This window comes from Myotis daubentonii, chromosome 18 (genome assembly GCF_963259705.1).
Source record: "Myotis daubentonii chromosome 18, mMyoDau2.1, whole genome shotgun sequence".
Lineage (NCBI taxonomy): Eukaryota > Metazoa > Chordata > Mammalia > Chiroptera > Vespertilionidae > Myotis > Myotis daubentonii.
Genome location: NC_081857.1, coordinates 22,969,449 through 23,041,537, shown reverse-complemented (window position 1 = coordinate 23,041,537; position 72,089 = coordinate 22,969,449).

The following is a 72,089-nucleotide window of genomic DNA, read 5'->3' as shown; positions in this document are numbered from 1 at the left end:
CCCACCCCTGGTCTAGCTCCTATGTGGAATGTATACTGTAGGGAGGCAAACATGGAGGCAAGTAGACCAGATCAAAGGAAGGTCAGCAAGCATGACCTGGAGTGGCAGAGGTGGTGTGGTGGGAAGTGGTCCAATTTTGGATACAGTATTTTGAAAGTAGTGCTGATAGAATTTCCTGACAGCTTAATTATTACAATCATTGTATAAACTATTACAGAACATGGTAAGAGTCATAATTAAAGGATGGAAAAGGCCACATAGGATCAAAGATTAAACCAGTTCCTCCAGGAAGGAAGGGTTCCCAGTCTGAGGAGCACATACATTCAAGTGGGATGACCTCTGAAAAACAAGCCCCACGTACAAGGCGGGGGGAAAGGACATCCAAGGCTGACAGAGAGACACACACAGAAGTAAGAACACACATGGAGCATCCAGGGAAGGCCCAAGATGACCAGTGAGGCCTGAGCAGAGGACATGAGGGAGAAATACCAGTAAAGGAGTTGAAGAGAAGATTGGAAAGGTAGACAGGAGTGTCACCAGGTGCTTTCTCCTGTTCTAACCAGATGAGAGTAAATGAGATGAGGCAATTAAGGGGCTAGTAATGCACTTCTGGGGCCTCCCAGGCTAATAAGAGAACCTAAACAGGTACCCCCAACTCCAGCTGAAAGTAGCCAGTGACCTGAACAGCTCATGCTCTCTAAGTCCTGGAAGCATGACAAGCACTTTCAGAATCAAATCCCATGAATACATCTAATGCCAAAGAAAAAGTTATTTTATTCTAAGCTGAGAAAAGCAGTTGGGCTATTTATTCCAGCAGCTTAAATTTGCCCTCACCGCCTGTTAAACACATTTTTTTACAATCTGGCAGTGATCTCTGCCTATTAAGCATCTCTGGCCACAGAGAGGTGATACTGATTTATTTCACTGTTATAGCTATACGTATTTATTCCTATTTGTACCTTTGCTTCTTTATCCCATTTTTTAAAAAATCTACAATGGTAGTTGATCCTGGAGCTGATGACTCATAGTTTAGAGACATCTGGAGGAAAGGGACCCTGCACTGTGGGGGGATATTTATCAAGGCTTCTTCTTAAAGAAGGACCAAGCAGGCAGTCTTTCCTGGTTTGGGTAGGCAAAGTTGAAAAGGTCTCAAAACCAGTGCAAAAAGAAGGGTCCAGGATTTCCAGCCAGTGAGCTCATTCCTTTAGACCCTACTATGTGCCAACTGTTGTGCTCTGAGCTAAAGATACAGGGATGGAGGCTGGGGGAGCCTTTGTCCACAAAGAGTTTACTGTGGGAGTCAGATGTGCCAATTAAACAAACCATCATGACAAAAGATGGGCATTGCTTTCATGGATGTGTGAACACTGTGCAAGTCAGTAGGAGCACCAAAAAAAAGAGCACTCAGATCTTCCCAGGGAGGTCAGATGGGTTCACTGGGAGGTGACTCGCAGCTGCGATGTGAGGGATGCAGCCACGAGGCAGCAAGGAGAAGGGTGCTCTGCGCAGAGCAAGAGCGATGGAGCAAAGGAAGCTATTAATACAGTCTAACAAGAAACCTCCAGCAGTCTCTTGGCTCAGTAAAACTTTACCAAGGACGCAAGTTCAGCCGCTCATTTCACACCAGGTACTCTAAAAAGATATTAGGACACTGGTTTTGTAAAGAAATACATGGCGAACACTTTGTATTTCCAGCTTTAATCAAAGTGTCTCCATACCTGTCTTTAATTCTGTAAGTGCTAGCTTTGTAGCCATCCCTCCCTACATGATGCTTTCACTGGGGTCAGAAATTACTTGAGTGGCACAAGCAGAGAGAGGCAGGTCTAGGGGAGCCATGGACAAAGCTCTAGTCAAGAGAGAAGGAAAGGAAGAGAGAATTTTTTAAAAAACAGAACAGGGAAAAGGCAAAGAGGAAGCAAGATGTGCCAAGAGAAGAGAGAATCCAGCTTCCTTTGAGAGCTGGGGAAAGGCCCCACCAAGTGCCTCACAGGTTACTACCCAGCCATGGGACCTAAAATCTACTCTAATGTGGCTCACTAAAAGCGGCCCCAGGGGGTTTCACCTCATCAGATCTCCCTCAGGGGTCCTCAAGGATGAGGCACAGGTTGGGGCTGGGCTGAGGAGACCCTGCTCCTGCCCCATGGCTCCTCCACCCAGAGGTGCCAGGCTGCCAGCCTAAGAGCTTCTCAGAGGCTCATAGAAGCATCTTAGGTCTGAAAACCAAAACAAAAAGAAGTGGCTCCAAATATGAAAAGAAAGTATAAAACTAAAATTATGTAGTGTTTAATTGAATGTCTACAAGATGTAATATGATGTCAACTTCATTAATTGTCTAATTTAGTATTCATCAAAAAAAGTCATTATATTGGAAAAGCATTTAAGTTTTCTCATCCCAGGAGAATTCTTGAATAATCATGTACTTTCCAAAAATCACTCATCACAAATAATTTTAAAACCCAAATTAGGAAATCATTTTATAGCAACAAAGAAAAATAGCTGAATCTACTGTGGAGCATGGAGGCATTTCACATGGTATAGTATGCTGGAGATGTTTGGTAAGATCTAGGGTAAGGCCTCAAAGGTGTCCAGGGCCTATGAATTCTTAGAAGTACCCTGGCTACCTTCCAGAGTCTTTTCTGGGGATTCTTGACCAGCATCTTTCACCAAGACAACAAAAGCCATCTTGAAACACTTTTGAGTGATTCAGAACATTCTCTGGTAACAAACAGAATCCCTTGGAGCTATGTTTGATGACAATGTGAGGGCAAGCTCAGTCTTGCAGATGTTTTCTGGGATTCCCAATAAGTAGCAAAGCTTTTCCAAGATGTCACTTTTCCTGAAGGTGGGAATTACTTGACAAGTAATTGGATGAATGTCTCTCACAGTGCTTAACACATACTGTAGCTAGAGCCTAATAGATATTTAATAGACAAAGGCTCCTCCTATGATCCCACAATACATTATAGATCTCCACCTCTGATGCATCATGCATCACATAACTGCAGGGAGCTTTTTGTTTTGCTTTTTGGATGACTGTTTCTCTACTTAATTGTGAACTCCAACAGGATAGGACTATATATCATGTACCTCTCTATATCTAGTATCTAACACAGTGCATACTAGGTGCTCAAAAAGTATTTACAGAGTAAATGAGAAGGTAAAAGGATAGATGGATAGAAGGATGTATGGGTGGATGAATGGAGGGATAATAAATCTAAAAGATTAAAGCAAGGTTTTCTCCTATCAGGTCAGCTCATGCTAATTCTAGAACTAATCATTATTTCAGCTACCAGTTTTTAAATGGTGACTGTATGCTATTGTATGCTAAATGCATTTCAGTATTGATTCATTTAACCCTCACGTGTATATGAAGAAGGTAATAGTAAAATAAAGAAACTGAGATTCAGAGACAAAAAGTAAGGTGCCCAAGGTCATACACCTAGGAAGTGAAGACAGCATCTGAAATGGTAATACTAACCTCCTCCTAAAAAACACACTTTCCTTTACTTTAGTCTACACTAGTGCCTTATTCTTTGCTGAAGACTTGAGATCACAGGGATATAAAGTGGGTCAGAATTCCTGCCCAGAACTAACAGACACTGAACAGGCCCCAGACCACCTTGTCCTGATGATTCCGATTATACCCTTCAGTTGGAGCAACTGCCTACTGACGGTGCAGTGAGCACAGTGGGGTGAAGAGCAAGGCAGAGGCAAGAGTCAGTGCTTGAGGCTCTGGCTCCTGGGCCCAGGTGCTGTAATAGAGAGGGTATGTCTGAGGAGCCAGGAAGCTGGAGCTCTGTGACCCGTCAAGTCTCCTAGCTTCCCTGGATGGTTTCCACAGCCACCGGCAGTGCCTATATCCTTCCTCTCCATCGAGATGCCGATCTCACCTCCCAGCTCTTGCATCCCAGGAGATGCTCCATTTTCCAACCCGGTGATTATTTCACGCCTGGCAGGAGAGGATGAATGACCTCAGGAATTGCAGCCTTAACCAGTTTAACTGCCAAAAGGGCTGTTATTCTTCCCACCATGCGAGAGCCCAGCTAACCGCTTGCCGCAGTTAATAGCGAGGCGGTTAGGTTCCCTCACAGGTTAATTATACATTGTGTGGAGAGCATTTGCTTTCACGGGCTCTAAATTTGTTCCTTTTTTATTTTGTCAAGTGCGGCTTCTTTCTTCAGTTAGAGGAAAGGGTGAGAGGGAGCCTGCAATCGGCTTGCTACTCCCCATTCATAACACGCACCATCTCCAAAGAGTGCTCACCCTTTTCCTCTGCTTCTTTCAGAGCGAAACATTTCATCTTTCTTGGTGTGGAAGTCACCCCTTCCCTTATATCCATCTGTTCGGCCCTCCCAGGGACCTTTTCTATTTCTGCTGTGTCCTATCTGAGATTAGGTGAGCCACAAAGTGAATGAGGTAGCCAAGGTGAGACGGGAGCAAAGATTTACCAGATGGAATAATAATTCACCCCCAATTGTGCTCAGGTCTTCCTTGATACTGACTAGTGTCTGGCTCACCTTTTGAGTCGCCCCTTCCCTTTAGAAAAGAAATCCAACAGCATAGCCCAGATAACTAGCAGATCCTTCTTAGCCAAAAAGGTGCTAGTAATTTAAGACTCAAACGCAACAGTTGAAAACTTTCTCTCCAGTGACACCTGGGACCTTGGCTACTTTGTTCTTTGTCAATGCATAATGTCACCTTTCAAAAAAAGAGGAAAAGAAGTTTCTCCCTTCAGGTGAAAACAACTTCTACTCTCAGGCCCAGGAGGCATCTGTGAATCTGGCACAGAATCCCTATGCTTTGATCTGAAAGTGGCACTCAAGGCCATCTCACAGAACCTCCTCCATTAGGGCTAGCAGGCTCAGAAAGGTTGCTGAGTTGTTCTAAGTTTCCCATTCTCCATTTGATCATTTAACAAATATTTCTATAAGCAGACACTGATAGGCATTGAGAATACAGGAATACATAAAACCAATCTAATCATAGCAGCTAGCTAGCCGTTTCTGAGAACTTGCCAGGCATTCTATTAATCACTTTGTATGTTAGTTCATGTCATTTTTCTCAATAGCTCTAGGAGTACACTGTTATTCTCATGGTCCTTTTTCATGTCAGGAACCAGAGGCTTAAAAAGTTTATGAGCTTGGTACTAGGTCCCATAGGCACTAGATTATGGAGCCAGGAGCCAAATCCAGAAGGTGTGACATCAGATTGTCACTCCAATCACTCCTGCTCCTGCCCTTGCCTCCATAGGGCTGGGCCTGGCCATCTGAGAGCCCACTGAAGCCTTCCTTTAACCCCTAGAGTGCCGGGGAGCGCGATCGCGCTCCTCCTGTCTTTTGCCAAAAGTGCCGGGAGCGCTTTGACGTCCAGTTCTAAGTCTGCTTTTATTAGTGATGATGATATTGCTAAATATGTCAAAGATGAAAACAAATGTAGTAAAGGTTTCCTTAAGTTTTTGAATATGTAACTTCATTTACTTGCGATTCGTAATTTTTTCCCTAGACTGCTGTAAAATCAGCAAAAATGCCTTGGCAATTTTAGCATAGTTCCTGGGATATTGGTTGGCACTCAAAGGGTTAAATCTGGGCAGGGAAGCTTTCCCGTGCTATGGGGTATCAATTACTTCTTCCAGTTCTTATCACTCTACCACGTCTCAATCCCTCAGTGGCTTTTTGGCTTAAAAGATTACACTCATGCAGAGGTTTTCAGGCTTCAGAAGTGATGCCAAGATTCAAGACTATGCGTTCAAAAACCTCACCTGAACCCGACTCATAATGCCATCCCCAAACCAGGTGCCAGAACCCAGAGCTTCCACCAGACTGCTTGAGGCACGGGGGTGGGGGGGGGGGGGGCAATGTTGGTATGTGCACTTGTGATCAGATGAGGAGGAGGATAGCTAACATCCAGTGAGCAATCAATGAGAACTAAGCACCTGCCAAGTGCTTCGCACCCACTATGATTTAAGACCCACAGCTACCCTCTGAAGTAGGTACTATTACCTTTTTTAACAGAGAAGAATGAGACACAGAAACGTTCATTAAGTTGCCCAAGATTGCACAGCCAGATAGGATTCAAATTGTATGGCCCATTTCCAACAGAACAAAAGAGAAAAAGAAGGAGAACCTCACAGACACCGCAGAGGTCCACAGACACGGGCTCCTGGCTCCCCTACACTGAACCAGCATATGGACTTCTCTCCTGAGCCCAGGCCAGCCACGTGCCTGGAATCCAGGAACAGAGCGAGGAGCCTCTGCCCTTCCCTAGCAGGACTGCCTGCCTATGCTCCGGCTGTTTATTACTGACTCCTCCAGATCTAATGGGAGTTGAAATTTCCATTAATTAAGAATATAAATAAATAAATGGGTAGGAAAGAAAGCGAGATGGTGGCGAGGTGCCCAGAAGGCTAGGCTGAAAGCAGCCAGTTGGCACTTCATTAGCATCTTTGCTCCCTCTGCAAACCTGCTAGCACAGCCTTTCTTTTGAGAAACACTCAGGAAACTCCAGTTTGGGGGGAAAGCTTTGGTTTCAGCCTTCAGTACCTCTGCACATTTTTGTTTGGCCTTTCAGAGTCTTTGAAGGGCCAGCTTGCCCAAGCACAGAGTACCTGCTGAGCTCACGCATCCTCCTGCCCACACACGGTGCCTTCAAAAGGAAAGAGATAATGTCTGCAAGTCCCCCAAAAGCAGTCCTCATCCCTCATGCCATCACAATGCAATGCTGTGTGAGTGACTCAGCTGGGCATCAACATTTTCTCCATCATGTTTCCCCCTCAGCCAGGTCTTTATGATCCTCAGGTCAAATCTCTCCAACTCAGGTCAAAACAGCACTGCAAAGCATTTTACCAGCAGGCTGTGACAGACCAGCAGGAAGTGGTGGAAGGGAGAAAAGAGGCACCCGTGGGAAGTCTGTTCCACCAGCAAGCACAGGTGGCTTACCTACCGCATTGAACCTTTGGTCGAAAACAAAAGTGGTGACAGCGCGTCCTCTGACCTCCATGTGAAGCCATTTTGGGGAGAAGACATAATACAACTGCAGGCAGCATTTAATAAGGACAAAACCACATACTGCAGACTTTGTACAAGAGTTCAAAGTGAGAGACAAAGGGGTGGGAGAGGAACACAGAAGTTCCAGAATGTCTATATAGAAGGGTTGTGGAGGGAGGAACCAAGCTTCTTGTTTCAAAGCTGTACTGCCAACTTTACTTCGCTGCACTTCAGACGAGTTTCACAGAGATGAGGGTGCTGCCAATGCCTCCCAATAAGCTGGCCTTTGGTTCTGCTGCTCTCATTGAGGGTAATACAATCCTGGAAGTTCAGGCTTGTGCTGGGCCAATAAAAACTGGTGGACATTTTTTCTGCTTCCTCATAAAAATAGGATTAGCAGCTAAGATAGGTGAGTAGAGAACTGTTTTAGAGCAGAGGCAAAGAACTCAGCCACAAATAAAAGAATGTAACTCAAAATAATGGGCAACCTACTGAATGGGAGAAGACATTTGCATATCATACCTGATAAGGAGCTAATATCCAAAATATATAAAGAACTTATATAACTCAATAGTAAGTAAATAAATACCAAAAACCAAAAAATAATCTAATTTAAAAAGGAGAGGAGGACCTGAATAGACATTTCTCCAAAGAAGACATACAGATGGCCATCAGGTACACACACAAAAAAAAGGTGTTCAACATCGCTAATAATTAGGGAAATGGAAATCAAAACCACAGTGAGATATCACCTCACACCTGTTAGAATGGCTATTCTCAAAAAGATAAGAAACAATCAAGTGTTGGTGAGGATGTAAAGAAAAGGAAACCCTTGTGTACTGCTGGTGGGAATGTAAATTGGTACAGCCACTATGGAAAACAGTACTGAGGTTCCTCAAAAACTTAAAATAGACATACTATATGATCCAGCAATTCCATTTTGGACTATTTATCCAAAGAAAAGGAAAACATTAACTCAAAAAGACATATGCACCCCTATTTTTATTGCAGCATTAGTTTTAATAGCCAAGACATGGAAATAGCTTAAGTATCCACTGACAAATGAATGGATAGAGAAAATGTGATATATATATTATTCAGACATAAAAAAATAAAATCTTGCCATCTGTAACAATATGGATGGACCTCAAGGGCATTTGCTAAGTGAAATAAAGTCAGAGAAAGGTAAGTACCCTATGATCTCACTTATATGTGGAATCTAAAAACAAACAAACCAACCAAGCTCATACATACAGAGAGCAGAGCAGTTATGAAATAAATAAGTCATGTATAGCATGGCAACTGTAGCTAATAATAATGCATTCATAATTTAAAGTTGCTAAGAGAGTGAATCTTAAAAGTTTCCATCACAAGAAAAAAATGTATAAGTATTGTATGGTGACAAATGTTAACAAGACTAACTATGGTGATCAGTTCATAATACATATAAATATTGAATCATGCTGTATACCTGAAACTAAAAAATGTTATATGTCAACTATACCTCAATTTTAAAAAAGAATTTGATTTGGGGAAGCTGTCAAAATGTCAAAAGGTTTGAACATCTGACCAAATAGGATCAAAGATCATTATGAAACAATAATCATCTACTTAACCAAAGTGGCAATAAAAGATTGTAAAGGAAAATACAGGTTGCACACTTGTGAACAAAACTTAGCTCTTTTAATACAAAGAAGACTAGGTTTTCCTACGTAAGCAAAGACCTGATAAAGACAATGTGAAAGCACAGTAAATATTTTAGTAATACACAAAACCTTTGCTTTTCAGGTGGATAACCCAAAATGTTAAAAAAAAAAAAAAATCTTTCACAATCTCTTATCAAGAGCAGACCAATAGTCCAAGAAAACTTTGTCCTTTTAACAGAGAGAAAACCAAATTCCAATTTTGCACTGTGTACTTTTTATATTAAAGTTTTAAAAAACTTAACTATATCTATTACAATCTTAGCCAACTTTAGCACATAAAATTCCTAACCAAGATTCCTTCTCTTTTAGTTTAGGACAAAATCACTCTCTTTTTCTCTTAATAAAAACACATCTGCATATCTCATAGCTCTTCTTACCAAAAACACATCCTACTTTCCTTACATAAAGATGCTACCCTTAATATTTCTAGTAGTTTAGTTAAATATATTAATTAGAATTTTTAACCCTGAGAATTCTTAATACTTAGAGAAAACTAAGAAACAAGCAATTGTGAAATGTCAATTCTATGCACTGGCAAATTTATAAATACATTTCATAATTTCTAGAGGCATATTTTTCCTCATAGTTAATTTTTCAATGTGACATAAAACATGTTTATCAATAGAATCAAAAAACCGAATAGCCAAAAATGTTAAAACTGTGTTCAATAATTACTATTTCAGTATTTTATCTTATTTTGAAATGATCTAGATATTAAATGAATATCCAGTATAAGTTATCTCAGTATAACTTTAAGATTTCAAGTTCCTAAAAGATTTTAGAAACTATTTTTTAAACAGACATACCATAAAGCATAATTATTTTTTTAAAGTTCATTTAAAAATATTTATCTTACATCAATTTAATTGTTTTTAACAATTATGTTCAGATTACTCTTGAAAATTCATGAGACATTAAACAATCATCATCTTGCCCTGGCCAGTGTGGCTCAGTTGGTTGGAGCATCATCCCATGCACCGAAAGGTCTCAGGTTTGATTCATAAATAGGGCACATACCTAGGTTTTGGGTTTAGGTCCCAGGTTGGGGTGTGTACAATATTTATCTCTCCCTTCCTCTCTCTCAAAAAAATAAAAAAGCACCAAAAAATCATTTTAGGTTCTCTTTCTTGCTGAAAAATACTGTAACAGAGATAAAATGAGCTTATTTGGCTTTTAATAAACTTAGGTAGAATAAAAGTATTATATTTAATTTTGATAACTATAATGGCATGCCTGTTTTCATTAAACCAACAAACTTAAACTTTTTTTACGTGCTAAAGATTATCCTATATCATGTGAACTTGAAAACCCTTTGGGTTACTTTCTATATTTCTGAGTGTATACTTAATTTATATAAATACTTGATATTATTTAAGCCAATTAAATAGAGTGTTTTACAAATTAATTTTGGAAGGATGAGACAAAACCTTCAAGGACACTCTTTTTCTCAATGTCCCGCTTGCGTGCAAATGTGAGACCGATTTCTGGGCCAGTGTTTTATCATGGAGCCCTAGAATCTATTACTCCTTTCACTAAAATATTTTTTATACTGGAGGATACCCTGATGATTTTTAATAGTCCGTTCCCACTCAGATTGACGGTCAACACAGTCTGAATTTCTTGTCTTAATTTATTCTCCCAAGTACCCCCACAGTTTATTTTGTGGACTTACCTTGTGAGTTCCATAACTGCCTGCCACCCATTGTGGACTCCCAATGTAACTAGCCTGGAACCTCTCTGGAAATTTTAATAAGCCCCCAAACCCTTCCACCACCCCACAGCCTTTCCTGGAAGAATATGTATCTCCCCCCCCGCCCCCCCCAATAAAGTGTGTTTGGATTGGAGAGCTGCATGCAAGGGAGCAGAGCTCAAACGCGAGTGTGACTTACCCAGGGCCCTCGGTTAGGACGAGAGGACAAGTGAATTCCAAGTTCAGGGGCGCCTCACCTGTCTGTCTTGTCGTCTCACAAGCCATGAGCAGTCAGCTACAGATCGGGTTCTTCGTTGACAAAAAACTGTTAAAAAATGATCACAGAAAAAGAAAATGTTTTTGGTGATAGAAACAAATTTTAACACTTCAGAGAGTGAACAGCCTCCTTTCAAAGAACTGCAAAATGGAGCAGGAGGCAAGACGCTTCTAGAGCAGCGGTTCTCAACCTGTGGGTCGCGACCCCTTTGGGGGTCAAATGACCTTTTCACAGGGGTCGCCTAAGACCATCGGAAAACACATATATAATTACATATTGTTTTGTGATTAATCACTACGCTTTAATTATGTTCAATTTTTAACAATGAAATGGGGGTCACCACAACATGAGGAACTGTATTAAAGGGTCGCGGCATTAGGAAGGTTGAGAACCACTGTTCTGGAGGCTAAAGAATAAAGAACAAGGAAAAGACAAACAGAAACTATCTCCCTGGCGGGGGCCACGTCCTCAGCCTGGTTTGGAGGAGGCCCGGCCCGGCTTGGCTGTGCAGCAGTGGCCGGCGGGCTGTGCCGCGGTTCTGGTCAGGGCACTTACAGCGACGAGGAAGGTCAGTAAGTTCCGGTTTGCTGCGCCCGCACCCCAGTCTTGGGCCTAGAAACGTATCCCAACAGCCCCCAATCCCTATTCTTAGACCTGCCTTCCATGTTTTGCTTAACTTCCCTATTTCTTTACTGAAAAAAGTGAAGGATAAGGCGGAGGCTGACACTCCACAGCGTTTGGGTGGAATAGATCCGGGGTTGCCCCTTCTTCCAGCCTCCCGCCACCCTCGAACCTCCTTTCCAGGCAGGACCTTCAAACCATCTTCTCAGCCACCCTCGGCCTCCTCCGGGCCTGTTGCGCCTAGCTGACTGCGCTCCGGGCTCACCGGCAGGATCCCGCGGGGCGGACCGCGGACAGCCTGCACCTGGGGGCCTCCTGCGCTTCCCTCTCCGGGCTTCTCCTTCGCTGTGACGATGTGGCCCGGGGCGTGGGCAACTTCAGCGAGTTTGTCTTGAAGATGCGAAACCAGCGCAGGCGACCTGAGCCGGGAAAGCCTTGGACGCTGGACGCCTCCCGGCCCTGGACGCGACCAACAGGAAGCAGGCCCTCCTGCCGCTGCGCCGGTGGGTTGCCGGGCAGACGCCCTGACTGCCCCGCAGCACAGGTGAAACTCATCAGCTGACCTCCGCAGGCCTTCTGCACCCTCCCCCCACCAGCCTCTCCCTGCGGCCACTGGGAAGCTTTTTAAGGGCAACTTTTTTATTTGTGTGTGTATGTCTGTATGAATTTATTTATTTATTTATTTAGGTGAATCCTCACCCGGGGATATTTGTCCATTGGTTTTAGAAAGAGAGGAAGGGAGAGGGAGAGACAGGGAGAAACACGGATGTGAGAGAGACACATGAATTGGTTGCCTCCTGCACACACCTCCACCAGGGCCGGAGAACCTGCAACCAAGGCCCGTGCCTTGACCAGAATCAAACCATCAAACCGGGGACCCTTCAGTCCGAGGGCCAACACTATCCACTGAGCAAAACTGGCTAGGGTGCCACTGGGCAGCTTTTAACACCCTGGAGCCCTCTACCTGCTGCGAACCCAATGAAAACAACAGAGCTCTGGGGGGAGGGGGAGAGGGTAAAGAAGATTTCCTGCAGCCATTGAAAGAGTGCCACAGAAAGCCCTGGCTGGGCAGCTCACTTGATTAGAGTGTCATCCCCATATGCCAAGGTTGTGGGCTCCAGGGTAGGTCAGGGCACATACAAGAAGCAACCAATAAATGCGTAACTAAGTGAAACAACAGTTGATTTTTCTCTCTCTCAAATCAACAAATCGTTTTTTTAGAAAAAGAGTGACCCAGTATGGTTATTATAAACTAGGGGCCCGGTGCACGAAATTCGTGCACTGGGTGTGTGTCGGGGGGAGTGTCCCTCAGCCCAGCCTGCCCCCTCTCACATACTGGGAGCCCTCAGGCATTGACCCCCATCACCCTCCAATCGCAGGATCGGCCCCTTGCCCAGGCCTGACGCCTCTGGCTGAGGCGTCCGGCCCGGGCAGCGGGGACCCGCAGCTGCAGCGGCCCCACGATCGTGGGCTTCGCTTTAGGCCCTGGCAAGGGACCCATAGCTCCTGGGACTGCCAGCTTCGACCATGCCCAGCTCCCATCCCTGGCTCCACCCCTACTTCCTGCTATCACTGGCCAGGGCGGAAAAGGCACCTGATTCTCTGATCATGGCTGGGGGGCAGGGCAAAGGCGGCCCTGGGGCCGCCTTTGCCCTGCCCCCAGCTCTTAGCTCCCCCCTGGGTTTCCGATCACTGTCAGTGGCAGGGAGCTTCTTCCTGCTTTCCCTTTCGCCTCCCTGCATTGTGCCTACATATGCAAATTAACCGCCATCTTGTTGGCAGTTAACTGCCAATCTTAGTTGTCAGTTAACTGCCAATCTTAGTTGTCAGTTAACTGCCAATCTTAGTTGTCAGTTAATTTGCATATAGCCCTGATTAGCCAATGAAAAAGGTAGCTCGTACGCCAATTACCATTTTTCTCTTTTATTAGTGTTGATATTGTTGCCCTATTTTGGATCCTTTGAGGTTAGGATTAAACTTCAGAGTCATTAATTTAATAGTCTGGGGGCTGTTGGGTGAGAATAAGGACAGGGACACATTTCAGACATTAGAAAGGGCATTTCTAGCTTTCTTTGAAATCAAAGAGCAAATCATGTCCTGTTCCATTCCTTCTCCTTCTCAGGCCCTGCCTAGCCTCCTCAGAGGAGAAGAAGCCCACCAGCTTGACTGTTTAAATGAGAAAGGAGTTGCTATTCTTAGCCAGGGAGAGTCACTTGTGTTGCTCTAACTACCTGCCCGTCTGTCCTTTCCCCTGACTTAGCTGCTCTGGAGAGTGGTCCTAGTATTCAGCCAGGTTGAGGACAAGTGCTCTAATGTGTGAAATAAATTCACCGTCCACTTCCCTAGCCTCCATAAACAATGAGCTTCAACACAAAGAGAACGGAAAAGGAGACTTGAAAAAGAAAACTGGGGAAGGCTAAGGTCGAGGACAGTATAGGAAGGGATGGAAAAGCCTCCTGTAAGGGGCAGTGTTGAGAAGTCCCCCGAGTAGAGTTTAACATTGGGAGAGAGAAAAAAATCATAGAGTGAGAAAGTAGAATGAGCTGCCTGCCCCAACCCCTCACGCTCTGACTACAAGTCTTCAGAATGTCCGAAGGTCACTCCCACCTCTGAACACACAAAACCTGACACAGCTTGGAAAGTCGTTTTCCTCACAGATGTGAAACGGGGCGACACCACCTTTGCCACAGGGCTTCTTTGCCAACTCAGTGTCCCTCTGTTGCTTCTTCCCTGCATAAACCTTGAAGGTAGGGAAAAGCAAAAAGGAGCTAGCCTGCAGATAGAATCACACAAATGTAGGTTGAAGTTGGGATTCAGACAGACAGTGTTTTGGGCATTTGTCATCAATCCCTTTGATTTTCTCTTTTTAAAAAGTCGCTGAGCACTTGTTAGGTATCATGCATTTACACACACACATTCTCTCATTCCATCCTCAACACAGCCCTCAGAAGTGGGATTACCATTCACATTTTACAGATAAGGAAACTGAAGCTTAAAGAAGAGGCATGACGAATTCAAGGAGGTAGAGCCAAGATCAAACCCAGATCTTTCTTTACTCAGAATAGTGCTCTTTCCGCTGAGCCCCAGCTCCCTTTGGATTTAAGCTTCAATTTGGTCCAATAGAACTAGAATGTTGGTTTTTATCCTATTTCACACTTAGAATATTAAAGAGCCACTCACATTAGGGGAGTTACTAAAACCCATAATGGATTTAGGAGACAAACGCATCAGCGGACATTTCTTTATAACTATCTGGTCTCTTTCCTAATTTTTACTCACTCTTTTGGTACGCTCACAATAGCCCATTATTGTCCCCTGTGCTTTATTCAGAAAAATTCCCCAACAATCTTTCCATCCTAATGGATTTATTCAGGGTCATCTGTAAATGTAAGGATAAGAATTATAGCCATCATTTATTTTTATAGTGAGTGCCTCTCATGTCAAGAAACTAAACCCTTCATAGGCATTATCTCACTTAATCCTTATAATAAATTCCTGAGACCAATTCAGTTAGTATTTCTATTTTACACATGAGGAAACTCAGGCATAGAATTAATAGAACTTACCCAAGATCTCATGGCCATTTAATGGTTAACCAGAGATTCAGACCTTAGTCAAACTCCAGAGCGCACATGCCTAAACTAACCTAGGTTAGTCAAGAGAATGTTGAAGTTCTCAGGCTAGACCATTCAGAAGTGACATAGAACCCACACTAGAGTTCCACAAAGAAGAATGAGCATGAGATAAAAGTATTAAGAACTAATCTGAATCCTAAAATTTATATGGAACCACAAAAGACCCCGAATAGTAAAAGCAATCTTGTGAAAGAATAAAGCTGGAAATATCACATTTCCTGATTTTAAACTATATTACAACGCATAGTAATCAAAACAATATGGTATTGGTGCTCTGGCTGGTGTAGTCAGTGGTTGGAGTGTTGGCCCATGCACCAAAGTGTCTGGGGTTCGATTCCCAGTCAAGGGCATGTACCTGGGTTGCAGGTTTGATCCCTGACCCTAGTATGACCTGTGCAGGAGACAACCAATCAATGTGTCTCTGTCACAACCATGTTTCTCTGTCTGTCTGTCTGTCTGTCTCTCTTTCTCCCTTCCCTCACTCACTCCCTCCCTCTCTCCCTCTCTCCGTCCCTCCCTCCCTCCCTTTCTCCCTCCTTCCACTCTCTCTAAAAAAGAAAAAAATCAATGGAAAAAAGATCCTCAGTTAAGGATTAACAAAAAATTAGTATGGCATTGGCATAAACACAGATACATAGATTAATGGAACAAAAAAAAAATAGCTCTGAAGTACACCCACACATATATGGTAAATTACCTTATAAAAAAGGAGGCAACAATATACAATAGGAAAAACAGTCTCTTCAATAAGTGGTGTTTGGAAAACTGGACAGTTTCATGCAAAAGAATGAAACTGGACTCCTGTCTTACACCATACACAAAAATCAACTCAAAATGGATTAAAAACTTTAACATAAGACCTGAAACCATAAAACTGCTAGCAGAAAATATAGGCCATAAGCTCCTTGACATCAGTCTGGGCAATGATTATTTTATTAGAGTTGACATCAAAAGCAAAGGCAACAAAAACAAAAATAAATAGTAGGACTACATCAAACTAAACATTTCTACACAGCAAAGAAAACCATCAGCAAAAATCAGCAAAATGGAAAGGCAACCTACCAAATGAGAGAAAGTACTTGCAAATCATATATCTGATAAGGGATTAGTATTCAAAGTTCATATTTTTAAAAACTCATAAACTCAATAGCAAAAAAAAAGAAAAAGTAAAATTTTATTCAAAATGGGGGAAAGGATTTGAATAGACATTTTTCCAAAGAAGACATACATATGGTCATCAACTATATAAAAAGGTGCTCAACATCACTAACCATCAGAAAAATGTAAATTAAAACCACAATGAGATATGACCTTACCCCTGTTAGAATGGCTATTATCAAAAAGACAAAAAATAACAAGCAGTGGTGAGGATGTGGATAAAAGGGAAGATGTGTACTGTTCGTGGAATTGTAAACTGGTACAGTCACTATGAAAAACAGTACAGTGGTTCCTCAAAAATTAAAAATAGAACTACTATATCCAACAGTTCCACTTCTGGGTATATATCCAACAGAAACAAGTATATTAACTTGAAAATATATATGTACCCCATGTTCAGTGCAACATTATTTGTAATATCCAAGATACATAAACTACCTAAATGTCCATCAATGAATGAATGGATAAAGAAAACGTATATAATGAAATACTACTTGGTCATTAAAAAGAATGAAATCCTGCCATTTGCAACAACATGGATAAACCTTGAGGATATTATGCTAAGTAAATTTAGATAGACAGAAAAAAACACACAAATACCATATGACCTCACCGATATGTGGAATCTAAATAAAAAAGAGTTCATGGATACAGAGAATGGGTTTGCAGTTACCAAAGGTGGCATTTGGGGTGGGGTTGGTGAAATGGGTGAAGGTGGTCACAAAAGGTACAAACTCCCAGTTATCTATAATAATAAAATCATAATATGCTAATTAGGCCAGACATCCTTCCGGGCGACCTTCCGTACGAAGCCAGAGCTGCGAGGGAAGCCTGGGTCCCGGGTGCCCTAGGGAAGCCGGTGCCAGCAGCCACGGGAAGGAAGGCCTACTCTTGCACGAATTTTATGCATTGGGCATAAAATAAATAACCCCTGGGGACATAATGTACAGCATGGCCACTATAGTTAATAATACTGTATTGTGTAAAGAAGTCGCTAGGAAACTAAGGTTTGATCCCAAGAAAAAAGTATAACTATGTCTGTTGGTAGAATGTTAACTAGAGTTATTGTGATGACACAAGATCTAATTTGAAAATAGATCTGGTTCTTAGTTTTGATGAGAGAAGAATATACTGGAAGCTCTTCTGAAAAATTAACTTGGGAAAAGAGGAAACAGAGAAAGACCGTTAAAGGGAAACCAATCATTCCTGGGGAAGAGTGCGCAAGGAATTTACACTTTGTAAAAAACTCTCTGCTCCACACACTTACTAATAAAAGATATAACATGAAAATGAAGAGTAAAAAAAAAAAAAGGCAGAGGCAAGATCAGTAACAAGATTAAGGTTTCTATGAAGCAGCAATAGAATAAAAATACAAAATTGTGAGTTGAGCTAAAGCTACAGCCTGCTGGCTTCTGGATCTGGATATAAAGAACTGTGAATAGGAAGTTAGCCCTCCCAACAGAGAAATACAAGAATGCTCAATGCTTCAGGCTCAGAGTGTGGTGGGAGGCTTCCCATGGCCAGAGCCTTGAGCAAGCTGTAGGAATACAGTGGCGAGAAGACCCAGACACAACCCCTCCATGAGATGAATTTGGTAACTCCTGACATAGTGAATGGATCTATGCTAACTTCAATGTCCCTTCAGAGCAAGAGACCCAATGGTTTTAACCTAGGATGCCAAAGCAAGGTAAAATAAAGGATAAAACCATTGGACAAGGAAGATGAGTAAAGGGGGATGGAAGAGAGAAAGAGAGACAGACGTGAATAACCCATATTTAGTCAGAAAACTAAAATTTCTAAACATATGAAGAAATCTAGTGCTAAGAAAAACAGTCAACAGAATCACTCATTGGAACATAAATTCATCCCAGATTAAATTAATTTTATAAAACAATCTGACAAAGAATTTAAAGGAGCTAAGTTTAGACAACTCAAAAAGACTAACTAACAAAGTCATAACTTCCATTTTTAAAGAGCAAGTAATTATGATACTACAAAAACCTGCGACAGAAGCAGAGCTAGAACTCAGCTCAGTGTACAGGAAAGGCCGCCACATTAACCCTGAGTGCAACACAGGTTCCACTGGGCGACTGATGAGCAGAAGACGAATGCATCGCTTTACTCCACCTAATGAACATTTCAATCTTCTAATAAACACCCTAATAAAGAAAAATTGAGACTTAACTCACTTTTATTATCCCAACTGACATGTCGCAAGTTCTTAATTGGGCTGAAAACAGCTTCCAATAATAATACCCTCCTTAATTGATTCATTAAAGGGGCCCCTACTGAGACAGAAGTGCTAGTTTCAGGAAAAGGAATGAAATAGAGCCCTGATTCCCCACTGTGTGGCTATGATCCCTCTGCCATCAGCTCCCTGGGCCACTGAAGAGAATGTGAAGAGTATCCAATGCCTGGAATTGTTCTTCTAGTCCAAAATTGGGCACAGAACTGAAACACAATCTCTACACACCTCTTAGCGGGGTAACAAGAGAAAGATGGAATCTCCAGGAATTCTTTTTTAGTATGACATAAATCTGCAAATAAACAACCAGGCGAGGGGATGCATCGATAGCAAGAGATTAAAGCTTTTTACAACATTGAACAAAAATTATCGAATCCCAGCATGGTTGGGCAGGGAGAGGAGGGGCCGGGGTAGCGGTGGGAAGACTTACAAGGAGCAAATGAAAGTCATCCATTTATAGGGAAGGATGGTTGTGAGCATACTATACAGATAATATAGTGTAGAGATGAAAAACATGGGATTTGAAGTCAGGTAGACCTGGAAGTCTGTCCTGTTCTTCCACTTACCACCTCTGTCAGTGTGGGCGGGTGAACCCATCTAAATCCCAGTTCCCTCGGCTATGAAACAAAAATGATAAACTAAATCTACCACAGCAGCCAGAGTGAGTCAGGTCTTTCATTCTTTTGCTCAGACCCTTGGATGGCTCCTACACTCTGCCCCCTCCATTGCCTCTTTAAGGTCATTTCCTATTCTGATTCCCCAGTTCACTCCATGCCACCTCCCTTCCCCTACTGTTCCTGCAACAACTGGAAAGCTCTCACCTCTAGCCTTTACTGTTGCCCTCTCCTCCCGTTCTCTTCAGCTCATACCTTCACCTCTGTCATGTTTTTGATCCAACATCACCTCCTCCATGATCACCTTGTTTAAAATTACAAACTGCCCCTCTGCTTACTCCTTTCCTTGCTCTCCTTTTTCTTTTTCCATAGCACATATCTATCACCTTGCCATACTATATAACATTTATTACATGTGTTGTTTATTCTCCCTGTTTAGTTCATTGATCTTTCCCAAATGCCCAGAACAATGAAGAGCATATAGCAGGTGCTTAATTTTTGTTACATGAAAATCTCATACAATTGTTCTAATGACTAAATTAATGTATGCAAAGCACTTAGCTCAATACAGGCATACAAAATCACTTAGTAAATATTATCTATTGTTTTTACAGTGGTTACTATTATTGTAATTATTATTTTTCCATTCAGCAGGAGGATAATAGTAACTAATGAAGTTATGATTTTTCCAGCTATTGGTTCCTGTAGAATACCTAAATTTAATTAACCAGAGTCTTCTGACACTATATGACATCTTGTTATGTATAGATACTACTGGCCAATGATTAAAGGTACTGGGTCACCTGCAAGCCTCACCCCTTTTGTAAAATCTCCACAAACAAATAAATAAAGAATGCTTTGGGAAGTTACAGGCTTATCATGATGGCCTGTAGTCTAATCATAGATGCTAAGTACAGGCAAAGAAGGGAAGTCTTCAATATGACGACAGGGCTGGGGGCAGTATGGATATATAGATCAAGGTACATCTAGGAGCTGCTGCTCTTTCATGTTCCTTCAGGACTGTGCTGCATGCAAATACCAACTCAACAGCACCTGCATTACAACAAAAGGCTAGAAATGGTTTTGTTTTGTGTTTAACAAAGGATAAGGAAGGGAACAGGGAGCGCAATTGTCTGACTTGCTTGCTGGAGTCTCCAGACTCCACACTCTCCAAGACATTTGTGTTTCTGTCCAGGAAAAGATGAAAACAGCAACCATCTGCTCACCTTGGACCCACCCAGGCACTAATGAGATGCTTTCCTCTTGGTTGAAACGTAGGAGCTTCTGTGATAAAGCACTGTCCTGGGTAAATAATGAATGGGACAGACCCATTAGCTCAAAGTTCGACTGCATCTTCTGTTTCCTAAACATGAAGGAAGACAGGAGCAGCCAAGGCAATGAACTGTTCAGCGCTGAGAGCCACAGCTTGCTCTCTACTTCTCAGCTGATAAACAGTGTGAAGAGCACACAGGAGCCGAGACACCAAATGCAGGTTGCTGTGTGTTTTCTTTGCCATATGTCCTGTTCCTCTGCACACTGCAGATGGCCCTGTGCAAGGGGACATAGTTTAGTATGTATGTGAGAACAAGAATGGAGTCATAAACTTGGCCAACCACATGGACTTCAGAAGACAATGGCTCAAAGCACAAGTACCTGAGCAAGAAAGCCCAGTACTCAAATCCCAAATCTACCAATTAGCATCTGTGTGATCGCAGGCTGCTTACTTTATCTCTCTGAGCCTCAGTTTCCACATCTGTAAAAGGTAATGCTAGTAACAACTAACTTATAAAGTTTGTGGAGGATTAAATGAAATCAACTAGCACTGAGTCTGAGTCTTATTACAAACTAGAGGCCCGGTGCATGAAAATTCATGCACTCGGGGCAGGGGACGGGGGGGACCCTCAGCCTGGCCTGTGCCCTCTCGCAGTCCGGGAGCCCCTGGGGGATATCCGACTGATGAATTAGGCCCGCTCCTCTGCGGGAGGCAACCAGGCTGATTGGGGGATGGCGAGCGGCTGGCCCCGCCCCCCCATTGCCCTCCGCCGCCACCGGTCACTGCCATCCCCCGATAGCCATCCTCTCCCTCTGCCTGTTGGCACCTGCCTTGGCTGACCTGGCACTGCCCGCTCACCAGCCCCGCCCCCCACTGACCAGTCATTCCACCGTTTGGTCGATTTGCATATTAGACTTTTATTATATAGGATGGTTTTTAGTTACCATGTTCAAAGTATTCTTAAGAAAAACTAAACTATAAAATCTCCACAAACAAATAAATAAATAATGCTTTGGGAAGTTACAGGCTTATCATGATGGTCTATAGTTTAATCATAGATGCTAAGTACAGGTAAAGAAGGGAAGTCTTCAATGTGAAAGAACTTTATAGAACTTCAAATTATAACAAAGCAACACACTGAAATTCCCAAGTCTTGAACTGTCCATGAAAAAAAATAGCTGGTATGCCTTCCAGGTCACTAAGCTTAATTCAGAAACCATTTGATAAGTATTTAGTACTTCCTTTCATAGAGAGGAGATCTGGGAAAGGAGGGGCGTTATCTGTAGTGTAGGAAAAAAATAGCATTGAGTCTGGAATATAGCAAATGCTCAATAAATACCACTCTTTTTTGGAGGGTGGAGGGCCTAAAAGGAACAAAAAATTTGAATGCCACTGTATTCAATCACTAATTTATTCAACAAATATTCATTAAATAGCTACTAAGGCAGTCAGCAAATATGTATTGGTTCCAGGCCCTCGTCTAGCTGTTAAAGATATAGCAGTGCGCAGAGCATATAAGATATCCTGTCCTCGCCAAAACCAGTTTGGCTCAGTGGATAGAGCGTCGGCCTGCGGACTGAAAGGTCCCAGGTTCGATTCTGGTCAAGGGCATGTACCTGGGTTGCGGACACATCCCCAGTGGGAGATGTGCAGGAGGCAGCTGATCGATGTTTCTCTCTCATCGATGTTTCTAACTCTCTATCTCTCTCCCTTCCTCTCTGTGAAAAATCAATAAAATATATTTTAAAAAAAAAGATATCCTGTCCTCAAAGAGCTTGCAATCTAGTGGATAATAGTGGCCAACATCTAATAGGTACTTACTATGCATTAGACAGTATTCCAAGTGCTTTATCTATATTAACTTAATGCTTGCAACCACCCTATGAAGTAAATCAATATTATCTGCATATGACAGAAGAAGCAATTGAGGCACAAATCAGTTAAGTAAATTGCCCAATGTCAAAAGACCATTAAGCATTAAAGCCAGGGTGTGAACCCAATTAGACTGACTCTGAAGTCCATTCTCTTAAGCATTACATATATTACCTTCTTACAACTACTAGACAGTGCACTCTTTATAGGCAGAAAACACATTCAGTTCTGTACCCCCAACAAAGCACCTGGCTTGTGAAAATGCTCAATAAATGCTTACTGCAGAAATGGAGGACAGATTTTCTCTGAGGCCCTAGAGCCACTCTTCTTGTCAGTGTCATGACACCTCTCTATAAACCCAAAATATATAATGAAAATAGACTATTCTTCCTATGCCTGGAGGATATTATTGATCTTCTGTCCATGGGCTATTAAATGTAAGGCTGTTTTTCCAGAAATGGTGATGAATTTTCCTTGAACCACCTACAGGCCTTTGAGAGGGATCTGGCAGGGATTAAACCATATCTTTTAAATCCAGAATAGTTGGTGCCAAGGAGACAAACTAGGCAATACTTCTGCTATTTTATTTGCTAAACCAATGAAACAACCCAACCATATTCAACATATCTCACTCAAGGCCTGAGTTCTCCCACTAAATCTTCACTATTCTCAGGACTATTTATGGACAAATTAGTTGACATCCAGGTGGGCCACAACTGAAGAAGATGATGACTACTACGTTGGCGGAGATGGAGGCAGAAGAAAGAGGAGCTCCCTGGGAAACTAGGATCAACACTTGCTACAGCTAGCTAATATGCACTGAATATTGCCAGTTCTTGATTAGTAATAACTATAATAATTATTATTATATCATAGTAATTATATTTATGTCACATTAAATATGTTTATATTGTATACCAAATATGTCATAAATATAGATTATATTATAAGTGCCATTTATTCAGAAACTCTACTAGGTTCTTATTTTTTTTCACATTATCTCACTTAATCTCTTTAACAACCATAAATAGTAGTATTGGAATCTCTATTTAAGGAACAAACTAAGTTCCTTTAACAAAGAAACCCAAAATGCAGTGGTTTAAACAGGATAGTTTCCTCCTATTGGGTAACAATTTATAAGTATCATGTACAGTCTAGGCTGCTATAACAAAGGTACAAAAATATGTGACTTAAGATCCTCCACATAACAGTCCAGGATTGGGAAGGCAAACTGTCATCACAATATGTGGTTTCCATTTTTAGAATCAAAATGGTTCTGCAACTCTCACCATCACTTCCCAGCCAGCAGTAGGTGGAAAGGAGCAATGGAAAAGCACACCCATTTCTTTTAAGAATACAATCCAGAAGTGGCATGCGTCACTTGTGTCCCATTGGTCAAAACTGGTCATAGAGTTGTGAGGACTAAATTGAAAAACCTAACCAAACTTTCAAATATTTAATACCTATTCTTTTAAATCCTCTCAAAGAAATTGAAGAGAAAGGAACATTTCCAAATTCATTTTATGAGGCTAGCATTACCCTGATACCAAAACCAAACAAGAATACCACACACACACACATTACAGACCAATATTCCTGAGTACCATAGATACAAAAATACTCAATAAAATATTAGCAAACTGAATTAAACAATACATTTAAAGGATCATACACCATGATCACGTGGGATTTATTCCAGGGATGCAAAGACAGTTCAATATCCACAAACCCATCAATGTGATACACCACATTAACAAAACGAAGGATAAAAAAATATATGATCATCTTAATAAATGCAGAAAAGGCATATTACAAAATTCAACATCCATTTATGATAGACATTCTCAACCAAATAGGTGCAAATGGAACACACCTCAAATAATAAAAGCCATATTTAACAATGCACAGTTAACTTCATACTCAATGGTAAAAAACTGGAAGCTTTGTTTTTAAGATTAGAAAGAAGATGAGAATACTCACTCTTCACCACTTTTATTCAACGTTGTACTGGAAGTCCCGACCAGAGGAATTAGACAGGAAAACGAAATGAAATTTATCCAAATTTGAAAGGAAGACGTAGAACTATCACTATTTGCTGACAACATGATTTTATATGCAGAAAACCCTTAACATTCTACTAAAAAAAAAACCTGTTAGATCTAATAAACAAATTCAGAAAAGTTACAAGGATAAAACATCAATATACAAATACCTGTTGTGGCCCAGCCAGTGTGGCTCAGCAATTAAGGGTCAACCCACGTACCAAAATATCACCAGTTCAAGTCCTGGTCAGGGCACATGCCCAGGTTGTGGACTCGATCCACAGTAGGGGGCTTGCAGAAAGCAGTTGAATGTATCTTTCTCTCTATCCCTCTCCTTTCCTCTCTCTCTAAAAATAAATAAAAACATATTTTTAAATGCCTGTTGTGTTTCTACACACTAACAAAAAACTAACAGAAAGAGGGAGAAAAAGAAAACAACCCCATTTACAATTGCATCAAAAGGTATAGAATACCTAAGAATAAGTTTAGTGAAGGAGATGAAAGACCTGTATAAGGAAAACTATAAATCATCGATTAAAGAAATTCAATAAGACACAAAGAAATGGAAAGATGTTCCATACTACCCAAAGCAATCTAGAGATTCAAAGCAATTTCTATCAACGGCATTCTTCACAGAAATAGAACAAACAATCCTAAAATTTGTATAGAACCACAAAAAAATCTCCAACAGCTAAAGCAATGTTGAGAAAGAAGAAAGAGCTGAAGGCAGCACGCCTCCTGATTTTAATCTATATTACAAAGTAATCAAAACAATATGGCATTGGCATAAAAACAGACACATGAATTAATGGAACAAAAAAGAGAGCCCAGAAATAAACTCATGCATATATGGTCAATCAATTTACAACAAAGGAGCCAAGAAAGGGGAAAGAATAGCCTCTTCAATAAACAGTATTGGAAAAACAGGACGACCACATGCAAAAGAATGAAACTGGACAACGATCTTATACCATGCACAAAAATTAACTCAAAATGAATCTAAACATAAAAGCAGAAACCATAAAACTTCTAGAAGAAAATATAGGAAGTAAGCTACTTCAAATCAATCTTGGCAATGATTTGGACTTGACTCCAAAGGCAAAGGAAACGAAAGCAAAAATAAGCAAATAGGACTACATCAACCAAAAAGTATCTACACAGTGAAAGAAACCAACAACGAAGTGAAAAGGCAAACTACTGAATGGGAAAAGATATTTGCAAATCATATACTCAATAAGGGGTTAATAGCTAAAACATATAACTCATACAACTCAATGACAAAACAAACATATAAACTACCTGATTAAAAATTGGGCAGAGGATCTGAGTAGAGATTTTTCAAAAAAAGACATACATATGGCCATTAGGTACATGAAAAGATGTTATACATCACTAATCATCAGGGAAATGCAAATCAAAATCACAATGAGATATTACCCCACACCTGTTAGAATGGCTATTATTCTTTTAAAAAAAGGAATAACAAATGTTGGTGAGGTTTTGGAGAAAAGGGAACACCTGTGCACCATTTGTGGGAATATAGTATGGAGGTTCCTCAAAAATTAAGCGAAGAATTATCATATAATCCAGCAATTCTGTTTCTGTGTATTTATCCAAAATACTAATTTAAAAAGATATATGCACCCCCATGTTTATTGCAGCATTATTTACAATAGCCAAGATATGGAAACAACCTAAGTGTCCATCAATGGATATACTGATAAAGATATGTGTGTGTGTGTGTGTGTGTATACTAAATCTTATATATAATGAAATTATATATTGAATTATAATGATATATAATGAAATATATATATTTAAATACTACTCAGCCATAAAAAATATAATGAAATCTAACCATTTGCCAACAGCATGGATACACTTTGAGGGTATTATGTAAGTGAAATAAGTCAGAAAGACAAACACAGATACTGTGTGATTTCATTTATATGTAGAATCTAAAAACAAACAAACAAAAGACAGACTCATAGGTACAGAGAACAGACTGGTGATTGCCAGAGAAGAGGGGGTTTGGGACGAGTGAAATGAATGAAGGGGATCAATAGATTCAAACTTCTAGTTATAAAATCGATAAGTCATAGGGATATAATGTACAGCACAAGGACTATCAACACTAATAAAAGAGAAAAATGGTAATTGGCGTACGAGCTACCCTTTTCATTGGCTAATCAGGGCTATATGCAAATTAACTGCCAACTAAGATTGGCAGTTAACTGCCAACAAGATGGCGGTTAATTTGCATATGTAGGCACAATGCAGGGAGGCGAAAGGGAAAGCAGGAAGAAGCCCCCTGCCACTGACAGTGATTGGAAACCCAGGGGGGAGCTAAGAGCTGGGGGGCAGGGCAAAGGCGGCCCCCAGCCATGATCGGAGAATCAGGTGCCTTTTCCGCCCTGGCCAGTGATAGCAGGAAGTAGGGGTGGAGTCAACGATGGGAGCTGGGCACGGTCGAAGCTGGCAGTCCCAGGAGTTAGGGGTCCCTTACCTGGGTCTAAAGCGAAGCCCACGATCGTGGGGCCACTACAGCTGCGGGTCCCCGCTGCCCGGGCCGGATGCCTCAGCCAGAGGCATCCTGCAGGGGCAGGGGCGGAGCCCGCGCGATCGCGGCACCCCCCCCGCTGCCCCTGCAGGTCCCCGCTGCCCGGGCCGGACGCCTAGGCCAGAGGCATCAGGCCTGGGCAAGGGGCTGATCCTGCGATTGGAGGGTGATGGGGGTCAACGCCTGAGGGCTCCCAGTATGTGAGAGGGGCAGGCTGGGCTGAGGGACACTCCCCCCCCCCCCCCCACACACACACACACACAGTGCACGAATTTCGTGCACCGGGCCCCTAGTAGTCAATAATATTGTATCAACTCTGTATGGTGACAGATGGTAACTAGAGTTACTATCGTGATTATTTTTCAATGTAACAAATGTCAAATCATTATATTGCATACCTGAAACTAATACAATATTATATGTCAATTAAAAACCCCAGATGCCTCGAGTAAGGCATTTAATAAATGTCCTTTTTTTCCCTTCTCTTTGACATCAATATCTTGAAAGTAAATTCTAGTGTTATCATTTGAATTATTATTCAACAAAAAGTTAATTCCTTACCCTTCCCACTGTGGACAGGGTATACTATACTTCCCTGTTCCACCGATGTTAGGCTTGGCCATGTAATTTGCTTTGTCCAGCAGAATGTTAATGGCTATGATGCAGGCAGAAGCTTTCAATACACTGTGTGTTTCAGCTGGGCTAGTAGAGCTCCAGAGATACACTATAAAAAGAGCTTATCTCCCAGCAGCTGCCCCTCTTCTGCCTCAGGTGAAAGCAGACACATGTGGAAAAGACCTGAACTTAAATCACAGTATGGACCCAACTCCAGTTAATTTGCATCCTAAAACTGGGTCACTTGCTGAACTCAGCCTAGATCAGTTGAATGACAACCAACCAGGAGACCCGTGAATGTGAGCTAAGTACTTGTTATTGTAAATCATGAGTTTGGGGATAGTTCAATATGCAGCATTATTGTAGCTATAGCTGGCACACAGAGAAACTGGTATCAGAAGTAGAATAATGCCATAATGAACTCCTAAGGTATGTGACTATGGTTTGGTGATTAGGCAGAAGATGATGAGGAAACTTTTATGGAAAGCTGGAAACTCCATCAAGTTTGTGATGAAGTACTTGGGGAAAAATCATCTGTGAGCTTGGACAAAAAAATGGGAAGGGGATTAAGAAGTAAAATTTCCAGTTATAAAATAATTCACAGGGATGTACAGTATAGAATTTAGAGTATAGTGAATATAATCAATAATATTATATAACTAAGGTGACAAATGGTTACTAGATTTAATGTGGTGATCACTATGTAAGGCATATAGATGTCAAATCACTATATCTTATACCTGAAAATACTATAATATTATAGGTCAACTATAAGTAAAAATAAATTTTTTAAATATTGTTTTGGTAAAAAAAAAAAAAAAAGAAAAGAAAACCCTCATCTGTTATAACCTGAAAGGCAGAAAATGTGCCTAATGAATTTGAAGCATTGGGCAAGAAAGTTTCCAAGCAGAATGTTGATGAAGTAATTGGGTTGTTACTAGCTGGATGAGGTACTGCAAGATAAAGTTGAGTTTTTAAAGGAACTGACCAGACTGTCAGCAAAACAGAGAGAATATAGGAAGCCCAAAAATTCCAGAAGTTGCAGTTTTGAAAAAACAAAATGGTTTCTCACCTCATCTTATCAGCCTCAGGACAAAGACTAAGTCAAGGGTGTGGGTGAAAGAACTGAAGTAATGACTATCAGTTCTTTTCAGCTGAACAAAGAACTCCTAGAAAGATAAAAGGTGTGATCCCACAAAGCCTAATAAAACCAAGGTAGCCAAAATTAAGTCTCAAGAGAAACTCATGTCTCAAAATGAATTACAGGTGTAACTAACATGGCGTTGAGTGAAATCAAACTTAGGAAACTCACAAAACCGGGGAAACATCTATACTGGCAAAATGCCATCAACCTGAGACTGTTTGAGATATACAAAGATATCTGTCCCCAAAATGTCTATAAGCAGAACACAGGCTAGAAAAATTGCTGATCCAGAGAGAAAGGCTTATTCTCTAAAAGTTCTCTTCATAAGTGGCCATGCATGGTTGATGATGGAAAAGGAAGGATCTCTTGAAAGTTGGAGCCAAAAGACATGGAGAACAATGGACTGGTGAGTCACTCCCAGGAAGCAGAGCTAGGGCCTAAACCAGTGATGGCGAACCTATGACACGCGTGTCAGAGGTGACATGCGAACTCATTTTTTTGGTTGATTTTTCTTTAAGTGGCATTTAAATATATAAAATAAATATCAAAAATTTTAGTCTTTGTTTTAGTATGGTTGCCAATATCAAAAAATTTCTATATGTGACACCAGAGTTAAGTTAGGGTTTTTCAAAATGCTGGCACGCCGAGCTCAAAAGGTTCGCCATCACTGGCCTAAACCATGGTCTATGGGCCAAACTCTTCCTTCACCTAAAATTTAGTGAATAAAGTTTTACTGGACCACAACCACACCCATACATGTACATGTTGTCTTTGCTGCTTTTGCTGTAACCCGAAGTTGAGAAGTTGCAACAGATACCACATGGCCTGCAAGGCCTAAAATATTTACCATCTGGCACTTTATCGCTGCCAGCTCATGGCCTAGTATAAGAATTCTCCATGCCTACACAATAAGGAAATCTGGCTGGCTACACTTGCACAACAGAATTTCAGAATTGTTGTGGATCAGAGACTGCAATGTACCTCCCATTCTTCTCTTTTTCAAATGGAAATATTTATTGCAGTTACTTTGCCCCTGTTTACATTGTATGTTGTGTTGTTAGAAAACAAATAACTTGCTCTTTATTTCATAAATGTCTCAGTCAATAGGAACCATGTCAGGATTTGGTATCATTTCAAGATCTTAGACTTCAAGTCTTTAGATTGGAAGAGAGACTTACAGGTGTTGGAATGAGGATAAGTATGTTTCCTATGCAGGAGAACAATGAATAAGAGGCCACACTGTGAAGGCTTGTTTTATTATTCACTCCCCCTTCCCCTCCTATTGTGAGTAGTATATCCTCATTCATTGCCTGGATTTGGCCATGTAACTTGCTTTGGCCAATGAAATGTCACCAGGCATAGTAGAAACAGAGACTTTAAATGGGCTCATGAGGTTCATTATAGATCTTGTATTTCAGTAATCTGCTCTGAAAAAAAGCATCCTCTTCTGTCTGGTCCTTAGAATAAATACACATGGAACAGATATGAACCTAAGACACAGACTTAAGCCAATTCCTAAAGCAGATCCACCAGGCAAAGCAAGGCAAGGTTAGATCAGCTAACTACAGAACTACAATCAATCCGAACACCCATATCTGATAGCATAAATACTTGTTGTAAGCCACTGAATTTTGAAGTGATTTATTACACATTATTATAGCACTAATTGACAGGGTTTCCATAAAATGATGAGGTGGCTGCAATCCGAGAAAGTTGCACTTTAGTCCTGAAATCAAAAGACCTCAGTTCAAGCCCCAGCTCTGCCACTTATCTGCTATTAAATTGGAAGAAGTCACTATACCAGCAGTTCTCAACCTGTGGGTCGAGACCCCTTTGGGGGTCGAACAACCCTTTCACAGGGGTCACCTAAGACCATCGGAAAACACATATATAATTACATATTGTTTTTGTGATTAATCACTATGCTTTGATTATGTTCAATTTGTAACAATGAAATTGGGGATCACCACAACATGAGGAACTGTATTAAAGGGACGTGGCATTAGGAAGGTTGAGAACCACCTTTCTGAGTCTCAGAGTGGCTGTTTTTTGTTGTTTTTTTGTTTTGTTTTTTTATTATAAAATGAGGTAATAACCTAAATCAGAGGGTAATTATAAGATTAAATAAGATGACATACTTAAGTGTGTTTTGTAAATACAATAAAATGTACAAGATATTTTCATTAACTCTGGTTCATATAAAGCAGCTCTGAATTTTTTAATCAATGGCAGAGAAACAGTTATACCATTTCTATCCTCTGACCCCAAGAGTGACCATACTAAGTCTGAAAAGATAAATACCTGTAAGCTGTTAGCATTGTGGCATTTTAATAATTCTTTCTTGATTTTATTTACATGATATCTGAATTTTATTCTAATGAACATGTATAATTTTATAATTAAAAAAACAATATAAAGGTTATTCTTTTAAAAATTGATTATGCTACCGAAGCCTGACACTGCTGAGCACTTTTTCCTCCCCACCCCTCCCCCATGAGGAACATACAGTGTCACTGACGGCAGCAACGTATTAGATTAAAAAGAAAGTCCTTTGAGCCTGTATTCTTCCCTCAGTGCAGATGAGGGAGAAATCAGAATGTTCCCTTTTCTATACCGCCCACAAATCACGGAAAAACCCAGCCAGTCAGCTGGATTCCCAGCAGAGAAGGAACCTCCATTAGAAATAAAAGCCCACATTAGAACTGTGTTCACCAAATTGTTTTCTGTGGACTCCAGTGACCACACACCCAGAATTGTGTCTGGAACATTGCAACCCCATTATTTTGTGCTCATGTCAAAAATGTTTTTCTTTCTCCAAAATGCCAAAGGGAAGGGTAGGAGTTTCCTAGAAATGTGTCTAAATTGTCTCCCTGCACCCAGGAGGACGGAGCAGTGAGGCCATAGATACTATCCACCAGGAGAGGGGGAAAAGGTCAAATCAATAACACTGATAATATCCATTCATTCCACAAAGACAGCCAACCCGGGTTCTGGGGAGGATTATTTGAGAAATAAATCTACTCACACCATTCTTCTCAATCCTCCAGCCAAGCTAGCAGAACCCAGTAGAAATCAGAGCACACCTCAGCCTGCTTTCTAACAGAGCAGCCAAGCTGGGCAATAACACCACAAAACAGAACCACTGATCAGATTAGCATAGTGCAGAGTGCTATGGGCATGGTGTGCAGGACACAAGGGCTCTGATGGAAAGGAGAGAATGGCCCCCCCGGAGAAGTCCAACACCTATGAGCAGAGTCCTCCCGGAGAGCAATTGTGACAACCACCACAGGGCTAACTTCTGAGGGCCACTCCAGGCACAGAACTGGAGAAATTAACAGAAGGAGAAGCAGAGATGGTAGTGCTGCCCCCTAGTTTTCAGGATGACTCCTAGATAATGGTATAAGAAAGAGACCTCAAATCGCAAATATTTGTTGTCCACCGACAACATGCTTGCACCATGCTAGATGCTTCCTATTCAAAGATAAATAAGAGACAGTTCCTGCTCTTTCAGCTTGTGTGCAAAAATAAAAAAAAATAAATTTTTAAAAAAGGATACAATGTACAGATGATGTATTATAGAATTGTATACCTGAAACCTGCATAATTTTATTCACCAATGTCACCCCAATAAATTAAATTTTTTAAAAATTAAATAAATAAAGTTTATATGCCCCATTGTGCCTAGTACAGAACAGGAGCCCAATAAGTGTTCATTGAGTGTTACTTTATCATTCAGCTCAATGTGACCTTTTATCTCTGTCCTGCATAGCACTTTTTTAAAAAATCCTTATTTAATAAACACTTATAGTGCTCTGAATCTTAGTTACTGGTGCATATTTTATTTCTACGATGACACAATAGGATGACTGAATAGAGGATCTGTGTATTCTTGTCATTGCATCTACTCAATAAATATTTATTGGATGTATGACTATGTAATCATAACGAGTGTGTCACCACCCATGACCATCATCAAAATAGAATGGAAGGCCTAGAGCTTGCAACTGAGGGAGAAGGCATACTAGGTTAGGAGTCAAGAGAACTGCCTTCTAACAGAAGCTGCTGTCAACTGGCAGGGTGACTGTGGACAGCAGCCTGGGTGTCTTATTGCTCAGCTCTAAGAGGAAGGAGTGGGTAGATGATGTCTAAGGTATCTTCCAGCCTTGAGATTCATCATCTTAATCGTAGGTTACAGAAGACAGACACTGAGCACTTGGCATGTTCAGGCACTCTGTTAAGAACCTTGCCTGTCTTGCCCTGGCCGGTGTTGCCCAATGGATAGAACATCAGCCCCATAACCAAAAGGTCTCAGGCTCGATTCCCAGTCAAGGATACGTACCTAGGTTGACGGTTTGCTCCCCACTCTCAGGGAGTGTGCAGGAGGCAACCAGTCAATGTGATATCTCACATCGATGTTTCTCTCTCCCTCTCTCATACTCCCTCCCTCCCCTTCTCTCCCTCCCTCCCTTCCTCCTTTCCTCTCTTTCTGAAAAGCAATGGAAAAAATATCCTCTGGTGAAAATTAACAACAACAAAAAAAGAACCTTACCAGTCTCACATGTATTACCTCACTGATCCTCTGAGGAACCCTCTGAGGTAGGGTGATTATCCCTAGTTTATATGAAGAAAGGAGGCCACACGGTAGGAGACTGGGGTTTAGAATCCAAGTCTGACCAACTTGAAAACCCACACTCTCAACTCCTGAGCCATACCAATCCCTCTTCCACAGCCATACCTCAAGCTGTCCAGTGCCCGTCAGACCCATCACATTTCCCGAACTTTCTTTTCATTATAGCCAAGTTTTTAGAAAATTGCTAGAAATGCACTTAGCAGAGAGAGTCGTAGCAGGCAGGCTTTACACAGCTCACACTGGTGGGCAGTGACTCTCCTATGGTTCCCAAGCCTCCTGAGCATTGGTCAAATTACAAGGAATCCTATAAATCCTATAAGAAGAGGAGAAACTCAGCAAGGACTTTCAGAGGTTGCCTGCCCCAGCCCATGAAAAAGACAGTTTGAGAAACCATCTGAGAAGGCAAGAAAAGGAAAAGAAAGATATTACTTTGTTCTAGGAAGTTGGGGGGAACTATCAAGACTTTGACCATATTCCAGGTTGATCTGACAGAAGCTTCTATTCATTTTCCCTCATTTTTAAACCATGGAAGGGGCAGAAGTTTACTCTCCAACAGACAGTCGTGCGACACAGCTGCAGGCAGTTTCAGCAGAACATGGCCCTCACTCATGGGCTTCTAAACACCCGAAGGGTGGCAGTAATCAATGGCATTGATCAAAGAGTTTGGAACATAGTTTTTTAAAAATCTCTTAAAAGGAACATATTTTTATAAGGAGACAGAAAAATCAACTAGAGCTCTAAACTTCTTTAAAGCTGTACCCAAATATTTTTAAAATGATAAATAACATTAGTACAATTAAGTACTCAACAATAAATCCATTCCCCCCACCACCACTGCTGCCAAGTTATAGCTAATAAACAAGTTATTTGAAGGAGAAAACAGTGAAAAATACAGCTCGCATTTAGAAAGCAAAAGATGTTGAGAAAAGAATCAGATTAATGATCAGCAGAATTAATTAACGGCAGGCAAATAAAAGGACCTCTCTCCTGAACCAATGACCTTAAACCTAGGGCAGGAAAAGAATATAAGACTGGGATTTAGCAGAAAGTGAATGGATTTTAATTGTTTGAAAGAGAAACTTATCAGCGGAAATTCAGGGGCTCTTTATTTGTGTGTGTGGGTGTATGTGGAGAGAGAGAGAGAGAGAGAGAGAGAGAGAGAATGAGAACTGAGATTTTCTTGGTGACAGAAAATAGAAACCAGTGGCACTCGGTGGTTGCTACTCTCACAGTGAGAGGAAGTCCCATTATATCTCATAAGAAACCAGCACAGTGAGCCTTCCTATTAGTATTGGACAAATGATCTCCCAGATATGCCTAAATCCAAGCCACACAAAGGGAGCCAAGACACAGAAAGGCAGTTTGTTCTGAAGCAAAATGACATTTTTTCATGCTTAAATCACAATTCCTTCCTCCATGAACCCTGTTTGAAAGGATGAATTGTTAGAGCAGTGGGTGCTATGGAAAAACAGGCAGGTAGAGATTTAAATTTGTTACCAGAGAGCAAAGTCCCCCTCACCCCTGCCTCTCTGGGGGGCTGCCTGCTGCTTCCATCCAGCTTAGTGCCCCACCTCCTAACTGCACCCTCATTTCCCTCCTGCTCTGGTTCCTCCTGAGTTGAGCTCCCTGCCCCACCCCCACCCCCAAACCTGGTCAGCAAATCCCTTTCAGATCTGCCTGGCAAAGCCAAGCATTCTGCCCAGCCCCCAACACCCATGTCAAGTCCAGGAGTGGATGTTTGAGGCCATTTTGAATTATTTCCTCGGCTGCTTCCAAAAACAACTGCTTCTTATCTCCCCATCCCCGAAGATCATAATCCACCCACACCTCCAAATTCAATGGAATTTATTAGAAATATTAAAATTCTATACAAAGTGTGTGAGGGAAGAGGCGGGGCATTCGGGAGGCCTTGTGTGTTTTCCCCTGGGCTTACAATTACACCTCGGTGTTTTTAAAACTCTGTGAAGAGATGAAAATGAACATAAATGGAGATAGGAGGAGAGAGAGTAGGAGAGAAGAGGGAAAGAAGACAGGAGGAGAATGGGAGGGAAGCAAGAGAGGGAGAAAGAGAACAGAGGAAGTCAGGGACCCTAAAGGATTGATACAATTTCTTGACTTCACACTCAAGGACCTCACTTTGAGCACAGTAACATTGCCACCTAGAGGCTCAGAAGTGCCTTCCTAAACTTGTACACCAGTGTCCCAGATTTATTTGTGTAAGCTTTTTGAGGAGCTTTGAAAAGAGGGAGGCAGATGATGGCAGGATGGGGGAATGTTATCAAGAAGTTCAACATCTAATTGGCCATTTCAAAGTGGCCAATATTGATTAGGCACCTACTATATGCCAGGGACTGAGCAAAGCGCTGAGAATACAAACACAAGACATTTCTCTGCTCAAGGATCTCAGACTAAGGAGACAGACAGATACATAGGATAATATAGACTGTGACCATTACCATAACATACAAAAGCTCTGTGCTCACAGTATAGGTGAGATTAATGCTAACTAGATTCATGGGGGGAGGAGCATGATCTGGGAAGAATTCAAAGAAGGAATGCAATTGAGCTGGGTCACAGAAATCTGGACAGGTGAGCAGAACTCCAGGTCAAGGTAACCGCCCAACTAGGCACAAACTAAAGGACATTGAGAACACTCAGTGTGACCAGGAGGAATGCGGATACCACCTGCAGATGTGTGGGAAACAGTACAGGCCAGAAAGAGGAGCTGAGCCAAATTGTAGGTGGCCTTGAATGCCAGACTACAGAGTGTGCACTTTTTAAGTGGCACAAGGACAGGCTCTGTAATTGCTTTGCTTACTCTGCCCAGCACCTAGAAGAACGCTGGCATTTAGCTGTTGCTCAATTAGCGTCTGAGGAATGAATGACTAGACTAGGAAGCCAATGAAGATTATGGAAAAAGAGAATAATTGGATAAAGTCTGTGTCTCTGGAAACTATAACCTGTAGAAACAGAAAAGTAGCACAGAGGCTCCATTAGACATCTACTGCCAACGTCAAACCTAAGGCACAGCGATGGGAATGGAAAGGCTCAAATAGCCACAAGCAAATTGTCAAAGTAGAATCTACAAGTTTTCAACACTAACACCCGGTGTGCGTATTGAGCCTGAGTCATGGCACAGGCCAAGAGAACGCAACAGGAGGAGGAGTGCAGGGAGAAGATAATGAGTCTAGTTTGAGAAATGGAACATTTCAGTTTCTGGGGTATAACTAAGTAGAGATGCCCAGCAGGCAGTTATAGAGTGTGGAGCTCAGGGAGGGCTCTTGGCTCACACAGACATGCACATACTCACCTGAGCAGAATGCTACTGACATTTCTTTTAATCCTACTGTTAGAGATAAGGTAAGCCTGTCACAACCTTGAGACAAAGCTGTAGTCTATGCTTTCCTCCAGCCAGAGGCTAAAGGGAGCATCTCCATTTCCACATCTGGAAAATAGGGATTTTTTAAGGACTGAATGAGCTAAGGTAAAGTGTTTAGCCAGTACCAGGCACAGTGTTAGTTTATTATCTAAATCCCTCATGATGTGGCAGGAAAACTATAGGATTACAGTTCCAAACCCAGCTCATCTACTTATCATTTGCATGACCTTAAACAGGAAACCTGGTCCTTCTAAGTCTTGGTTTGCTCCTCTTATAAATTGGAAGAGTTTTTATTTGCCATAACTGCCCCACAAGATAAAATGCAGTCATGCACTTAAAAAGTTTGTAAATTTGAAGTTGATTTAGAAATACTGTGTATGATTTATCAAAAGGAAGATTGAGCTAGAAAAACTCTGAATTCCTTCAAGATACTGTGGTGTGCATCTATCTTTTTAACATCCTTCACTCCAAAGAAAGAGATTCTTCTATACCCTCATTTAGCAAGAAAGTCCTCACTTTTCACCTTTCTACATTCCAGACATGCTTTCATCGCCACCCATTTCCTTGATCACATCTTCAAATGAGATTTTAAAAGACATTTTTGAAACTCCCCAGCTTATAGAACCACCATGGAATCAAAGCACATTTGTTCTCTCTTCTACACATTCCCCATATAATCTGAATACTGGTAATCTGAATTAATAGGAAATGGGGCATTATTAAAAGGAAACAAGATAACCACAGCAGAGGAATAGGAGCAAATAAGATAATTCCACTTCTTACCCACAGAGTGCTGTGTTTACTCTGCACCGGAGATCCCCTCCAGAACATACCAATAATGAAAGACCAAGGACCCGAACAGCTGCCAGGTTAGCCTTGTGGCCATCTACCTACCTCTGCATCTGTGTTTAGGTGTTAGGAGAATCATAGAATCATTGGGCTGGAACTGAGGGAAACGAAATATGATGTGACTTACTTTCTTCAGCCCAATTTCAAGCACAATACAAGAAGTCTTTTTATAGTCAGGGAACAACAAGCATCTAGCTCAGCCGTGGGCAAACTACGGCCTGCGGGCCGGATCCGGCCCGTTTGAACTGAATAAAACTAAAAAAAAAAAAAAAAAAAAAAAAAAAGACCGTACCCTTTTATGTAATGATGTTTACTTTGAATTTATAATAGTTCACACAAACACTCCATCGATGCTTTTGTTCCGGCCCTCCGGTCCAGTTTAAGAACCCATTGTGGCCCTCGAGTCAAAAAATTTGCCCACCCCTGATCTAGCTTCAATTTAATCCCATTCAAGACCAAGTACTCATCACTCTGTAAGAGGCTCATCCCACCAACTGGCAGAGTGAACCCATCGGTAGAAACCTCCTTTTCTCCTCAGTCTTCTCTAAATGAGGTAGCCCTCATGCCCACAACATATCCTCATAATAAATACCACATCTACAAAAAAATACTTGAGCTCTCATTACTATCCAGCAAACCCCCAAAAGGCCATTGTGGATTAACTCTCTAAAGCCGTGGTCGGCAAACTGCGGCTTGAGAGCCACATGCGACTTTTTGGCCCCTTGAGTATGGTTCTTCCTAAGCCTTAGGAGTACCCTAATTAAGTTAATAACAATGTACCTACCTATACAGTTTAAGTTTAAAAAATTTGGCTCTCAAAAGAAATTTCAATCGTCGTACTGTTGATGTCTGGCTCTGTTGACTAATGAGTTTGCCGACCACTGCTCTAAAGTAAGACAATTGTACTGGATGTTGCCTGCGCTGGAGCCTCTCCTCCACAGAAGGGCCCCATCTCTGTGTGATAGTTTCTGAGCTCTAATAGGCTTAGAGGTGACCAATGAGATATTTCTACCACAGCTCTTCCAAGGAGGACAAGCATGACCACAATTTTTAGAGAAAGGTTTGAGGCACTTTCAACTTATCTCAAAGCAAGTGTGCAGCAACTCACCCTGCCTTTCCTAGTTCTGTTTGTGGCACCACTGGTCTCTCGGTCAGCCTGGTCCTGGCGACGGGGCACAATTTCAAAGGCCCCTTCTCCACTTCTCACATATCACTTCCCCATCTCCCTATCTCTGCTCTTACAGTCCCATACCCCTGCTCTTCATTTTGACTGCTTCCATCAATCTCTGCTCAAGTCCTTCTTGTGCTTAGAAACATTTAATTATTTCCAAGTTTCCTGAATTAAAAAAAAAATAGACCTCACTCTTCTTCAAAAACTAGCTCTATCCATTTCTAGACTACTCTCCTAGTGCTCTCTGTGTTGGTCAAGTTTCCATCAGGAAATGGGAGGCACACACACTAAAAGGTGCAACTACAGAGAACTCAGTCAGGGACTACCTGTAGGGGAGTAAGGACAGTTTAAGGAACCAGCAAGGGAAGGGGAATCCTGCAGGAACCAAAAACCAATGGGAAGCCATTAACTTCCATTAGGCCCAAAGGAGCAAGGGTGAGTGACAGTGTTGCCAGATTCCTGTGAGAGCTGCAGCAAAGCAAGATGAGCATGTGACAGACACGTGTCACTAGAGGATTGTTAGACTGTAGCTTTGCCAGAACCTCAGCCAGCTTGGAGGGGTAGGGGGAGAAGGCTTGTAATGCCTTCTATTGGCCAGTGCCAACAGGGAACCTCAGGCAAGGGAACCCCTGCAGTCGAACCATAGGAGTCAAAAAGGCAAAGAATAGATAAAGCATAGGTGTAAGGGGCACCTGGAGAATAACCCATACATCCCCTCACTAGCATCCTATCTTCAATCAAACACATGAGCTCACTATTTCCTAATCACATACACAATTTCCTGATCTTGTGCCTTCAGTCACACCTCCTCCTCTCTTTCTGACACCCTTCCCCTGCAGGAGAGACTTGCTCAGGGTCTTTTGAGAGTCACTGAGGGTCATGCATTTATGTAAGAGATTCCTGCTGCATGCCTAGTACTCAGAGGCATGCCTGTGGTACCTGGTTGAATGAAGGACAAAGGAGGAGTGCAGCTACTGCAGGTAAAGCCCCAAACGTGGGGCTCATCAACTAGAAAGATGCTCAGAGGAATCCCTATAGGCCCCCAATATACTGCTTGAAAGAGGAGAAGCAGGCACTGGACATGGAAACTCGGACCTGTGTGTGTGATAACATCTGTCATCGGTAGCCAGAAGACAAATCCCATGTCTCTGCAGCACCTCTCATACTCATGTCAGGGGCTCAGGGCAGACCACTCTGGGAAGGGGGCTTCAGATCCTGGTCCCACTGAGCCAAGCCCTCTGCCCCACTGCCAGGAGCCAGGGTCCTCTGAATTGATCAGGACAACAGTAAGGCCAGATATGCACTTAACCATTCTGTTTTCAGAGTAAAGGTTTTTCCTACCCCGACAGTTCCTGCCTTTTGTCAAGGAAAAGAAAAGAAGGATCAACAGGCGCAAATTTCTTGTAGGCAGCAGATGTGGCCAGAGCACACACAGCGTATTTGTTTGAAACCTGCTCCCGCTGCACAGAGGTGGGAGAGGGGGGAGGGGGCCTCTTCATCCAGCTCATCACAGCCACCCTGGGGGCTGGAGCTTGGTTTCCAGCCTCCAGGGGGCCAGAGAAGCCACATTTCCTTCCAAGGAGGGTAAGTGGGGCAAGGTGGGGGGCATCCAGACTTCTGCATGGATGTGGAAAGCTGGCAAATGCTCCTGCTATCAGAGAAAAGGCGAGAGGGCTCAGGAGGATGGCTCTCATTTATGTATTTAATGAACAACTGCACTTAGCCTGGCAGAGCGGTAAAGAGAGTGGACTTTAAAGCCAGACTGGATGGGTTCAAATTCTGTCTACATCATTAACCAGCTGTGTGACCATGGGCAATCTGGGTACTCTCCCCATGTCCCTCTGCAGGGAGGCCTAAACCAATCCATGTTAAGTAATTAGCACAGTACCTGGCATCTTATATAATAAAGAGGTAATATACAAATTGACCATCACACCCTTGCACAAGATTGCCGCCCCCATGTGGTCACAAGATGGCCAGCAGGGGAGGGCAGTTGGGGGTGACCGGGCCTGCAGGGGAGGGCAGTTAGGGGCAATCAGGCTGGCAGGGGAGCAGTTAGGCGTTGATCAGATTGTCAGGGGAGTGGTTAGGGCGTGATCAGGCTGGCAGGCAGAAGCAGTTAGGGGCAATCAGGCAGGTGAGCAGTTGGGAGCCAGCAGCCCTGGATTGTGAGAGGGATGTCCGACTGCTGGTTCAGACACCCCCTGAGGGGTCCCAGATTAGAGAGGGTGCAGGCTGGGCTGAGGGACACCCTCCCCCACCCCAGTGCACGAATTTCATGCACCGGGCCTCTAGTATAGTAATACATATCAAGAAAAATATCTCCATCTTCAGATTAGGATACTGGGGTGAAAGTTGGTTACATAATTTGCCCAAGGTCATTCATGGGAAGAGTAGCAATAAAACATAAACCAAAAGATGCATTCATAATTACAGAAATGCTATGAAGAAAATTAAATGCCTGCAGAGATGAAGCACAGGAGAGGGCACACTGGAAAGTGTGGTCAAGATGAGACTCGAAGCAACAGAAGCAATCAGTCATACAGAGAGCAAAAGGGTTGTAATTCCTGGCAGAGGGAAGGACAGTGAGGAGATACTGAAGTTGGAGAGAGATCAGAAACAAGGCAGGAAGGGCTGAAAAGAAAGGGGAACGAGATGAGTCTGGAATGGAAGGCAGGATCCAGATGTGGCAAGACCTCATGGGTTATTATAAAGACTTCAGATCCAAATGCAACAGGAAGCTGCTAGAGGGTCTTAAAAGGAAGGACAATCTAATCTGAATGTTTCCATGGTGTGAGCCTTGAATGAAATATTGGGAGTCTTAAAAAGCAACTAATAGTGTTCAGTGATTTGAACCAGGAACACATCAAGCTTATTATGGGCTAGGAATGTGCCTTGTGATGAGTACAGAATAAAGGCATCACTCATATCCCCACCCCAGATCCCAACTCTCTATCTTGACACAGATAAAAAGATTTTGTGTTTTACCATCATCATCACTGCCCTTGTCCTCACTCTCAAATCACAGGTAAAGGTCAAAGTGGCCATGGGCTAGTCATGACTCCATCCAGACTCAGACTCCCAGGCATGGGGTCCCTACTCTGGGATCATAGCCAACAGCTCAGTGTCTCAGCCACAACGCATATACAAACACCCAAAAAACAAACAAACAAAACAAAAACCCTGAGCATAGAAAGCCCAGAAACAGATACAACTATTTCTCAAATTCCTTGTATGTATTGTATTGCCAATGACGAACCATAGCACCCATTTCCCCATTCTCTCAGGGTCTGGATGTTTGATACATTACTATAATCTGTTACCCATTCAGTCCTATACCAACAATGATTGAATAAACCTTCTGTATCTGCTGTACTGGATGTTGATGAAATATTAAAACAAATAAAATATCTTTGGCCTCAAGGAGCTCAAGACTCCTTACTTTACAGACACATCAAAGGGAAATTACAATGCAATATGATTGGAGCCAGGATAAAGGGGAAAACAAGGAGCACTTACCTGGATACTTAGCCCAGGGGCGGGGCAGACTCTAGTCTAGGGAGTGGAGGCAGGGAAGACAAAAGAGGGGTGAGGCAGCGCCAACAAGACTGGAGAGCACTTCTGAGGTACTCAGGGAACTGGAAGCACTTAGTGTGATTCAAGCTCAACACCAGGAGCTGATAAGGGGACATGAGAAAGAACCTTTAGGCTGTACTAAGAAGTTAGCACTTTTTCCCAATGCTATAGGAATCTATTAACAATTTTAAGGGAGTGTATGATGGTCTGTCTCACTTTAGAATAGCATTTTGCATGAAGAGCAAGGTAGGGGGAAGGAATGGAGGAAGAAAAGCCAGAGGCAAGTCTCTTGTAATAATTCAGAAAAGAAGGAGGGTGTAAGCCAGAGAAAGGTGGAGAGAAGGAGGGCCAATCAGCAAGATAACAGCAGAGCACAATCAACTGGAGAAATCGTGACTACAGATGGTCCTTGAATTAGATTTTTCAACTTGACGATGGTGTGAAAGTGATATGCATTCAGTAAAAACTGTACTACAAATTTTGAACTTCTATCTTTATCTAAACTACTTTTTAAGTTTATTAAAAAAAAAAAAAAAAAGCCCAGTTCTCAACTGTTACTTAATTTCTTAGATTGGAGCCAAGACTATTTCCACCACTCAACCACAGTCCTGGAGGCTTTTGAAAGTCTCAACAGATGTTCCTGCTTGATCATCAGGACCTTCCCTCCCCTTTTCTTAAGAATTATCAAGGGCAGCCCAGCCTGTGTTGCCCAGTGGTTGAGCGTCTACCTATGAACCAGGAGGTCACGGTTTTATTCTGATTCCCGGTCAGGGCACAGGCCCAGGTTTTGAGCTCAATCCCCAGTGTGGGGCGTGCAGGAGACAGCCACGCCGTGGTTCTCTCTCATCATTGATGTATCTATCTCTCTCTTCCTCTTTGAAATCAATAACAATATTTAAAAAAAAAAAAGAATGATCAAGGGCAAATAAAAAAGAAATTCTTACATTTTCTCTGCAATAATTAGTAATTCAAATTGTGTGTATGATCTTTACGTGACATGTGTATTATGTGTGGCGATTTTTTTTTTTTTACCTAAACTATTGATAAGTGGTCGGATACTCTGCCGTGATGCTAGACAGGGGCAGTGAGCACAGCTCCCAGTCTGCACCCAATCAGGAGGGTAAACAACAGATACTCTGAAGTGTTCTGTGTTGCCAACATTTTTTGGATTTTGTGTTTTGTGTTTTCGCATCCTATCATGTCTACAAAATGCCCATGTGTATGTCTCCTGTTTCTGGTGAGCAGAAGAGGAAGACTATGATTCATGAGATAAAACTCAAGATAATTGCCCAACTGTAGGCTCATGTAAGTGTTCTGAGTATGTTTAAGGTAGGTTAGGTTAAGCTATGATGTTTGATAGATTAGGTACATTAAATACATTTTCAACTTAGGATAACTTAAACTTGTGATGGGTTTATCAGACAAAAACTCATCGTCATCAAGGAGCATCTTTAACTAGATTTGGTGACAAGACAGATGGGTTAATGTTTCCTCCCATGTATGAGGAATGAGGCCACAAAGGCCCAGTGTGCCAGCCTAGCGTGTCTGGGCTTGACATGGTAGGCAGTAGAAAGATACTACCTGTTTTTTTTAGCAGAACGGTGATATATCATAGCTATAACTTAATATAATTAATATGCCAATAATATGTAAAACAGGTTGTAGGAGAGACACTGGAGGGAAGAAATACGTAAGAACTCTTATGATATCTACTAAGTGAGAAGAATTAAAAGCTTGAACTAAGGATATGACCATGGACATGAAGGACTGGGGTATGGGGAACAAATGCAAGCAAGTTTCTTGATGGAATGCGATCAATTGCAAGGGCTGAAGCATTAGCCTTGACAAGGAAATAGGGCTCTTTAGCCTCTGAAATGAGGCAAAGCAGAGAGCGATAGAGACCAGAGATAACTTTCACATGGAGAAGAGCAAAGCTGGGAATTCAAACCTGCCTCAAGCTTCTCTGTGGTATCATAGCCAGGAAGAGCCAGCTAGAGTAAGTAGCATACATTAAAAATTATGTTGAATACCCTAGCATTCTGTTGGCTCAGTAGGTTGGGCATCATCCTGTGCACAGTAAGGTTGCTGGTTCAGTTCCCAGTAAGGGCACATACTCTGATTGCGGACTCGATCCCTGATAGGGGGTGTGCAGGAGGCAGCCATTTGCTATTTCACTCTCACATTGATGTTTCTCTCACTCTCCTTCTCCCTCTCCCTTCCTGTCTCTCTAAAAAAAACAATAAAAAATTTTGTTGAAGACCAATATTTAAAGACATAAAGTTTTCAGAATTTACTGCTAAGTAAAAAACAACATAGGGGCTATAATCCTACTTGTTAGACATGTGTGTGGATGTCAAAGCTCCACACCAGAATGTTAACAGTGGCCATCTCTCAGAAGGGGAGTTCTAACAGACTTTTCTTTTCTTAGGTGCCTTTCTGTATTTTCTACAATGAACAAGCATGACTTTTATAATAAGAAACCCAGCAGAGTTTAAAATATATTTGTTAAGCTTATATAGCATGGCTGTCTCCCAGAATTGAAGAGAGGGATCTGTTGTTAACTTCTTTTTTCCAGTACATTTATGGTTCCTGAGATGCAGAGCAGCTTCAATGCTTCTAATGGAAAAAAACTGTGGGTTCCATACATGGTCCCCCCATCATGTAGGAGGGCCCTCACTCCCAAAAGACAGCACTGTTCTTTTTTCTCACCCAAACCTCAACCCCAAAAGCTCTAGTCCTAACAAACTGCCTCTCTCATCTTCCTGCTCCAAAATTCTCTCTTTCTCAAATTATTAAAAATTATATTCAGTTCCAAATACTGATGAAAGCCAGGGATGGAATATAATTAAAGGATTCAAATTTCTTTGAAGGGGAACAGAGGGCCAGGAGAAGATGAGCCTGCCAATCAGAACCTGCCAGGTTATATATCCCCACAACGCCAGCTATGTTCACAGCTGCTTCTTAAATATTCCATAAAACCACTGTACCTTGGACCCCAGTTGCAAGGAGTTGTTTTCAGAGGAATTCCAATGGAATAAGGGCTCAGGCTTTTCAGCAAGATGAATTCTACCTATTGGTGGTGGAGGACAGTGATGCAGAAATAAGGATGGATTTTAAAAAGTAGAAATTCCTTTTTAATGGAAGTTCCCCCATTCTGAAAATTTTCCCCAGGAGCTTGTGGGTGCCAGGATTGGGGGCTCCTAGAGTTTGTCCACAGCCCTGTGAGTGGCAAACAGTAGCAATAAGTCCTGTTCCTTTTATTTTTGCAGACAGCCTCAGAGGCTGGTTCAGAAGTGTGATTGATCTCTTCTTATACCGCCCACTCCTCAAGAACAGAAATACTGTCTGTCCTATGTCTCACCCACAGCCTCGCCCTGAATCTTCTGAGTTAATGAAGTAAGAGAGAAGTTACACCACGTGCCAAAGGTCATCTGGTTATTTATTTTTATTATTGGACTTATTATTCTTTATTTTATTGATTATTAGATATTTATTCTACTTATGAGGCATCTCAGGTCCCAGGGATTCAGTCCAGGTGCTATTCTGGGTGCTGGGGAAACAGAGCCCTGCCTTCACGGTACTTATTCAAGTTATGACAGAGCTGGGACTTGAACCCAGGACTGCTAATACTGGGCTAGCACATTTTCCCCTCTAACACATTGTACTTCCTGAGTTTCATCTCCTTACTTGTAAAAAAATCATTTTAATTGTACCAAAAGTTTTTAAACACCTTACAAAAAATTTAATTACAAATACAATTATCTCTAACTCTAAGCATACAGCACGAAAAGAGCATCCCTAAATTCTAGAGGAACATTACCTGGAGCCTCTAAAAACAAATAAGCTGCTCATTTGTTACATCAGAGAAATCTTAAAATACTACTAAATATGCCTTGGGTTTATAATAGCTTTGTTATTATACCATGAAACACTCAAAGAGTTTCTACCAATGGTATCCTATTTCATCTCACAATATTGCTAAGATTTTTAACAGAAGATTCTATAAGGAAAAAAAAGAGATATAGAATTTGAAATTAAATGATTAATGAAAATATTAAACTACATACTAGTTGCCTAATTTCCTGCCTATACATGGCTATTTGGTTCCATGACTCTGAAGAGGGATTTCCTAAAACGAGTACTGACACAATCACAGAAAGCTAGTGCCCAAAAGGACCACCGGTGTCATGTAGGACAGCCTCATGCTTTTACAGCTGAGAAAACTGAGGCCATTGAGCCAAGTCACCATCCCCAGTTCCCAAATGGCTGCTCAATATCACATCCACCATTAAATTTCAGCCCATACTTGGTTGCTAGAGGTCAGGTCACAGGAGAAAGCCTTTAGGAAACAGGATGAAAGGGTTGTTGAAGGTCTATGAAAAACTGGGCAGAAGGAATAAGGATGTGAAGTGGGCAAAAAGAGCACAATGATTTGGGGACCATATACCGCTGACACTTTCAACATCAAAAACCAACAGGAGGTCCACTTGCTGGGCTAACAGTCGCTTGGCTGCTAGGCTACCCTGCTAGCTGATTGGAGTCCAGATAACAAGCAGCAGGGTAGCCACAAGGACCTGAGCCAGAGGAAAGCTTGCACTCTCTGAGGAGAATGTGGTGTTGCTAGAAAGGGAACTAGGTTTTAAAAGACAACAAGCATAAAAGGAGATGTCTGACATGTTTCAATTTCCAACTTTGTGGTTGTCCAATTCAAGTCAGCCCAGGGCCACCACCTTGCACTAATCTGGGCCTCCTTTCACAAGTGCAGCACAGTGGCCCTAACAAATATGGCCAAGGTCACAGTGACCTTGAAGAGGATCCTCTGTCTCCAATGTGAAACGGGGAGCCCTTGGTCTGTAAAGAGGAGGGAAGGAGAGCCAGAAGGGCCGGAGTCACTGGCTGGACGGACAGAATGTCTCTGTGGCCACAGCTGCTGGGGCTCAGATAATTGACCCTCATTTATCCATAGTAATAGCAAGAAAGGTAGCCCAGCTAATTTAAATCCACAGCTATAATCAAAAAACCCCAAGTAGCCAAAAGTTGGCTTCCCTGTCCACCCAACCTTTTAAAAAGAGCTGCTGCTAATAAGGAGCAAAACTGAGTGGCTTAAGTTTTATTTCCCTTTACATTTCCTTTCTGGTTGAGGCGTTAATGAGAACGGAAAGGCCCAAAGTGCATGGAGCGAGGAGATGAAAATGATCTGGAAAATATAAACTGTGCAGTCCACCTTCACATAAGGGAGGGCTGATTCTAAGATTACGAGGTCATAGACATTCGCCCACAGTTCAAAGAGCTTCCTTCTAGATGACCATGAAAACTGTGATGCAAGTGAGAGGAAATGCTAAGTAACAAAGGAGACCTGGCCTGGGAGTCAGGGGCCCTGGGCTCTGGTCCTGATTCCATGATATCTCAGCTCCTCGGTTGCTTCAACTATAAAACAGCAAGTGTAATTTAAAGTTCTAAAATCTAGGACAGAAATTCTCCAGAATACTGGGTTCTCTATATAGAATGGTGATGTGAATTCATATGATCTCCATTTCACAAATAAGTGTGTTGAGACTTAGAGAATTTAGTGGACATGTTTAAAGCCATACATGTACCAACTGGTGGAAATGGGACTTCAAACAGATCTATGTGAGTTCAGAGCCCATATTAATCTCTGTCTAACACTGCCACCACACTCCAAAATGTGTGTGCAAGTTCCTGGAACATAATAGAGTATCAATAAATATCAGTAATGCCTAGATTATCACCCAGTATGATGAAGTGTTTTAATATATGTTTACTGAATGGAAGAATAAATGAGTAAATAAACTATATGTCACATAAGGCTGTTACACCAAGATCCAATTCCTGGGGGAATGTTGGGGCTGTTGCCTTTTCAAAGTCAGGAGCCAGAGGCGAGGAAGCTGTGTCTATCCAAGGACAAAAGTATGGTGCCCAGCCAACAAGGCACAGCAATCGATCGGATTATAGCACAGAAGTGCCTATAATATACTTGGGGACTGAGAGTCTGACTTTAGTGAATCTTAAGAAGGAAAAACAGACCAGGAAAGAACGTATCTTAATTTAATTTTAATTTTCCTGCTCAGCTAATTCCAAGAAGGAAGAAAGAAAAGAAAGGAGGGAGGTAGGGTGGGAGGGGAATTAAAACTCTAATGAGGAATTTCCCTATGTTAATACTACCTTCCTGGAGTTCTTTTAACTATATACAACCATATGCAAGGGAGCCACTCCAGAACAGGGGTGACATTTAACGGTGAGCTGGTGGGCAGAGTATGTGCCTTCATGCACCATCCACCGCAGACAGAAACAACAACTGAACAGGGCCCCTCCAGAGATATGGTTATAAATTTCACCCCCCTCTCCCATCCCATAGCAATTCCAGGCTCCATGGCTAATGAGCAGGGTGAGGGGCTGACTACAGGAAAAGAAGCAGGCTTCTGGAAAGCAGGCATCTGTGCAAGCAGCAACCCCTCCTTTCTGTTCCAACCAGCCTCATCCCTCCCTGTCCTCCCCTGCTTCTGCTGCTGAAGACCTGGGTTACTGGGCGCTAAATGGACCTGTCTCAGCCCTCAGAACTCCCACAGTCACCACACAGTATCAGATTCCTAGAGGTGAATTCTATCTACTTCACCAACAGAACCAGAAAATGGCTTGAAAAACAAGAGAAAGTAGAAAATCACATTAGAAGTAAATAAATCACTGGAGCATGAAAGGAACCTTCGCAAAACAGACAGACACAAGGGCAAAGGGAGGCAAGGGAATGGAGAACAATGCATCCCCCAAGGAACAGAAGAAGGAAAAAAAACGTGTGTCTGAACCCAAGGAATGCCTTGTTCCAAATTGTTCATCAGTTTAAATATGAACATCAGCAACTGCTAGGAAGGAAGGAAGGAAGAATAAGCTGTAATTATGTCTGACATGGGTCTCCAGGAGGAGTTTCAAGACTCAGGTTAGCAACTCAGTGTGATAATAACCCAAGATTACCAGAAATTCTGCAATGTCTGAAGAAAAGGGAGGGCTTGGAAGACGAGAACTGGCAATTAGAAATACTTGCCATGGTAATTGCATTGTGAATAGCAGGCACCCACCTCTCAGCAGCCAGTGTAGGTTTTCTTCTGCCTGACTTTAGAAAAACATCTTCCAGACAGGTAGAGCAGTGGAAGAATACATCAAATTTTCAGAAATAACAGTGTGAAAAAGGTCTGAATAATGGTGTGCTAGATAATAAAAACTCCCAAAATCCGTAAAGCTGAGAACAGTATTACTTGGCCAAACAGTGAAGCTGCCTTAAGCCAACTAGCAGCCCCCCTGATCTTCTCCCTCATAACGGTGACTTGAGTCCATGCCAACATGCTGCCCCTGCCAAGACTAATATTGCTTTCCAAGGACAAGGAGTCAAGGCTGAGTGACAATATTCTTCAATCACTCATTTTCTCAAAAATGGGCACATGGAAAACTGAGGATGGTCAACCAAATCCTATTGGATGCCAGCCCTGCAGGAATTCATAGCTGTCCACTTATGGCTCCAACCCGAAGGACAGTGTTTCTCTCCTGTGCTCTTTGGAAAACCACAAAGACATCAAGAAACTCAGATACTCTCATCTGAGTCTCATGGCAGACTTCAAGCCTGAGTCCTGGCGCAGCTCTAATGCTGAGTGATGCAGCTAACTATCAACCGTGGAGCTCAGCAAGCATTCTAAAAGGCAACTTTAATCCTGTCAATCCCAGGCTTAAAATCAGTCCGTGGTTTCCTGGGGCTTTTTGGAAAAACTGTGATTTCCTTAGCATGACGTCCTTCAACCACAAGACCTTCCATGATCTGGCTTCTTTCCAAGTCTCATAACTCAGGACTAATACACTCACATTAATTTTCTGAACTGTGGAGAATTAATGACAGTTCTTCAGACACACCATGTTCTCCAAGCCTCCACACTTTTGTACAGGTTGTTCATTTTGAGAATCCCTTTCACCTAATTAACACGGAGTATTCAGTAGTCAGCTCTGGAGTCGCCTCCACTCTAAAGTCTTACTTAATTCCATCCCTCATCCACCCCTGACAAATCTGTTTTCGGCATCTCTTCTATGTGTTCTCACTGCATCTATGCATTCCTATGTACCAGCTAACTCACCCTATTGCCTTTACTTGTCCATTTCCCCCACTAGACTATCAGCAGCTTGAGGGCCAGGCCTTATCTTTCATTCTATTTCCCAGGGACAATTATCACAAAGAGCTCTCATGACAGGCTCCAGTTTAGGAATCTATACAACAAGGAAGAAAGTTAAATCAGATAAAAAAAGGGTGACTACTTAGTACTTTCATAAAGGATTAAACCTCTTTAATAAGGTACTGCTTTATAAGTTCTAGGAACCAAAGGCTAAACTCTATTAGTCAGGTAGTACCTTCTCCATCAGGTAGCTATATTTTAACTGCATCTAAAGAGCTTTTTTAACATGGACACTTAAGGATTTTTAAAAAGATTTGTAGAGAGAGGCAGTGGATGCTGATGTCCCTCTTCTGTGCGCCCTCTCTGAAAAGGCAGTGGAAAACTGCAAGCTGGGAATAGACTTGGGCCCTCCTCTGCAGGCCCCACATGGTCTGCCATTATGGCTTGGTTGGGCTGAAACATAGTTTGTGTCTTGCCTTAAGAACTTAGCCAAAGAATAATCTTTTAAGAACTGACTTCAGCTGATTTCTAGGAAGATGCTGTTCTCAGTTCTGCAAAATGCTGGCTGTGCCTCTTGAGCCCTTCAGCACTAAATTTTCACATGAGCACCATGTCTGTAGCCTCTCTGATCAGCAGATTTGCTGGGAAGGTTCCATACTCATCTGGGCAAGGGTAGCTTTAGAGTCTGTTTGGTATTAAGAGTCTTTTCTTGGTCTAATTCAAACTTATTTGGACCACGTTTGCATAAAGCTACATCATAGCCTGTGTAACAACAGTAAACATCAAGGCAATTTGAGACTTGACATTGGTTGAATTACTTGCTGCTGGATGATCTTGGCTAAGGCCAAAAAGGGATTATGTGGGGCCAGTCACACCCACCACACATGCCAGCTACTTAATTGCATGGGGAGAAAGTGGCCTACAAGGAGAGAAGGTTGGCCCTCTGCCCATGGAGAGATACTGGAAGTAAGGAAATAGAGAGGATTCCACGTGTAAGATTTCCAGTTGGGCTTTGCCTATTACAGGGGCCCAAGCCAAAGTGCAGGAGCTGTTGTCACAGGAATATCTGTGATGCTCCAGGCACAGCAGTGCCATGCCAGTGCACCGAGGACCAAGTACAACACCGATACACTTTGTTAACATAGTAATGTCAGGACAGTTTGCAGGTAAGAATTTCAGAAAACCGCACCCCAGTCAGGAAAGCAATGTCCCATGGAGGGTACCGGCAGCAGGATACCCTCCCTCAAGTATGTCACGGGTAAAAGACATCAGCAGGATTCTGCACCAGGAGAACATGAAATGCCCATTCTTTATCATTGATGAGACAACCCTAATGAATGCCCAGGTATACCCGGCTGGGGAATGAGAGTGGGCAAGACTTCAAAGAGGCTGAGATCCTACAAATGAAGACAGGGCTAAAGTCTTAACAGCTGCAAGTTAGCATCCATAAACCAGAAAAAAAATTTAACATTATGGTTAAAGCAACTTTAGTCATACCTTTCATGTATAAAATCATCAAAAGCACCTAGACTCACTTCTGCCTGAAATAGATACTAAATAAATGTTATTATGTGTGCAGTTGAGGAGAGAGCATGGAATAGACCAGGTCTGATATGCAGACCGTACACACCAGAACCAGAACGGCTGCACCAAGTGTTTACAGTTGTCCCCTCTGAATGGTGCTGTGCTATTCTGTTCATTGTTTTGAATATCGCCCCTGGGTGAGACACTAAGAAGTCTGAGATGACCCCACCCTCTCCTCTGGTGATTTTCAGAGCCGTTTTGATTGGTCCAAAAGCCCGCAGGCTCAGCAACCTCCTCTTGTCCCCACCCTTTCTCTTACCTCCCATCCACATTGCACCAGAACAAGTACGTCCTAAACCCAGTTCTCTTCGGTCCTCTCTCATGAAAAAACTCAACATCTGTGACTTGGTTATAACGCAGCTCATCTTGTGTAGTGTTTTGTAAGTTTTGCCCTTAGCGTGGGTGCTGGTCCATCTGACAGTTGTTCTGTGAAGAGCGGGGAAGGATGTTTTACAGCTCGGCTGCTGGGAAGCACAGATGTTGCAGACTGTGTTCTGGGGAGGTGGTAAAGGCTGCAAGAAAGGTGGGACAGCATTAATTATCTTCCTGCAGCTGTTCATTAGCCCACAGACACCCCATCTCGCCATCTTCAGGACTGACAGCCACACGATTCCAAAGCAAAACCAGAGATTAGAAGGAGGAGGGAGGAACTATCTGAAGGTTACAATGGAAAGCAACATGCAGAACAGCTTGAGAGGAGAGAGGAGAAGCCCTATCTCGGCTTCCCCGAGCCCCAGGTGATCCTGCAGACACGAGGAGGGAGCCTAAGGGCTCAGCCCCGTAGCTCAGCAGTGAATTCCACCACAGGCAGCAAGTGAAGCTCCGTATCCAGCTGCTGGAAGGCCAGCCATACAGGTTTAAGGGAACAGGGTGCAGGGGCATTTTCCTTTTTAAATGTTAGCTTTCAAATGTCAATGAAAGATGCTGATTTGACAGCCCTGTAAACTCAGATGCTGAACCAGTTCAGCATGAGTAGAAGCACAATTTCATCAGTGATCTGAAGAGAACATATCAGACCTCACTCAGTTTGACCTGAGGAGATCTCACCTAAGCTCCATGACATTTTACTCCACACAAAGAGAATACAAACGATAGCCTGGAACACTGCTGGAGCAATGTGGACACCAGCACCCAGGAGCGTCAGCCTGTCTGTCCTGTCGCCAAGCACCTGGTTCTGAGACAGCACAATTATGTCAATACCTTCATTCTCCACAGAGGCTGTTCCTCTTCGAAGCAAGCGCCTTTCTAGCTTCACAAATGACTTCCAACCCCCATCCCTTCATAAAACCTTGAAGTTAAGGTGGAAAGACGGATACCTCTTCTTCTCAAACCTGTGCCATATACTCTTGTTCCTCTTGTGCCCCAATTAAAAAGGAACCAAGAGGATAATCTGGTATGTAGTACAGATTATGAGTCTCCATCCGAGCAAACCTGGTGACCTTCAAGTGAAGCATGACCTGTGCTCCCTGGCCGTGGCTTGTAGGCAACTACAGCCAGATGTGGGTGAATGGCGCCCTTCCCTGGCATTTCATGGGAATTTCCACAGGGTAGGATACGGCCCCAACCTGTCAGGCCTCCTGCCGGTTCCCAGGACTGGAGATTGTCCACTGAGTAACATGTGCAGGTTCCCCTGGGAACAGGAAGCAGGGAGCAGGGCTCTGTCCTACCCTGCCTCCTCTTACTTCCTGCAGGCCCATCACGCTAACCCTCTTCTTGCTGAGACAGTCACAACACAGATAGCCACGTGGGTGTCTATCGCCCACATCCTGCCCACAGACACCAGTCAAGGACAGTGTTTCCCAGCTTTTTCTGTGATGGATGACCATGTTTGTGGTCTTGGTCTAAGTGCCACCACATGCCCGGTGGTTCTCAACCTTCCTAATGACACGATCCTTTAATACAGTTCCTCATGTTGTGGTGACCCCCAAACCATAAAATTATTTTCGTTGCTACTTCATACTGTAATTTTGCTACTGTTATGAATCGTAATGTAAATATCTGATATGCAGGACGTATTTTCAGGGATCGCGACCCACAGGTTGAGAACCCTTGCAGGGCCTAGAATGACACAGATCGAACCCAGAACCAGGGGAAGACCCAGATGCCATCCTGTCCATTTGAGAGAAACTACTTGTATTTTAAAGATTTCAAGGCAAAGGCTCATTATTTCTCTGTCATCAAGTCACCATTTGGCTTTCTCTTAAAAAGCTCTTCCTCGCCCTGAATGGTTTGGCTTAGTGGATAGAGCATCGGCCTGCGGACTGAAGGGTCCCGGGTTTGATTCCAATCAAGGGCATGTACCTTGGTTGCGGGCACATCCCCAGTAGGGGGTGTGCAGGAAGCAGCTGATTGATGTTTCTGACTCTCTCTCTCTCTCCCTTCCTCTCTGTAAGAAATCAATAGAATATATTTTTTTTAAAAAAAAAAAAAAGCTCTTCCTTATGTCCAACCTAAACTCTGCTGAAGCTTTGAGTCGTTTCTCTCAGCCAAGCACATTCCCTGTCTCTACAAAGATTCAATGACCTCATTCGGATCTAGGCAATCTGAGTTAAAGGCTGCTCTCTGGCAAATAAATATCATCAAGGACAATGGATTAAGGGCAACCTACATCCCAGGGTCAGCCACACGACTACTTTTCTGGACTCAAGTCCCTAATCAAACCAGGCCCTTTCATTCGCCCCTAAGTGGCAACTCAGAGCTCTCCATTTTTAAGTGGTTTTCTTCTGTCTCAGTAGTTCCACCATGAGTACTTTGCTATTTTTACACTATTTATATGGGTGTGATCCTTTGGTGATGATTAGCTGTGATTAAACCTTGCAGCTATGGGGAAATCCGAGGAATGGCTTGTACCACATCGAATGAGAGCTGATGCCTGCTGGGAGGCTTCTTTGTGTTAAGTAGCTTTGTGAGTTCACTGTAACTGACAAGAGAAGGGGAGGTTATGCAATTAAAAAGGTGTTTATTATTTTTTAATTTATAGAAATTTTGTATATAGCAGACAGATAATAAGTCGCGCTTTCAGCTGGGTTTAATGAAGCCAGGTGGCACCTCCGCAGGGCCCCGTGCCTCCCCAGGAGGCTTCACCAGCTCCTTCCTGGCTCTTAGCTGTCCTCAGACTGAAGTCACCCGCCGCCAATCAGAGGCAAGAGAAGTGTAGAGAAACGTGGACACTGGAACAGTCCTAGGAATATGATCACAGCATGGATCTCACTGGCCTGTTTAAAACAGCGCCATCTAAATCCTCACGTCCCATTTCTGAAAATAGGGACAGGGAGAAGCTGATTCTCCCCTCGAAGAATGGCAGCTTCCCCAGATGCTGGCAGCCAGGCAGGCAGGACTCAGCCCTCAAGTTTAAAGGGTTAACGGGGAGATTTACAGGATCATATTTCTTTCCCTGAAACATCAAGCAGTTCATATGTACACATTTCTCTCCACTAAGACCTAATTTTCCACCATTTCCCTTGATTTGCAGCTCCCTTTTCCCCATTTTCTTGATTTAATGCCCAATTATTTTTTGTCCCATTGCCAGTAAAACAAAATATTGCAAAACTGCTTCTGGTGAGGTTTTTGGATACTGCTTTAAACACAAGACTTACACACCTGCTACTGCAAAATTTAGAGAAATCTAGTGAATGCTTAGATGTGAATTCTGCATTTTTCTCTACCAGCTGCCCCAAGCTTGACTTTGAAAAGTACATGCCAAACCTAAGTGAATGCCCTGCATTTCCCACTCTCAGCTTCCACTCAGTAGCCATGGTGTCTCCTTGGAAGCTGGGATGTTGAGACCCCATTTCTCCCACTTCTCCAGCCTCCTTTCCCTCCCCTGGCTATGAAGGGACATACATGGACAGAGAACTAGCTGGCTGGTCAGGAGATTGGGGTCAAGTTTTTGCCTGCTGTCAACTGACTGAGCAGCTTTGGCTGACTCACCCCACTAATTTGGTCCTTAGTTATCTCAGGTACAGAAGAAGGTTTTGAATCAAATTACTTTTAACTTTCTTATAGGTTCAAAAACTCTAGATTACCTTCTGTGTCCTAGAAACAGAAATTAAACACCCACACTAATGGGTCTGGTTTTGGTATTTGAGGGAGAAAGTAAAACATCAAGAGGCAAGGCTTCTCGCTTCTCAACTATTGAAATCCCTTTTCCCTGCATAAACCTCTATTGGCCAAATTTTCACCTGCATAGATACAAGGACCGTAGGGCAGAAAGGAATCTTACAGAAGCTGTCTCTCATTTGTTTGACAGTCGCACCTCTTTTCCTGCTCATCTGTTTTATGGCTTATTGCTCTGTTCCCAATAAAATGAAAGTGAAGTCAACCTTGTATTGAGAAATATATGTGAACTTCATGAAAGCTGTAAAAACACTGGAAACACCCGTAAGTATCCGAAAACCATTATTGCCAAACCCATTCTGGAAATGTCCCAGGATGTGGCCGCTCAATTCCAGGCCCGCTAACAAGAAGGGGCTGCTTATTATTCAAGAAAAAACTCCTCTGCGTCTGCCATCAGGTCTTGCCATAGTTGACATCAGACACCTGTCTGATTTCTATCCACCACCCAGACAGGGCACAGCTGGCCCCAACCAGGTTACCAACCAAGCATCCAGGGCTGAGATTGGGTGTACAGAGGGCACTTCCTATTACAAGGTTTGAGGGGCCACCAAGACAAAGCCTTCAAAAAGATGCGATTCAAACACAGGCCAGTGACTAATGGGACTAGAGGCAAAAAAGCAAAACTCAGAAGTGTAGATCTGGATAGAGAAAGCTCAAAAGAAAATTCTGTTAGACTAGGTAAGAAGGGATTACCCTGGTCCTTCAGGGTAGCTCAGATCCTGCCTGTTCCAGCAGACATTGATCATGTTGCATGTCAATCAAATAACCTCTGCTGAGTGCCTGATTTTTCCCCTCACTGGGGCCAAACATGCTCTCAAGTGCCTGGTAATTGCTATAAACCCGGATGGGGACAGACCAGGACCTGGAACCTGGGTGGGATAGGCTAGAATCAAGAGGACTCCTCAGGGAGGAGGCAGAGAGAGACAGCAATATCCAGCAGCGTAAGAAGGCGTGGTTGAGTTGAAGAACATGGTCACATAGTCCTGCCCTGTAGGCGCTTATACTCCAGGAGGAAATAAGAATCACAGCAAAAGTTGTCCATGTCCATCAATTCTAAACATAACCCAGCATGAGAAAACCACCTTTACAAGAGGCAAGGAGGGCTGCTCACAACTCCCCTCTGCAAGCAGGAAATGGGCATTTTCCTCTTTTCCCGTATTTTCTGGAACTACTTTTTAAGAGAATAAAGTGGCAGCTCCTTTCCCGTGGCTCCTTGGCTTTTACTATGGTGGGCACAGCTATAATACAGCGAAGCTGGTCTCAAGATAGAAGCAACAGAAATTCATACTTCCAAATGGACATGGTGGAGGGTGTTTTCAAAGGCTAAAAAATAACACTTTTTTCTTGATCACCTGGAGATTAAAACCAAATGAGAGAGATACACAGGAGTCATGTAGATCGAATTCAAAATGTTGCCAACATTGACTGTGAGGTTTGAGATCTGTGGCCAAGAGGGCTTGCTACTACTTTATCTGCAAGGAAATCAGACCCACCCTTGCAGATCTCTCCAGGGCAGGCCTCTTAGTTCAGGGCCAGGGATCTACAGACTGGCAGCTCAGAAGTAGAGCCCAGAAGGGGCTGCACCACCCATGCGCAGTCCTTCTCCCTCACTCACCATCAGATTCAGGTTCTTTGCCTCACGGGAGAAAAGGAGGAAGAGGGAAATGGCCAGTAGTGCTATTCTGGAGGACTACCCTCCATATCAGTACATGAAATCCCGGGAAATGCCTTCTCTGCCCGGGCAGCTGTCTCCTTCAAAATGGACTCCTTGGAACACAGTCTCCTTTTTTGATGCCATAGTTAATTGTTCAGAACATTTTCGAGCTCCTCTCTAGGAATCCTATTCAGAGCCTGTAGTTATTCTTTGAATACCTTCAGGTAGAGCCAAGTTTCATCTCCGAGCATGAAACAGTCGAAAGTCATTGCAGTAAAGTGGGTAGAAACCTTTTGGGTCAATAGGATGGTGACAGTGGAGAGATGAATGAAGTTCACTTGTAAGATGTATAAACTGGTCCTGAAGTAGGATCAATGTTTTTTTTTTATAACGGCAGCATCCTGACCATGAGGGTGTGGAGACTGTGGTGACACTCTCTGAAGCTAAAAACTGGGACTCATGATCTGACGGACTGGTTAAGCCCCTTCCGGGTGCATGAGGCTGCCTTGCAAATATAACTGAGATGATGAAATACTAGGCTTTCTGACATATTGACATATTTCAATTGTTTATGAATAGAACCGGGTACAATTTTGATGGAGAACCTTTGTATCATCAACTCTAAACACACAAGTGCATGTGTGACATGCTTATAAGCTGACAACTTTGAAGAGGGTATTTATTTCACAAAATTCTGGTATATTTATATTTTAAAAAGTCAGACTTACTGCTTTATAGTAAAACCTTAAATGTGAACAATGGTGAGAAGATTCCGCTGCTTGGTATTGATTGACCAGGGAGTCCAAGAAGCGATACCAGCTCAGCTATTAATTGGGAAAAATGATTGAGCTGCAAGTGAATAAATCACTTTTAACCCTATTTTAGTTTTAGAAGAGGCATTAATCACATTTTCTACTACATTTACATTTTCCACTGTTTTGCAATTAATTTTGTGAGATGTCCTCTTCTCCAAGGCTAGAAACAAGTAATAGGATTCCCAAGGTGGGTAAGAGAAGAAGGTGAGGCATGAAGAGGTAATGAGAAGTCATCAACCCAGGAGCCAAGAGAGGTTCAGTTGCCACACCTGAAAACTCTGGCAGTCAGAGGGGCTTGCCCATTCCCATCAGAGAGAAAAGCCATGCAAGGGGATCAGAGGAAGAGAGCAGATCATGGACAGGAAAAAGCGGGCAGAGCACAGTTTGTGATGATCAGAAAGAGAGTTTTTCATAAGGACATAAGGCAGTGGGAAGCCCAAATAAATAACACTTCTTAAGAAATCAATAGAAATAGGGGATGTACTCCTATCAGTGGATCCTGACATTTAGGGAGTGGCTTCCAGTCTGGCCTAGTGGTTCCCATTGCATTGTGCAGGGCGGGAACACGGAGGCCACCAGGCCACGTTATAGTCACACACTGCTCTTGTGTGGCATCCCAGAACACCCCCGTTGCAACTTCAGACTGTTCCCCTCTCTGCTCAGAAGATATTTTAACTGCTGTCTGGAAGACAGGCGCAGCTGGGCAGTTAAAGTCAACAGGCTCCACTTCCACACCAGCGAGATTGTATCATAATTGGAAATGTGAAATACACCTTCCACTGCTTAGACTTCTAAGGCCGGGTGAGGCCTGTCCCAGAAAAGGCCAGTCCCAGTCTTGAGTAAATGCTTCAGCCTTTTTGGGAGCAGGGGGGACCATGGCCCCTTCCAAGTCCCTATAATACATATGGGCTCAGCAGCCCTTGTTGGAGGAGGGAAGTATATAGGAGACAGGAGGATGCAAGAGAGGCTAGGACCAAGAACACACCATCTTAACCATATTAGCCATGCACCAGAAATGCCCTCTCCAATCCCCTCCCCATGTCTGTGAAAATCTTCTGGTCCTTCAGGGTAGCTCAGATCCTGCCTGTTCCAGCAGACATCCCTGGCCTCCTCACAATATCCTCACTTCTCCAAAGTTGAAGCCTCATTTGCCTGCCGTCCTGGACACTTCCTGGAGCCCAGGGGGTCTTCCATTGGACCATGCCCTCCTACTCTAGGCTGATTTTTCTTCCTTTGCTTTCAGTCCCCATCTCTTTCAACCCCTTCCTGCACTGCCCACTCCATCCTTCTCTTCCCCCACCCATTCAGAACCCCCTCCCTCCTTCCAGGCATGATGTAGCTTTGAGTCCTCCTGGGCGTCCCATGAATTGCTCAGCCTCTGCTCTATGAGGTGAATCAAGATGTGTCTACTCTGACCCCAATTCCAGCTGCTGGGCATGTATTTGGGACTCAGGGTCCATGTGGGGGAGTAAGGACGTTATTTGTAGTTTGCTGTTTCCCCAAATATCCAAAAATACCAGACACACCTCACACTGCAAGGATTCATTTCCTGGCAAAACCCATCATTAGGTCTCCTGAAGAGACACAAATTTCCCCTGTTAACATAACTTTGAACTAATCAGAGCGGATCCTCAAATAATGCCATTTCATTCAGTGTCATTTCAGTATAACACTGATGAGATGCTATAGCAATTTAACTCTTCTTTATATCAACTAGTCTAGGGTAAAACTGATTTGGTTATACATTGTTTTGCAGCAGTTCCATAACCTATTGGTGAAGTTAAGTAAGGACCTACTGTACCCTACCAAAAGCTTTTGTCCCCTCCAACCTTCCTGCTCAGTGAGAGACACTATGCCAAGTTTCTTTTCCTCAATTTCTGGGGCTCTCTTTAGCCTGTGTGGGCGGTAGACATGTAGACAGTAAAAGATCTTACTACCCAACAAGTGGGGATTTTTTTTCTCCCCAATTATAATGCAAATTCCTTTTCATCCCCCACAGGATCTAACATAGTACCAGGTACGTTCATTTGCTTCTGAGCTAGCTAAGAGACAGAGGTGGGACTCAAACCCAGGTGTGGCAGACTCCAGACTTCCGCGCTGCCTCTGTTCTACACCATGTGCCTTTCTCTGCCCCATAGTTCTCCGTGGCTGCACTGACCAGAATGTCCTCTGGGAAGAAATTAAAATAGTAGCGGGTCTGGGGCATAAAAGGCAGAGGTGTTCAAAGCCGGCAGAGTTCCCCTGCCCCCCGTGCTGCTGTGCATGGTTTTGTACCAAGTTCCCAGGCCTTCAGGAGAAGAAGTGGGCTTCACGGCTGTTTAATATCTGTGGCAATGTTATCAGGAGCTCTGTCCTAGCCTTTGCCCAGGAGTTTGTGCCCCAAATGAAACCTAGCCTGTGCCCAGAGAGAAACGGTGAGGAGACCAATCCAGAAACCCTACTTCTCCATAATAATTTGGCTGAGTGTAAGAGCAGGAAGTATTAATAATTTGCATTCTTTTTTATTGACAACAGTCATGCCACAGAATCAGTACAACTGGCCAGGGCCTCACTCAGCCTGAGATCTGACCCTGGGTCAGTAGACATATTTCAGCATTCCAACCCTTTCTTCCAGGGAACTCTTACACAGAACCCTGAGATGGAAATGCAGTGCAAGTGCCAGGTGAGGGGTCCGGGAGCCCCACCACCTGGTCCTCCTCCTTAGTCTTCTTCCCAATGCCTTCTCTCCTCCCACCACCACCCCAGCCCCTGGGCCACCCTGGGTGAGGAGCAGGATGAGAACTAGCCAGCAGAGCAGTATGGGCGCTGTCAGGAAGGGGCCAGGAAAGAATGTGTTGAACAGCAAACGTGTTCTACACAAGCCCCTTGCGGGGAGCTCCTTTCTGTTTAGAGAGAAAATAATGGGCCTGAAGGTCAGAATGAAGCCTGACATGGGACCTGTCAACATTTCTCACATTCATAGTCTTCAAATACTGAAACACCAGGATTTTGAAGGATCTTTGACTTTCTTTCTCTCTATATGTCAACAAATTCTGCTTTTGCTGAGTAAAGAATCTCGCTTTGCTTCTCCTGATGAAAAACAAAAGAGGTGAAGTGAGAGAAGGCGAGGGGAAAGAAAAGAGGAAAGGACAAGGGTTCGTAAGTGTCCTGATGGAGATGCAGAACTTAGAGAAGGAGGCAGAAGCAGAGGGACTTGGAGAGTTACAGCCCAGCAACCCCTCTCAAGTGGGACTGTTCAGTCAGACCCTTCATTTACTGAGGATCTGAGAGGTGAATGGAGTTAGGTTAGATTGGATCATAAAGCCAAGTTTTAAAAAGCTGATGAAAACTGGAGTTCAGTTTCTGGTGCCTGGTTTTCACATGGGAAGACATGTTTTTAAAGAAGAATGGCAGCTCTCACAGAGGAAGGAAAAGGGGCCCGTGGACATGAATTAATTCTACTATAAGCATTTATTATCCCTACTCTGTGCCTTCATCGCCCCGGGTGCTGGGGAATGGAGATGAAGTAGACACAACCCCTGCCCTCAAGCCATCCACAGCCAGTGGGTGAGACAGACATAGAGCAACAACATCAATACAACCAAGTAAGTGTCACGACTGTGTTCAGTGTTGGTTGCTACAGAGGTGTCAGCAGGACCAGATACATAATTTACGGATCTCAATGAAAAATAAAAATGTAGGGTCCCTTATTTTTAAAAAAATTGTTGAAATTTTAAGACAGATAGAAGAGCATTAAACTAAAAGTAGGAACCTTCTAAGCATGGGGCCCTGTGTGCCTGCACCGGTCAGATGTCCATGAAGCCTTAGGGGTCAGGTACCACTTCACAGAGAAGGTGCCGCTAAAGCCAAGTCTGAAAAGACAAAGAAATTACCAGCAGGGAGAAGAGGAAGAGCATTCCAAAAAAAGAGCACAGATAGGTGAAAGCACATATTATCTTCAAGAAACTGAAACAAGTTCAGTGTTGCCAGAGTATGAAATATGGGTGGGAGAGTAAGGTGAAATCAAGCTGGCAAGAAAGCAGGCCCCAAGCATCAAGATTTCCCTAAACTATACAAGGCTGGGGATATGATCTAATAGGTAATTTAGAAGAAATACCTAGGCAACAGGAGAAGCAAGGATGGAAGGTAGTGAACCGGTGTTAGGAGGTCAGGACAATAATCCAGGTAGGAAGCAAAGAGGAAATACCCAGAGGACATCAAATATTAAAGAAAGAGTTCCTGGCTGGAGGTAGAGATGTAGGGCTCATCCATGCACAGGGACAGCTGAAGTCTTGAGTGTTGACTCCGTTACCTAGACTGAGTAACGGGCACCAAACATGGGCACCAAACACAAAGATGCAGGTGGAGCAAAGGGACTTCAAAGAATGGATGTTATAGATAAGAGTATAATCAGAACAGCAATTCACATTATTCAAGAGACAAAAGAGTTTCTGGGAGGAGGAAGTGGCCAATTTGTAAAATAATCCAAGAGCAAGACAAGGATTATAGTGTCTGAGATAACTGATGATTTAAATCCAAAGGTCTAGACTAGTCAGTATTGGGCAACGGCAGCTAGAAGAGCTCAAGGAGAATAGAAGGTTCTGACTCCGCATCTCTACCTGCTCTGCCCCAGGTCTGTGGGGGGCTACAGCAGCCTGAATCACTGATTTTCCCTAGACCTGGAGCTAAAAGCTCCTCCTCCCAGTTGCTCCCTCATGGCTTCCATGTGCCTCTGCAAGAGTTGTGGAGGCCATATCTGACCTTGAGGAAGACACAGGGGTGTGCATCTGTCCCATGGTCAACCTGCCTCATCCTCACAGATACTAACCCAGTCACTAACGCCATGGCCAGCCATGCTCTGACTCTGCAACTGTCCAAACTGTTTACACTGAGGTTACTCCTCTGCCATCAACCTTAAAACTCTCTCATGAGGGCTCAAGCAGAAAGACCTCCTCCACCCTGCTTGTTAGAATTCAACAAACTTGTATTTTCCTTATTCTCCTAACATAACAAATAGCTCATCTTTGATACAAGATTCCCATAAGTACCTGCTCAGGAACCAATGAGCAAGGTCCATACAGCATCACAGGTAAAACCCCCCTGCTCTACTAGCCCTCAGGCAGTAGACTGAGCCCTCCTGAACCTAGGCACATGGCCTAGGACAGTGGTCGGCAAACTGCGGCTCGAGAGCCACATGCGGCTCTTTGGCCCCTTGAGTGTGGCTTTTCCACAAAGTACCGACTTCTGCCCATGGGCCATGAAGTTTCAATCGCACTGTACGTGCGCGCCCGCACATGGTATTTTGTGGAAGAGCCACACTCAAGGGGCCAAAGAGCCGCATGTGGCTCGCGAGCCGCAGTTTGCCGACCACGGGCCTAGGAGATCAATGGTCCAACACAGAGCTTCCTTTTATTGGAAATAAAAAGTTCCTACTGTGAGTCAGAAATTACCTCATTTCCTTCAATGAACTGAGAAGGAAAGGAATATTGTCCTTTTTCCCAGAAAAGATAAATCAGAGCAGCCAATGGTTTTACTATGGTGCAAGGTGTATTCAGGTCCTCCCCACTGTGTCTGGATGTAAAGAGGCCGTTCCACGATCTTTTCTACTTTCCAGTATCTCAGTCAATGATAGACTTCTGGCCTTGCCTCTCACCAAGGATAGCAGAGTAAGAAGAATCAACAAATGGGACCCGCTCTCATTCTTGGCTTCATATCACTGGCTACTAGATTGTGACGGGGGCCTTGCTCCAAGCCTCCAAAAGAGTGTCTCTCCTGACCCTGAAACAGCCAGAGAGTGTGTGGCCTCGCTCCCAGGAAAGCTTCCTGTGATTCTGAGTGCATGCGCACACACGCCCTCACACACACACACACACACACACACACGCCCTCACACACACACACACACACGCCCTCACACACTCACACACACGCACATGCCCTAACACACACACACACGCCCTCCCGCACACACACACGCACACGCCCTCACACACACACGCCCTCACACACACACACACACACGCCCTCACACACTCACACACACACACGCCCTCACACACTCACACACACGCACACGCCCTCACACACACACACACCCTCACGCACACACACACGCACACGCCCTCACACACACACACGCCCTCACACACACGCGCGCGCGCACACGCCCTCACACACACACACGCACGCACACGCCCTCACACACACACGCCCTCACACACACACACACACACGCACACGCCCTCACACACACACACACGCCCTCACACACTCACACACACACACACACACACCCTCACACACTCACACACACGCCCTCACACACTCACACTCACACACACACACGCCCTCACACACTCACACACACACACGCCCACACACACACGCGTGCGCGCCCTCACACACACACACACACGCCCTCACACACTCACACACACACACGCACACGCCCTCACACACACACACACACGCCCTCACACACTCACACACACACACACACGCCCTCACACTCACACACACACACGCACTCGCCCTCACACACACACACACACGCCCTCACACACTCACTCACACACACACACGCCCTCACACACACACACACGCACGCCCTCACACACACACACACGCACGCCCTCACACACACACACACACGCCCTCACACACACACACACGCACACGCTCTCTCACACACACACACGCCCTCACACACTCACACACACACACGCACACGCCCTCACACACACACCCGCCCTCACACACACACACACACACACGCCCTCACACACTCACACACACGCCCTCACACACTCACACACACGCCCTCACACACACACACATGCACACGCTCTCTCACACACACACACCCGCCCTCACACTCACACACACTCACACACTCACACTCACACACACGCCCTCACACACTCACACACACACACGCCCTCACTCACACACACACACACACGCGCCCTCACGCCCTCACACACTCACACACACACACGCCCTCACTCACACACACACACACACGCGCCTTCACACACACACACGCGCGCCCTCACACACACACACACACGCCCTCACATACTCACACACACACGCACACGCCCTCACACACACACACTCACACACACACACACACACTCACACACACACACACACACGCACACGCACGCACCAAGCCCCTTCTTACTTTAGTAAAACCCATTTCCCCTGCAGAGATAAACCACCGATGGGACCCACCTCACATTTGAAAATGCAAGCCAGTCATCCACACCAGTTCTGGCTTATTTACAGCTGGCATTGCTTCTGATTTGGCTTCCATCCATTCTAACTGGCTGATGCCCACGCCATATCTGTTGGCTAAATATTTTTTAAATTTGCCTTGAGTCAGGAAACAAAGAGGCCCAAACAGGTTAAGTAATATGCTCATGGACCCTCCGCTATTAAATGGCAGAGCCAGCATTTATAACCAGCTCTAACTAACTCCACAGACCAAAGCTTTTGATCCCTAGTCGCCATGCTGCATACATTATCACTCTCTCTTCCTTCTGAATGCCTCTTGGGTTTCCATGTAGATATTCTGCTAGTGGTCTGCCAAACATGCTTGGGGTCCCATGACAGGGATTCAAAGCTGTCCCTTTTGGGAATTTGGCTATACATAATAAGGGAATAACTCTATGGAAAGGCAAATGGTGAATTCCATTTTTTCAAATCTCATGAATTTCAGATGAGCCATCTAATTGGGTGAGTGAGCCAAGGCATTTTTAGCCTCGAACTGGAGGACTAGTTCCTGGGAATGCCCATAAATCAACATGCTTTCAGTTTTCAGGCCTTTACTTATATGTTTTTAAAATCCTCAGCTTGTTAGCAGGTGACCCTCACAAGTTTAGGGCAGTGGACCAGCCTAAACATTACCCAGAAAAGAGGAGATACTGAGCTGAAACAGATGCAGATAACTACCCTGTTCTCCTGTGAAATATTGTCCAGGAAGCAATACACAAGTCACAGGTGTTACAGCAGCATTAACCTGCCAACATCGACAGGACAAAGGGGATGAGAACAGTGGTGCTTTGCTTCCCACACTTCCCTGCTTCCCTAGTGCACCAAGGCAGTGGCTCTTGGAATGTGGTCCGCAGACCTAGAAAGTTGTGAGAAATCCAAATGCCCCAGCCCTGCCCCTTAAGTGCTGAATCATTGCTCTCACAAGCCCACCCTCTGATTCTGATGAGAGGTCTGCAAAGATTCAAAACTATGAGAATCTGTCCCTTTGACTAAGAGAAATTAGGAACCGTAAGCCCTTGAGGAGAGGCGCGGCTAAAAAGGAGGTGATGTGAGGAAAAACTTCAGAGTCAGGTAAACATGAAACTGCATCCCAACTCAGCCACTTACTAACCGTGTGACCTTGAGCACATCACTTAACATTTCTAAGAATTTGTTTCATCATTTTTAAATGGAAATCATAGGCCCGGCGGGCATGATTCAGTGGTTGAGTGTTGACCTATGCACCAGGAGACCACGATTTGATTCCTGGCCCAGGGTTGCAGGCTCAGTCCCCAGTAGGTGCCATGCAGGAGGCAGAGGTCAATGATTCTCTCCCATCATTGATGTTTCTCTCTCTCTCTCCCCCCTCCCCTTCCTCTCTGAAATCAATAAAAATATATTTTAAACAAATAAACATTTTTAAAAAGAAAATCATAAAAACCTAGCACAATGTCTTTGCATACCGAAGGTGTTAAATAAAAAGTAACTATTATAAGGATGCTTCATGTCAATCAGTAGCTGAGTACAACAGGCAACAGTCAATGAGCACCTTTCTCTCTGTAGGTAGACAACAGGGAGCATCCAAGGGGAGTGACAGCCTCCCTGGATGGGTGGGCAGATGCCTCCATCCCACCTGGGAAACCAGGTGGGGGGGAGGTTCAAACATCAAGAAGGGCTCAGTGTGTGCTCAGTGAGAATAATGACATTATAGAGATCTGTTGGGGAGCAACAGATACAAAGGCCCGAGCCAGATCTTCAGGGACAGAATGTCACCAAGGAAAAGCTGCCTTGCTCCCTCACACCAATACTCCACTGAAAGTCATTCCTTGGAGGAACTTCAAGTGATGCACTGGGTGCAATGCAAAACTAATCAAGAACTTTAAGTGCAAGCCTATTGTCATCACAGAGCAGAGCAGGTCTTTAAAACCAAACAATGCCCAGCTCACGTCTTCCTGGGAGAGAAGAGATGGAGGAGAGGACAGGAAGCAAGAGAATCAGGGACGGAGTGGACACCTGACACAAGGTCAGAAGGAAGGGGATGAGTGAGTGTAATTAAAGTAGAGCTTCTTAACTTTAATGTATGTATAATTCATTCATGAAGATGCAGGTTATGATTCAGCAAATCCAGGAAGGAGCCTGTGACTCTGCATTTCTTCAGGCTCCCAGCAGACGCTGCTGCAGCCCTTTTGGACGATAATACAAATGTTTAACACAGGGTTTAAAAGTCTGGATTCCAATCCTGGTTCTGACCCAGCTTGTGTGACACAGGGTCCTTGAAGTAGTCACTTAACCTCCCTGGTTCTGTTTCCTCACGTGCCAAATGGGAAAGTTAAAGTCGACCTCACAGAATTCTAAGAAATCTACGAGATGATGTACACTAGAGGTTAGCATAGTGCCTGACACCTGGAAATCCCTTAAAAATTGGTGGCTGTGATGACCATCATCTACAATGCCACCAACACAAAGGGAGTGAGGGCTGAATACTCCTTCACTGGACATGGAAGGACTCAGGACTTGGTGGTGCTTTGATCTGGTTGCTAGGATATATGACTGCTGGACCCCTGTCTCCTCCGGTTCCTCTGCCTTTCTCTGACCCAAACCCCCCCCCCCAAAAAAACACAAAAAAAACAAGATTATGTTTGATAAACTGGAGAAGGAGGAAAATCATAAACTTCCAATTTAATAATTTCTGTCCCCCTCACCTAGAAACATGTCCTAACACTGTGCCTAATACAATGTATTGCCTAATAAAGTAAACAATACATTATAAAATAGTCTGTAGGAAAAAAAATACTTGTAAATGAAGTGTTAATGTCATAATCATCACCACATTTCTCTGTGAGTGGTATTGCTCGTGTGTGGTATCCCAGAGTCTCCAACCGGTCCTCATTTAGCCAACATTCCAAGGCTCTACGCACTTCAAAATGAGCCCTAATTTTAGCCCAGAGTTTACTGAATCCACATTCCTATTGTTTATTGCATATATACCCATGCCTACAGTCAAGCAAAATAATATTTTTAAATAATCCATGTATTTTTCATTCCTGGAAATTTGGTATGTTGTGTTGCCCACCAGCCAGCCCTCTACCCTCAGAGTCTGAGTTATCCATGGCTTTTGGGAGTGGTGCAGTGGGAGAAAGATCAAGAAATTATGTTTTCTGAGAAGAATGCTTTAATATTCAAGTTCACCATTTTAAATTCAGAAAAAAGATAATAACCTTGAGAGCTCTGGTTTTCCAGTTCAAGAACCAGGCTCTTGAGAATATACAAGAGTTTGTAAACTCCCTGGAGTAGGCAGGATGGAAGATATGAAGTGGGAACAGGTGACCTCTACTGGAGAAGGAAAACCAGAGAGGTACCTGTAGGTCAGCGGTTCTCAACCTGTGGGTCACGACCCCTTTGGCAGTCGAACGACCCTTTCACAGGGGTCGCCTAAGACCATCCTGCATATCAGATATTTACATTACGATTCATAACAGTAGCAACATTACAGTTATGAAGTAGCGACGAAAATAATTTTATGGTTGGGTCACAACATGAGGAACTGTATTTAAAGGGCCAGAAGGTTGAGAACCACTGCTGTAGGTGAATGCCCTGAGAGGACCCAGCCTGTCCCTTCCAGGGTACCTCTCTAGGTGGTTGCTTCCAGAACTACAAGTGGAAGAAAGGGCCCGATCAGGTGGAAGTATCATTCCTTCACCCCTCACCCCTCCCTTCCACACACACACACACACAGATTTCAACCCTGGAAATTCCAGAGGATCATTGTGTCTAGCAAGAACTCAGTCAAGACATAGACATAAGTTGGTTAGGCAGTGGGCAGGGTCACTTGGACAGAATCAGGAGGACAGACCACCCATTACACCAGCTACAGATACTGAGGCAACCAATGCAGTGAGAACAGAGGGTAGAACCAACTACTCCACTACAGAGGCCAGCCAAGACCAGAAAACAGAACATAACCAGACAAAATCCCACCCATCTGGAGACTAGACTTTGGATGGGAAATGCACAATAGAGTGCACAGACGTCATATTGCAAAGTTGTACACCTGAAATGTATATAATGTTAGTAACCAATGTCACCCCAATAAACTTAATTTAAGCAAATAATCTTAAAATCTCTTGCTGCCCTGATTCCATAGCTTCTTCCTGCAGGCAGGTGCCATCTTAGATAGGAGAGGAGAGAAGAACACTTAATAAGAGACAACAGCCCTGGCATAAAGTTTGAATTTTAAAAGAAGTGAGTTTTAATTGAATAATTAGTGAAAAGAGGCGATGAATCAAGCCGGAATGTGACTAAGCTACCTTTAATTGTCAAGAGTAAGTCTTTCCACAGCAGCAAAAACTGGTGACTAGTGACAGTTCTAGAAAAACAACATCACATTTTGCACATCTGAGTTGTGACTAAGCTTCACATTGCATGTCTTGGTTTGGGGCAACAGTAAGAGCAAAACAGATAAAAGTCTCTCTTCCCCATGGAGTTTACAGTCCAGTGGGTAGGCAGGTGGGAAACAGGCAATCTCATAATAATTACAGCACAAGTTGTGCTGGGTGCTATGAAGGGAAAGTACAGGGAAGAAATAGACCAGTGGTTCTCAACCTTCCTAATGCCACAACCCTTTAATACAGTTCCTCATGTTGTGGTGACCCCCAACCATAAAATTATTTTTGTTGCTATTTCATAACTGTAATTTTGCTACTGTTATGAATTGTAATGTAAATATCTGATATGCAGGATGTATTTTCATTGTTACAAATTGAACATAATTAAAGCATAGTGATTAATCACAAAAACAATATGTAATTATATATGTGTTTTCCGATGGTCTTAGGCGACCTCTGTGAAAGGGTCGTTCAAACCGCTGAAATAGAGGAAAGAGAGTAAGACCCCTGTCCCAAATCATCATTCCCGCCTGCCCATCCCGAGGTTGGAAATTCAGCATCTAGGATGAATCCTATTGGTTAACGATTACCGTCTCTCTTGGCCTCTTTTAAATGCAAATAGCTGTAGGAGGAGTTACTCATGAAGTTGCTAACCTTTCCATTTTGAGAGTTCAATAACTCTCATTCTGTTAAAAAGACCAAATAACAGGAAAGTGACAAAAGTCTACTGGGGAAGGCAGGGAGGAGCATGCAAGGCAGGAACACACAGGAAGGAACAGAGAGGAACACGCAGGAAGGAGTGCAGAGGGGAGCACTCAGGGAGGAGCATGCAGGGGGGGGGGGAAGGGCAGGTTCACACAGAGAGGAACACACAGTAAGGAGTGCAGAGGGGAGCACTGAGGGAGGAGCATGCAGGGGGGAGCACCCAGGGCTGGAGGAGTATTCAAGGATGAAGGTTCCCACAACAAATCTGACCGGCAATCTTGCCCAGGGTTACTCTGCCCTGTGCAGTGGCATTTGGATCCTAACAGAAGTTTCAAGTGATCCTTTGCACCTGAGTCAGAGCTAGGTGCTTTCTGTGCCACCTGACCTCTCTGAACCTTCTGTTTCTCATCTATAAAATGGGGTTGTTGTGAGACCAAATGAGACACTTTACACAACATGGTCCCCACAGTTACCTGCTACTTTTCAGAGAGGCAGTGGTGTGACAGCCAGTCAAAGCCACCAGGGCTGGGGCTATCTGTACAGGTGCTACCCAGCATCAGCATCACCTGGGCACTTGTCAGCCCTGCAAATTCTCAGACCTACAGAATCTGAATCTCTGGGAATCTGTGTTTTAGCAAACTTCCCAGGCGACTCTTGGGCATACTTAGGTTTAAGGAGCTCGACTCTGTGATCACAGATGTGCCTGAAGTCACAGGCCGAGTGTCTCAGGCACGTCCTTTCTTCTCCAGAGGCAGTGACACCTGTCTCTGAGATTTTATAAGACTGATGAGAATATCCAATAATATGCCTGAAAAAGCTTTACAATGTATTGAACAACATGGAAGTAGAAGACAGCATGATTTCTACCCCTGCATTTGTAATAGGGCCCTTTAAAGGGAAGACAGCCAAGTCCTTGGCTTTCCTTCCCTGCTCTTGGCAAAGCCCCTCCTGCTCAAGGATTGCAAGAACACTGACCCAGAATTCCCTGCATGTTCCCGTGGAAAAGCAAGCTAACTGTGACAGCTAAAACGTCTACACTGTGTGTCATAAGATGCCTGCAGCTGAGACCTGACAGCTATTCCCTCTGGTTTCTGGGCTGCATAGTCATCCCAGAACCATGGGCCTCGCTGTGCCTCAGGGGCTTTCTGCTGATGGAGCATGGCTTTGAGGGGGCCCCAGGATTTGAACCAAGACCAATGGGTAGAAGCTACGAAGAGTCAGTTTTCCTGCCCAAATGAGGAAGAACTTCGCAGCTGTCAGACATGCCCAAACATGCCATTATTCCCCTCATAGGTGAGGAGTGAGACCCCCCCCCAACCCAGGAGATGGACACTTACAGGCCACTGACCCTCTGGCAGGGCTATGTTTTAAGTTTCCTTTCTACTC